This window comes from Alligator mississippiensis, chromosome 3 (assembly GCF_030867095.1).
Source record: "Alligator mississippiensis isolate rAllMis1 chromosome 3, rAllMis1, whole genome shotgun sequence".
NCBI classification, from domain to species: Eukaryota; Metazoa; Chordata; order Crocodylia; family Alligatoridae; genus Alligator; species Alligator mississippiensis.
This window is the reverse complement of record NC_081826.1, coordinates 192,358,073-192,430,161: the sequence shown is the minus strand read 5'-3', so window position 1 is coordinate 192,430,161 and position 72,089 is coordinate 192,358,073. Positions and strand designations below refer to the sequence as shown.

General features: G+C 45.6%; 1 protein-coding gene across 3 annotated transcripts; it reads left to right on the top strand.

The window, feature by feature from the left end:
- The first annotated feature begins 21,919 nt into the window (after nucleotides 1–21,919).
- DMRT2 (doublesex and mab-3 related transcription factor 2) lies at nucleotides 21,920–30,193 on the top strand. Of its 3 annotated transcripts, XM_059724768.1 has the most exons (4): nucleotides 21,920–22,174; nucleotides 24,273–24,682; nucleotides 24,775–24,877; nucleotides 27,801–30,193. In XM_059724768.1, exons 2-4 carry the CDS (start codon nucleotides 24,290–24,292, stop codon nucleotides 28,856–28,858), a joined length of 1,554 nt encoding a protein of 517 aa, XP_059580751.1. In that variant the 5' UTR covers nucleotides 21,920–22,174; nucleotides 24,273–24,289; the 3' UTR covers nucleotides 28,859–30,193. The 3 variants fall into 3 exon arrangements, with proteins under 3 accessions (XP_059580751.1, XP_059580750.1, XP_059580752.1); XM_059724767.1 differs by having other exon boundaries at nucleotides 21,920–24,682; XM_059724769.1 differs by lacking the exons at nucleotides 21,920–22,174; nucleotides 24,273–24,682 and adding an exon at nucleotides 27,054–27,135 and having other exon boundaries at nucleotides 24,803–24,877.
- Nucleotides 30,194–72,089: the final 41,896 nt, after the last annotated feature.

Below are 72,089 nucleotides of genomic sequence, written 5' to 3'. Positions count from 1 at the left end.
CTTAGTCTTCTCTTCTCCAGACTAAATAAGACCAGGTCCCTCAGCCTCTCCTCAGAAGTCATGTGTCCCAGCCCCCTAACCACTTTCATTGCCCTCCACTGGACTCTCTCCAATTTGTCCACATCCTTTCTGTAGTGGGGGGCCCAAAACAAGACACAGTATCCAGATGTGGCCTCACCAGTACCAAATAGAGGGGAATAATAATTTACCTCAATCTGTTGGCAATGCTATTACTAATGCAGCCCAGCATACCATTAACTTTCTTTGCAACAGGGGCACACTGTTGGCTCATATTCAGCTTACTGTCCACTGTAACCCCCAAGTCCTTTTCTGCAGAGCTGCTGCTTAGCCAGTTGGTCCTCAGCCTGTACTACTGCATGGGATTGTTCCGTTCTAAGTGCAGGATTTTGTATTTGTCCTTACCGATGTCACTTAGGCTCTTTTGATAATTTTATTCCCTGGTTTATTTTATGTGTATATTAAATACCATTGAAATGTGTTAGTGCATGCATTATTTTACAGTTCAGCTAGCTATACTTGCATGACAACTTCTGAGCATAGGGGAGCATTTTTGGTTTTGAAGTGATGCAAACACAAACATGGATTTGCACTGTAGACAGGAAGAGATTGTGTTGAGGATTCCAGGGTGTGGCAGAGCACAGGGTGTGTCTGCCACTTTAAGGGCCTGGAGCTGGCAGCCTCCAGGTGCCTGACAAGGGCAGCCATTTTGAGGCATGGGCTGCCTATATAAACAGGGAAGTTTGGCTGCAGGAGGCCAGGCAGCAACATTGCTTGGCCTAAGGGCTGCTGAGAACAACCCGGAGGTAAGGGGGAGCTGCAAGGGGTTGGCAAGGAGGGTCCTGGTCCTGGTCCTGGTCCTGGTCCTGACCTGAAACTGCACCCTGCTGGGAGTGGGTGGTCTGGTGGGGCTCTCAGTGGCACGGGAGCCCCCAGGAAATGCCAGGCCAGTTACCACCCCGGTGAAAGGCGGGTCGGGGTGCCTTAACCCCTAGCCCCCACCGCCAGGTGGGTGACCCTGAGTGTTTGGAGGGGCCCAGAGGGCAGACCCCAAGAGTGTGATGGTGTATAGGGCGTGGTGCTGCGGTTGCCCCTTTGGAGAAAGGGAGTAGTGGCACGGTGAGGCCTGAGGAGACAGAGTGAGGGGCTAGAGACCAGCCCGGAGTAGAGAGTACCCTCGACTGGCCCAAGCGGGGGCCAGGATTTGGAGAGTCAAAAGGGCCAGGGGCCCACCACGAGGGACGCCCAAGAGCCGGGGGCCTGGGGTCCCGACTGGCCTGGTGGTCGGCCAGGGCAAGTGGCCGAAGGTCCCAGGGGAACCACACCCGAGAGGGGAACATGGCTTCGGGGGGCCTAGGTAGCCCGGATGACGGCGGAGTGGCTGCCTGATAGGAGAAGATCATAGAGGGGTCCTGTGTGGATTCTGGGGGCCCAGTGTGGGGCTGGTGATTATAGGAACACCAAGATACCATCTGCGAGGCTTGGGCTGCGGTATTAGGGGAGGTCGGAGCCACAGAGCACCCCCTGGCATTGGGGCATTACAATGGGTAGCCTCCCGCTTAATTGACATCTTAATGAATCAATTATCATCAAAGGCGTGGTGGGTGAGATAAGTGGGCGGTTGCCCAAGGACAGGTGGGCGGGCCACGGAGGTTGGCCCCAGGTGCCCCCCTGTCACACAGGGAAACACTGGAACATGTTAGAATATGGAAAACAAAATTATGGAAAATATAATTGAAGTCATATCCCTGTTTTTCATTGGAATTGTTTTTCGTGTTATTTTCTGGCCATTACTTTTTAGCAGGAGTCCCTGAAGGCAGACGCAATGTCTCTACAAACTCTACATGTGTCTTTGTAAGACTCCACAGTCTGTACTGGGAGCATACATCTGTTTTATTGAATTTGGTGAATCACTAGGCCTTTCCCTCTGCTTGCTATGGACTTCAACATTACTACCTCATTACTAAAGTCCAGAGCCATGAAGGTCCAGATCAAAACATACCCCTAAATTGCAACTTTTGTATAATTTAGGCACCCAAATGCAAGAGTGCTATTTACAGAAATCTTGCCTAACTAGATAAATATCTGAGAAGCAATAGGCACCGACAGGTTGTCAGGAAAGTTTCTAAGTGCCTAAAGTTCAGCTACTGCACATGCCTGTAAGTACTGCCATTTTGGCTGAGTTGAGCATTTTTAGCACCTATCCCATGCTAAAGACGGGCATAGGCATAAACCAGTGCTGGGAATGAGACAGATGCTGAGATCCTCAGCTCAGTCAAGATGTCTGCACTCTGAGCAAGTTCAGTAATGAAGTTTTAGGTGCCTAAGTAACTTAACCAGAGAGATGTTCGGTGCACTTAGGTACTTATGAAATTCTGTGGCTTTTTGTAGGTTGATTGCAGCTTTTTAAATTCTACTCAAGTTCTATTTTTAGGGCCTAAATGCCTATTCCACACAGAGTTAATGACTAAAGAAGGGTGACTGTTTATCTAGTCTTTCCAAGTACCTTTGTAGATCCCAGAACTGTTTCTGAATGTCAATCTTCGTTCTCGGCAAAGCTCTTTTTCATCATAGGAGAAAATAGCTTCTGACTGAGCAAATTAAGCTGAAAATCACATCACCCCACATTCAGCCAGATGCACAATTAGATGTTCATGAACTTTCATGAGCATTTGAGCAAGGGAAGTGAAAGACAGCTACAGAGAAAGGTAATGAAGTTGTCAAACTCCATCTAGTGGGAGAAAAGCAGAAGAGAAAGTAGTAACAGTATCTTTCCCCCCTTTCACTTACACCTAGGACAGCAAACTTTGCCTTCCTTCTACTTTTATCAGTAACCTTAGAACTTAAAGAAAAATATTCTGTTTGTTGTATTTCAGTTTGGAAGGCAGTCAAATAAGATAAAGACAAGATAATTCATGCTGTACTATACTGGACTTCTTGAGCATAATTTTGATATAGTTCTTTGAAATAAAACCATGTTGAAATCTCACAGAACCTTTAGCCTTGGGCTGGACTAATTTGGGACTCAAAGTTACATAGACCTTCTATCCATGAGATTACTTCAGATTTCACGTATTTTCAACCAGAGGTAATTCAACATATTATTAGTGATCCAAAATAAAAAAAAAAACCCCAACAAATGACTATACTTTATATTTCTTTCCCTTAACTTACTTCCTTATACCTAGTGGTAGATCTCAGGGTAGTTTCAAATTTGAGTATAAGTTACTGCCACCATTTTATAAAATGTAACAGCTGAGACTGTATGTGATGTATCCAAAATCACACAATGAATTAGCAGGAGAATGAAGAGCAAAACACATAAGGGCTCTCAACCCATTTATTTGCTCAGCCCACTTGTGCTTGGCTACTCCAAGTGAAATGATGCATATGTCACTTAAGCATTGCATGCAAAAAGGGTAGAGGTATTGTGAATATTTTGTATTTTTCTTGGCTTTAGAGCTATAAACCTTCCTAGCTGGTGAAAGCCAGCAGAGAAGCACTAGATCCTCAATTAAAGACTGTTCCCATAAAGAAGGTAGATTGCTAACTTTATTAAGAAAAATGCTATATTACTATCACTGTAAAAACATCAGTTAAAGCTGATAAACTGTGCAGCCATCTTCAGGGTATAATCTTCACACTTCTGATTAACGCTATTGATGTGATGAAGGAGCTCAGCATAGCTGATTGCCTCTGCTCACCATGATCTCATAGTCTAGGTCAATCTACGGACCTGGGTAAAGCATAGCATAGAGATGAATAGAACTGGTAGGTGACTGCCTGCTGGTGAAGGATAAAGATCAGGTGTCCATGCTGATATTTCTGTCTACAGAGTAAATACATTGACCTTCAGGACACACTGGAACACGCACCTTTCTACTTGGCCTTTGAGGTCTGGGATTTGTAGTTCTGGAGAAATACTGGTGACTTATGTGCTGTTTAATATCTCTGGTGGATGATTTTTTGATGGGAGGTTTGGAAAAGATATTGTTTCTTTTGCTTTCTTGGTATTTTTTCAATGCTATATCAAAGGTATCTAGGTCAGGATAAATTCTGGTCTTTTCCCCACACTGCAGTTGTAGCTCAAAATAAACACAAAGCCACCTGCTCCAACATGGAGGGGCACAAGTGTGATCCCTGGTAGACACTGGATGACTGTGGTGGTACGTCTACACTTGAAATGCAGGTCATGGATTGTTTTAACTAACACAATTGCTCATTCCAGTTTAAATAGGATACAAACAATTGTTCTAGGGCACAGATGTGTTATCAGCTATGCTTACAGCAAAACATAACTATCAGCCAAATATTTTTTCTGTCTTCACTAGAATTTACGATTGTATTAATGAACATTAAAGTATAGACAAGTCCAACAGTTGCCATAGAAGGTGGTCTGTGCAAGCCATCAAGGGATTCAGATATTGCCAAGGGGAGTAAATTAGTACCTACAGGAAAATTGTAAACCTATTGGCTTGGGACAGACATTACACACAAACCAGTTTAAGTGATCAGAAACTGGTTTAAACCTGTAACAGAACAGATGTTCAGTGCACATAAACCAGTTTGTAAATGGCTGAAACCAGTTTGAGATGAACCTGGTTGAATGTAGTATCAGACTTAACTGATTTGGTTCAAACTGGTATGCAATATCTGTCCCAGACCCCTTACTGATTTAAGATAAACCAGACACCCATAGCATCCTGGCATGCTCTCTGGGCTGGGCAGGGCTCTCTGCTCCACAGCAGGGCTGGCCTCTCCCCTCTGCTCCCTGGCCAGAGCTCCGGTAGAGACTGCAGGTACAGCAGGGTTTGCCGGGCTTCCCCCTGCCGTACCCCACCCCTCTCTGCTCACTGCTGAAGCAGGGATCCCCCCACTCCCTTCCTCCCTCCCATTTCCCACAGCACAGACCCCAGCCCCATGGACCCTAGGCATGTGGTATGCTAGCTAATGCTGAGAGGTGTGTGTGTGTCTGCGTGTCTCCCATTTCACTCGGACAGGCAGACAGAACAGTGTCCACTTAGGGCTTTTTGGAGCTAATCAACAGGTCAGCTGGTAAGCTGTTTAAGAAGAGTTTGAACTAATGGGGAGAGGGTATTGTTTTGCTAATGAGGTGATAAACATTGTTATCAGCTCCCTGCTGGCTTGCTCACCTGTCAGTTTGCTGCAGACAATATAAAGAAGCAGGGAGAAGGAGATTTGAAAAGCTCCATATCATCAACAGATGCAAGCACTGCACACACACCCCCTTGCCTCAGAGTGCTAGCAGGGGGCTGGGGCCTGGCAACACTCCTGCCCCGTCAGCAGTGAAAAGCCTGGGATGGTGCAGGCAGACTTCCCTAATCAGAGGTCCTGCCTGGCCTGGCCACACCCCCTCATCTTAATACTGTATAAAGGAAGGAGGGGCTGCTCTAGCACCCTCTAGCTTCTAGCCTGAGCCACTGCAGTCATGTGCCTGCATTTCCTCAGTCCAGAGAGAATGGCTGTCCAGTTACAAACTGGTTCAGCCTAGCCAGGTTAGACTAATGTGCAAAGATTAAATCAATTCAGGCTCGTGTAAGCAAGAAATTTCATTTCATTGCTTACATTTCAAGCAAGAAATAAAATATTTGTCATGGCTGTATATGCTGCTATTGGAGGAATCATTTTAGTTTTACCTTAAAGAGCTACTATGATACAAGATTTATTTCTACATCCTTTCAAAATGGTTCCCAATTTTCAGTTAATCCTTCTAGTTGCTGACCTCCCCATTTGAGGAATGCAGGCAGTACCTGTTATTGACACTGGTCTGTTGTTTCAGACAGTATATGTCAACACGTGGACCCAAATTCTAGATATAGAAGAACAAGATGCAGTCTGCTTTTTAGACTCGGCTGTTAGGAATAGATCTCTATACAACTTATTTTTAAAGAACACTTAGACCACTTTTTCACTGTAAAGATGCACATGGCAAATTTAGAAAATCCCAAGTTAATTTAATAATAATGGATTGCATTTCTGTAAAGTGACATTAAAAAGTAATGCATTAGCTAGAGCTTAAACAATGGGATCAAACACAGGGCGATAAGACCTTGGACACAACCTCGAGTGAATTTCCTTACTGATTTCTCTACTGAGTGTAGTGTTTTCTGATATTCCCATTAACAGTAAAGCTACTTGGAACCCATCCTTTCTTTCCTGTTCAGTAGTTATATTGCACTAAGTCACAACACAGAAACTGAAATTTATTTTAACAAAAATCATTCCTCTACATGTGTTACAGTAGGTGAATACTGTTGTGAGGATTTAGAGTGGGAATTCAGTGCAGATTACTTTACCACAAGAAGCTTTTCCTAATTTTTCTTCATGCTACACAAACTATTTCTATTCACACAAAATAAATCCCTGTAACTGTAAGTAAATACTTTACATCTAAAAAGGGACTGTCTTTCCTCAGTCCTAATTCCTGACTAGCTAATACCTTACTTTCATGAAATCACTAGTTGATAATGCTCAAGCTACTTTAAAAGGACACAGCTGTGTTTATGACAAGTGAAGTTTGCACTGGTAAAAGTTACTGATTCTTTGTCAGAGCTAACTTAAAATAAAATACTGCAAAATGTAATAAAGAGATGATCTGTTCTTATAGTTTGTTCAGCATGGATCTCACAATTGTCCCTTTCTTCATATCATCAAGGATTTTTTTTTTTTATTAGATATCTGCCAAATGAGGCAGAGGGTAATTTTAGACTCTTTATTTTTTTCTTTGCCCTTTACAGGTGAGAAACAGAAAATGGAAATCCATTCCGGTTTCTTGTGGGAGTTTATGATTGTGCTTGCTTACCTGTAGTGGTTTGAGATGTTGTGCTAGGTGGGCACATGTACACATTCATTAATGTGCCTTAGGTACTTGCTTAATAAAGTATGAACTAAATGCACAATAACTATAGTTACTGCGCAGTAGCACTGGCATACATTTTTCTTCCTGACACTTATTGCACATTAGCCTAATAACACTACACAGTAGGCCAATAGCATGGTTTTTAACTGCCACGCTAGTGTACAGTGTTAATAGACTAATGCACAGTACGCATCTGGGGGAAGATGTGCCTGGCACTGTACAAAGAAATAAAACCACTGCAGTCCCTTAAAGTAATGGAAACAAGAACACCTGATATCACTGTTCCTCCATAGAAATAGATTTAAAGTATTATGTATCTAATTGTGAAGAAGGGTTATTCCTTATGGTGGAATCTTGTGAACATTATTAGTAATCACTGTATCTATGTCTGGTCATTCTTTATAGCAGTGTCAGTAGGACTGTGGTGTAATCTGCAGCATTCAAATGCCTAGCCACATGCGGATCCACCTTCTTTCTAACAATAACATGAAATACCCATATGAGCACGTCTGACTTGTCGTGCATATGTTATTTATGACAGTCCAGATGTTAACGTGGTATAACAGCTGAGGGAGGAAGATATGCAAGGATGGCCTGCTATATATTGTAAGTCTTGTCAGCTGATAAAGCCTTTAAAAGTGTCTTTTTAATGACCACAAATAGCCTGTCTTCTTTGAATCATGACTGCAAGAGTCAGTAAATGTTAACAGTCTGGTTTCATTCACTACATACATACAGAAAAGAAAGAAAAATTAAAGTATGACTAACTCTTTTCTTCTGAAGGTGTGGCAGTTACAGGAATGTGACTTCGAAATTAACACAGTGACAATTCTTTGCCATAACAACCTATAGCATGGCCTTGCTCAGATCACTGGAAAAGCAAAAGTTTTCTAACCTCCAGCATGGTGACATCAGCTCAGTGGGTGAGAAGACATACTGCATTTCTTCTTTATGCAGTATTAGCAGCAATTCGGATTCTACTGGACTGGGTTGAAACATTGGGTAGAACAGAATGAAGGTTCCTTCTCTCAAGCTATGTGACTGCTCTACCAAGTCAGCTGTTGAAAACTTGGTGTTCTCTACATACTAAATAGACATGGCTTGGAAGACCTAAGCAGCCAGATTAAACCCACTGACGCATCTGTTTAACCCAAATGTCTTCCATCGAATTACGGAGGTGGAATTGAAGATGAAATTTGACCGAGTAATGCAGTGACAATAGAAATAGGTAGAAAAATAAATTAATGGATGAATGTTGACAACTGTTTTCTGATCAGAAGCTGTAATTCTAACTCAGATTTTAAGTGGTGTAACACATAGGTTATAGTGAGACAAACTCAAGTTGCTGTAGTTGCATCATCTTACAGCAGTGACAGATTTAGCCACCTGAATGTCTACCTGTGTCTAGCTATTACAGGATGAATTGAAAGACAACTCCCCCACCCAAAAAAACAAACAAACCCTGAATCCCTCCCCGCAACCAGCCAGGCAAATCACTTGCATCTAAATTGGCAATGGCTTTTTCAAGTCTCTTCGTAGGTATTAATTTAGCAAATTTATGTGGAATGTTGAACTGTAATGCTACACAGGCAGGCAGGACACAGCAGCCTTGTAGTGCATCCTGTCAATCCAAGGAAAACCACGGCATGAATGAGACTTTTAATGTTAGAACTAAGGTTGGGTGCTTCTCAATGCAACTCTTGGGCGAGTAATTAATTTGTTGGTAGATCACAGTGTTGTATGATTTTATGTTATCTTTATCATCACTGATGAAGGGGTAGTTTTTGTGTCTGCAGTGGTATCTTTCCATGGCATTTTTTGAGTCTGCTATAGAGAAGACTAGCAGTCATTAGCACTGTGGGCTGAATGAAAGAAAGGAATAGTAGAGAGACAAGTAACCTGAGACTGTTTATATAAGGATGCTCATTTCTATGGAGAGGGGCTGAATCCCTTAAATTATTTTGAATACTGGGATGTCCCTGGGCCTGGCTGGAGGAGGAAAAGATACTCAATCTCTCCTGCTACTGTTTGATCTCTGTAGCTACTCCAATGCATTTCCTGGAATTTCAGAAGTTTATTCACAAAATCTCATGTTTCTGCCAATGATGCCAATTTGCTGAAGTTTCAATATTGCCCTTAGCAATGTTGATTTTCAAGACAGAGGCAGTAAGATGGCTTCCCCACCTGGTGGCTGCCTTGAAAGAAGAGCTCTGAGGTACTGTGGAGAATGTATGGTTGGATCATGACAGAAAGCAAATACTTTATATCCAAACCCTGCATTTCCTCCCAGACCAAGATAAGAAAAACTTTAGTGAGACAGTCTCTAAGAGATGCTCTAGTCTGAATTCCCTGCTCCCACCCTTTTATAAGAGGGAGTCATGCTTGTCTGTATTGGTGTTACTTCACCTGTCCCAACATCAGAGTTCAAACCAGGAGTGACTTGGATTGGGAGGTTTCAAGCAGGGCATGGCAGGGTTGGGGTACACTCTTCAGCAATGAATACAATTTCTCTCTTAATCTGTGCGCTGTGCAGCACCAGTAACTATGGTGTCCTTCTCAATTGTCTGTACCAAGAAAGAATTGGAAAGTTTGATTCTTGTAAGTGATACTTTTTTGAGTAAACAACTCCTGGGTTCCTGTGACGTGTAACTAATGGAGTGCTAAACTCTCAGGACTGGTTTAAAACTCAGAAAGTACACGTGTTGCCAATCCATCATGTTCCTAAAACTAATTAACATAGCAGGGACACAATAAAGCTCCAGAACCTACACACATTACTCATCTTAAATTACCGTTTTATGACAATCTCTTTATTGACCTAACAAAAGCACAGATTGGGAAAATGAGACAGAAGAGAGTATATCTCAACTAGACTTAAGCAAAAGGAAAAGCTGCTGAAGGACATTTGTTATTATTTCATCATAGAATATAATTTTTAAGTCATTCAGAGCCATTTTTAGATGCAGCAGATATGTATCCCAAAAAGCATTCATGTATATTCAACCTTGCAGGGCTTGAATCTGAAGTCTGAGTAGAAGCACAAAACTGTCATTGACTTTCATGGAAGGTTTGGCTACTTCTAAGTGTCTGATTCTGTTTCCCAGGTGGTCAGGTAACTTTGAACACTGAGTTCAGTTCACAGAAGTCCTGAGACTGCAGGACTGGATCCTCTGTAGCGGTGTTACTAGGACAGGCTGACCAGGGCAGCTGCCCTGTGTGCTGACTTTTGGGGGCCAGAAGAAAATAGCTGCCATTGGAGCCACACAATCATACCAGTGATAAACAGAAGTTGCTGCCCCTGTGTGTGGTAGCTGCTCCAGGTGCCCAGCTCCATTGTTAAACATCTGGTCCACAGTACTATTCAATGATACTATTACTAGCATCATTGTCTTTGGCATCTCTTAAGTTTTCTTTGTAATCAGTTTTAAAATAACCATGGAGTGGACAATCAAAACTGTTTACCGGATGGGTGAGAATTGATAATAGATGCTGTATCTCTAAGAATAATATTTAGTATTGGGGATTACGATATAATTATTTTATTGACCCAAGTCACTATTGTGGCCATTGGTTTTGAGTATTACAATGACATAAACCTAGTGTAAAGCAGTAGTCAGGCAGACCACACAATATTTGCATGCTTTCATTGTAACGATGCACAAATGGGTAAAATTATGGTCCCATGGAAGACTAAGAGCAATGGCCTCAAGTTGCAGCAGGGGAATTTTAGGTTGGAGATTAGGAGGAACTTTCTGACTATGGGGGTGGCAACATTTTGTCTGAAATGCTGCTGTTTTGACATCTTTTAGTGGATGGAAAGAGTACCCTGTAGTCTGGGACCCTTGAGTAGCTACCCAGATAAAGACTGGTCAAGAAAAACTAATCTATAAATTCAAATAACAGTGGAAATCAGAGTGATGCTGAATTTATCTCACTTTGATTTGACCATATAAATTTCTAAGCTTGCAGATTCCTCACTCATAGCCTACTTAGTGAAGCAAGCAACAGTAGATGACTCCTTAAGTTTCCTCTGAACAACCTTGTGTTACCTTGGACAAACTGAGCATGGTAAAGCACACTCTACAAAGCATCACTCTGTAAAAAGTTAAAAAGCATTACCCATAGACTGTATCTAATTCCCACTTGAATCTAAAGGGGACTTCCTATTTACTTTATTGACCCAATGGAGCTGAACCAAACCTTGTCACCCCCAAATTGATTAATTTTGTGCCTTGTTGGAGTAGGTAGACATTGGTGTAGTGGAAATCAAGTTGCATGGACAAAGACTGCAAATTATGCAAGTATCATAAATAATCAGTCACTTAGGAGACGGTGACTGTCTAACTTAGTGGTTATGATGCTCACCTAGGCAGAGGAAATCTCTACCCCAGTGATTATTTAAGGATTTCATACCAAGTGGAACATATTCAACAGAGAGGACTCGGAGAATTCCCTTCCTTTCTAACCCAGAATACCCATGGCCTGGTGGGTAGAGTATTTCCCTGAGAGGAGGGTCATATTCCCTTGTGGCACAGAAGGAAACTGAACCCCCATCTACTCATAACTGCTGAGCTACCAGATAAAAGGGGATGTCCCCCTTTCTAGCCTTGCTTTGAAAGTACTGACTCAGGCTCCTACCTCCGGGAGAGTGATCACAGTTGTGAATCCAAGGTTGAAATGGGCCCCTTCCTCCTGATCAGAGCATGGAGTTAGGTGCCCAAATCCATAAAAGGGGGTGGCCTAAACCCTGTTATTGACATTTCTTAATACCTAGTTTAAGCAGCTTCCCACTCAACATGCTGGCCTCCTTGGATCCTGTTCTTAGGTGCATATTTTCCTTCATACCTTGTATATGGGGCATAGGCATGTGACTCTGGGTTATGAAGTGCAGTAGGCTGCCTGAAAGCAAGGGGCTGCAATGCCCTAAGTTCCCCTTGGGAATCCAGCACTAAGATCCTACAACAGGTGGGGCAAGATAGCACTGAGGCATTGGTGATGGGTAGGGGGTGCACATGTACCCCCTGAGATTGGTCACTGCCAGCAAGTTCTGTGGGTAGTTGCTGCTCACCCCCGCTCTCCACCCCCCCACCTCCTCCCATGCTGCTGGCGGCGTCTGCAGGCAGTTGCTGATCTCCACTCGATGCTCGCCACCCCCCACCACCAAGACCACTGTGGCCGCCTGTGGAAGATTCCCACTTGGCCTGCTCTTGCTGCCAATGTCACCGTGGCTGCCTGTGGACGGTCCCCACTCACTGCCGCCATGCCCCGCTGCTGACTCCGCTGCCTCTGCCTGTGGGTGGTCACCGTGCCCCCCAGCCTCAGGAGGCACGAGGCATTCATGCACTGAAGTCATTGCTCTGACCTACCTCCATTGGCCAGCTGAACTTGCTGGGCATGTCAGTGGAGAGTATAGTGCATACTCCTCCATAGGAATGCAGTGTACACCACTCAGGAGCCCCTGAAGGAGATTTTGTCTGTCTCTGCCTTCTGCACACCTGCTCCATATGGTCCTTGTTGGTAAATCCAGCCCTGATTTGAAAGAAAAAAGGCACCTGAAAGGAACTGCAATGTGGATGAATGAATGAATGAGTTCAGTGGCACTACAGTAGGGATTAACTTTGCTTTTAGATATGAAAATCCTCAGAAGGGAAGATTACAGCATGCTTATGAAATGTTCAGTAAAAAATTAATTGTAGATGCCATTAGCTATGCTTTCCTAAACTAACTAATATCCTGCTTTTTACATTTCTTCTGATGTAGCCTCCAACAGCGTACAATCAACCAACTAGAGTTGTATATATTACAGTGAACTGTTAGGGGCAGACTCCGATAACCTTACTCACGTAGAATATCACCATACTCTGTGAATGATCCCATTGGCTTCAATGTAAACTGGCCCTTAGGGAGGACTGAATTTCTGTATAGAGACAAGCCTTAGTCTGCCTACCTTATTTTAAATAGTACCTTACTCTGTGCCAGGTTTTGATGCCATTACTCATGTTGACTAATACCATGCGTCTCCAGTGGCCCTATTGACTTTAGAGCATACTACAACTTGATATATAAAGGGGGCCAGATTTGTCTATATTAATGGAGCCATTTTGCTGTAACATAGCTATATTAATGCTTACTCAGTTTTGCAGCTTCTCTAATGACATCTCAAATATTTTGAATTTGATAAAAATGTAGCCTTAGGAAAAAACGAAGAAAAATTAATTGTCTTTTAGTTTATTCTCTGTGACAGAGAATCAGCCTTCAGTATCCAGGACTATTAACTCCTTTCCCCCCCCCCCAACCCAGCACTTTCAGCATCTGGTTGACATTTGAATAAAGCTGCCAAAGTGCAAACAAGTTTTGAGACAACATCTACAGCGAACTCTGCATGCAGTGACTCTAAAAATATTTTTGGCCGAGTTATTTTTTAACGCCATATGTTCGGAAAAAAAGGCTTCACTAAAATTTATTGCAGTAGAGATTTGCCAAACTACTTAAGACATTTGGGAAGATTATAGGGAACTACATTAGTTGCTGACTTGACAATTTGCTATGCTCCCACTTGTATTTTGGATTTTTGATATTCATACTGAGAGTTGATCCAACTTTCTAGTACTCTTTAGCAAAAGACCTGCCAAAAGTCTACAGATTTATTAAATACTGGCAAACCAAAGGTCAGCCCTGTTTATGAGCCACAGGAAAGTTGCCACTGATGGCACTTGCCCTTCTAATGGCAGCCTTTCTTTAAATTCAAAGTTCTAATACCTCATATTAAGGCTTACTCTAATTTGGAGTCTCTCTCTTGCTCTTTCTTTATGTACCATGGCTGCAAATTTCAGGGATTCAGAAGAGCAGCAGCTATTTCAACTGAATAACTGACATGTTATTGTTATGCTAATGATAAACATATTTCTTTGGGCCTATGAACAGTATTACAATTACAGTGCAATAATAGTTCTAAAATGGGTTGTTCCAGTACAGCTCTAGCTAGGGGCTGAATGCTTTAGGAAGGGAAGTCTGTTTTCCCTTCCCATGGTGGGTCAGCTGTGCTGGGAGCCATGGCCCTTCCCCCTCCATGACTGTTTGGAATGGATTGCACCCCAGGATCCTATCAAGAAATAGCTCTTGTCCATAGTAGAGGAAAACAGGTGCACTCTGCATAATGCAGAGCCTATTTCAAATCCACTGATAACAATGAAAGACTTTTCATTGACTTCAGTTAACTTGGAAGCAACCTGTCAATGCACAATTGCAACATAGACAGGGAATGAGGCAGTGGACTGATCCTTTCACTTTAATGGTGTAGTCTGTTTTTTACCAGCCTGTTATGGAAATCTTAACATGAGGCTAAATATCGCTCGTCTTTCTTATGCAAATATTCAATGAAGTCACGGGCACTGTCAACAACTGGAACTGGCAAGTCTGGCAATAGGATGTAGCATAGGCAATAAGATTTACACAATGGGCCATGTGACAGTCTTACTTTTGAAAACATTCAGCTGTGCATTTCCTGAATGTTTACTTCATGTTACATTACACTTTATTTAATGAAAAAGGAAGAGTCAAGCACTGATACTCTGACTCTATAAAAATAGTTGCTTATGAGTAAAACAAACACTAGATTTATTTAAAATTATTAACTTAAATGTAACTATTAAATAGTAATTTAACTATTAAATAATAATTTACCTGTTGAATTATTCATTTAAGGAAGACATAAAATTCTCAGTAAGGAAATTGCATTCTCAATTCAATGACCTGCTCAGAAAGTCTTAGTGAAAAAAAAATATTGCTGGCTACTAACTTCTTGTAAAAGTTGTTCACTGGGGAACACTGATTTTAAAGTATTAACAAGTACACTAAACAATAAGAAATAATAAACACTCATTGGACAAAACAACAGAAAGGGCAAACATCAGGGTTTCTGGCAAAACTGTCAGGGATTAACAAAAGTCTCATAATAGCAATCTATTAGTCAACTATTTGTATAGGATCAGAGCATCAGATTGTCATCTTTTTTCATTAATATAAATCAATGCATCTATTTATGTTAATGAATAGAGATTAGCCTAATCTTTTAGCACAATTCAGATTCCCAGCTAATGTGTATCCAGACAGTTCCTTAAGCAGTTAATCCCAGGGTTCCACACTCTTTACTTCTATGGAAATGGGGTAATAAGTAGATCATATGAGAGAATGCAAAAGGCAAGAAACATCTCTTGTTTTTGCAGATACAACTGAAAGCAAGCCAGTATTTGATAAAAAGGGACTATACCCATCTAAATCTCATTTCTTATTGATATGGGCACTGAGCAGGTACAGAGGGTGTAAAGGTCTCTGAAGTTGAACAGCATGTGAGGAGGAATGGCTCTGATCCCGCCAGCATGAGTGTACTTTAGGCATGTGTCTCCCTTACCCAAAATGTCCATCCCTTACTAAGAAGAACAGCTGACTGACATGGGCTGGGATTCAGCTTTGGATGAAAAAGCAGAAGCCCTAGCCCAAGTGCCATCCCCAGAGGACTTCACAGGGGAGGCAGCTGGGGGTGGGGTAAGGGGACAATTTGTTTCAGATTAACTGGTAGCCTCTCTGACAAAACAAGCTGCAGGGATTGCAGGCGTTTGGCAATGTAATCTGCGCTAGACAGTGAGAGGAGAGGGCAGGATCAAAGCATTCTTCCAGGGGAAATTGCACCCGGGGTTGCCGTTTAGTTAGCCTCCCCTAACCTTGCCAATAAATTTTCTGGGAAAGAGAGGAGGCGGGGGACTGGGGAGGGGGGGTAGTGAAGGGGACAGCAGCTCCTGCACCTGCAGCTCTGCCATTTCCACACATGTTAGATCAATGCAAAGCAAGTCCCCTCTGCACTGCTCCCCTCAACCCTGAACACTGCCCTCCAGGGTCAGCCTTTCAAAGAAGAGTTTTCCCACTGGAGTCCTTACACAGACTCTTTTATCTTAAGAGCACTAACCCCATCCCTTTGACAGGCAAGGCCCAGGGCTCAGGTACACAGGGACAACTCTCCACTGTCCCCTCTTTCCCCCCACCCCAAGTATTTTTCAGCTACTAAGCTATATTGCCCCACTTGCTCTGAAGGGCCTTTGGGGCAAGTCAGCCTCCCACTGCCCTCTCTGCATTGCAGTGCCTCTGCTTGCCCCCAGGGAGAAGGGAAACCAGAAGGTTTTCTATCGCTACTTCAGCTTACTTCAACCTTGGAATGGACAGGACTGGGTGCAGAATGACACAGCTCCTCCCTGGGATCTCAGAAGTCAGTGCCTTGGACTGTCTTTAAGGACCATCAGCTCATAACTAAAAGAAGACAGACATCAGTCTGATAAGGAGAGTGCCCTCAGAGTGGGAAGGTGCTGTGTGGGCAGTAGAATTATAGAGAAGTAGGGCTGGGAGGGACCTCTAGAGGTCATCATTTTCAATCCCTTCCTGTTACCCCATCACAAGGGACTTGGTAGGTTAGGAGTGGGCTCCCAGGTTGGAGAAGCCACTACAGGCACAGAGCAGGTACAGAGAGTGTTAAGGGCTCTGAAGCTGAACAGCACTTGAGGAGGGATGGATCTGATCCCACCAGGACGAATGTACTTTGGGCCCAATTTAGATTGGGACCAGTTTGTCCCCTGTGGGAAAGAAGAACAATGGGGTGGGCAGAGGTGGTGCATCAGAGTGGTTGTTTATGGTGTCCATGGACAGTAGGTATCACTATTGGTGTCCCTTGTCTTGCTGATACTCTCTCTCCCCCACCAGCCTCTACCCACCAAGCAGAGGATGAGCCTCAACCTCAATCTACGTTCCCAAATGTTGGCATAAGTGTGTGTGGGGGGGAGGCACTTATGAATCTGCAGGACCCCGTTTATCTATGACATATCCAGTACACATTTAATCCAACAGGGACAGGCAGGTCCCACTAGGAGCAGGGGGTCGGACTAGAGGACCTCCTGAGGTCCCTTCCAAACCTCATTTTCTGTAATTCTATGTGATTTTGCTCTTTTCCAGCAGTTCAAGAAGCCGGGGGCTGGGCTGGAGCTGCTGGTTACTGCCTCGGGACTCTCTTGCACAGTGGTTCTCAATCTTTTTTGTACCAGGACCCATTTGTAAACATTGATGACCATGGGCAACTGGTGCACCCTGAGTTTGGAGGGGCACGACCAGGAGGAGGGGTCCCCCCAGCAGCAAGCTAGCAACTAGGGGAGGGTTTGCCCAGTGGCCAGTCGCTGAGTGTGCCAGCAGCACAGCACCAATGGAAGTGTTGGCACTTCCAGGTGCAGCGTGGCAGTGGAGCCAATTTCAGGGGGGGCACTAGTGTTCTCCGTGCCCCTCACCAGCTGGAGTGCTCACTGTCAGGGGGACACCAGCACTCTCAGAGGGGCATATGTCCCCCTCTGCTCCCCCTATGCATTGCCTATGTTGATGACCAGTCTCCACCGACTGCCCCTCACTCCCGACCTGCTGCCTCCCACCTCCAGGCCTCAGCCCTTCAGTGTGTGAGGCAAGGGGTGGGTGTGTGGGGTAGGGGTGTGTGTGTGGGGGGCAGGAAGGGTCCAAAGGAGCCCCTTGCAAGCTAGGACCCTGACATCTTGCAAGGGAAAAGCCAGTATTTCCCATGTTTTTCTCCTTTAAAGGAGAAAACATTTTAAAAGGGTGTCGATCCATTCTTAAAGTTTGTTCGCCACCCTTTTGTATATTCTTGCCATCCACTTCTGGGTCACAACCCACATGTTGAGAAATGCTGCCTTGCAGACCCAGCCTTGCTCACCAGGAGGGTAGTAAAGCACAACAGGCTTCCCAGAGCGGGGATGCTCGTGCCCAGAACAAGCAAAGCCCTGGACTGGGGGTGGGGGGGAGAGCATCCATCCAGGATGAGCACATACCAACTGCAGATGCTTCCTCAGCCTGAGGAAGGGTATTGAAAACTTGCAAAGAATTTTTTTTCCAGCTATTTGAGTTGGTTTGATAAAAGAGATCAGATTTACCCAAAGAACCATGAGTGCTGGGGGAAGCAGCAGTCCCTCTGGAAGGTGGTACCCACTAATCCAGACGCAGGATCACCGGGAGGGCGGATGAAGGAAGAGATGCGGTGGGGCGGGTGACCCCGAAGGCGGTGGCCGGGCTGCAGGCTCCTCTGCGGGGAGGGTACCCGGGGGGGCGCGGGCTTGTAATCAAGGCCGGGGACACGCCGGCCCGCGCTGTGTAATTCGGGATCGCCTTACCTGCCTCCTCCCCCCGCTGGCCCCGTGCCACGCCTGGCCCTTTTAAGAGGCACCCCGAGCGGGAAAGCCAAATTCCTCTGGTCTTTTGCCTTTTAGTCATGCTTCCAAGTCAAACAGTAGCCAGCTTCTCTTTTGGGATGAAGAATCCCCCGCCATGGGGGGAGGCCCCCCCCCGAGGTGCTGCGGGTCAAGGAGGACAAATGTGCGGCGCGTTTGCTGTGCTCGGAAGTGGAAGTGATGCGGCCACCGCCCGCCCGGAGGGGCCAAGCGAGCCCCCCACCCCAGCCTGAGCAGTGCCGAGTGCCCGCAAGGACCTGGCGCTGACTCCTTAATCCCAGCTCCGGATTCAGTGTCAGATCCACAACATTATTTTATTGTATTTGTTTTTATGTCTGATGACACTGGGACTCTTTCGTATGCCTAATTCGTTACCTTGCACAGAGTAAAGATGAGCTTTGGGACCGGGAATCGGGAGCTGGGGGGAAGGGACCGATTTCAGTCTCGTCCTCAAGGCTGTTTGGTGATGCCCCTTGGGCACATGCCAAGGGCTTGCCATTACCCCCGCACCAGCGCCAGGCCGGGTTGCGCCCGTGCCCCCTGGGCGGGTCGGAGCAGTCCGTGCCAAACCAAGTGGTTCCATCTGCCATTGTGACGTCACAAGTGAAGAGCGCGGTGACGTCACCGGAGCAGTCTGAAAGCAGCCGCAGGGCAGAGGGCACCCCGAGTTCCCCCGTGGAGACTGAAAGTGCCCCTCCCGGCTCTGGGGACAAATCCTGCCTCTTTGACCGAGGGGGATTTGATAGCCGCGCTCCGCGGCCTGCCGGGCGGCTCCAGGGGATGGAGCTGGGCTGTTCTCGGTGGCGGCGGTGACCGAACAAGGAGCAATGGCACAAGTGGCAGCAAGGGAAGTTTAGGTTGGGTATTAGGGGAAACTTGCTCACTAGGAGGGTAGTAAAGCACAACAGGCTTCCCATAAAGGCACAGGAGTCTCCATCCTTCGAGATTTTTGAAGACCCGGCTAGACAAAGCCTCGGCTGGGATGATCTAGTTGGGGACGGCCCTGCTCGGAGCAGGGCGTTGGCCGTGATGCCCTCCCGAGGTCCCTTCCAGGCCTCACTTCCCATGATTGCAGCCCGTGCTGAGGGAGGACGGGGAAGACGTTGCTGCCCTGGGATCCGAAACGCAAAGCTGGTGCTGAGCAGCCCCCTGTGCGGTGCGGGCAGAGGGCTGCCCCTCCCCGCGGCTGTGCGCGGCGCGGGCGGGTGCCGCTGTCCCCGGGAGAGGCGTTTACAGTACACAGCCTCGCAGCCACGGGAACTGTTTCCACTTGAGATAGCGATCTCTGCGAGCCGGGAGCTGCCGCTTTGTATTTGTTTGCTTTGAGTTTATACAACAACCTCTGGGTTTTTTCCTCCCGCCCCTTCCCTCCCCATGCAGCAGGCTGGGCTCACGGCTCGGGCAAGGGGGCACTCCCCACTGATCGCGGCTCCCGAGGGCGGCCCGTGGGCTCAGGTGCCTCTGAGCCGAGACAGCGGTGACAGGGTAATCCAGAGGGCAAGAAGAAGGACCCGGCCGTGCAGCCTCCCTGGCAAGCAACTCCTGTACACACTGCCCACATGCTGCCACACGCCCGAAATGAAACCACCGGGTTATTTCTAAGTGCTCTCCCAGTGTGTCCATCCTGCCCAGACAGGCGTATGGAGATGCAGGAGTCAGGCTTGATGCTCTCCTGGTCTATTAAAACAGGTGAGGCCAGCCCAGCGCAGACTGGATGGGGTGTGACTGATTTAGACACAGGGCATATCTTGGTCCGGGCATGTTTAATAGTGCCAGCCGGGAAGCTCGGGGATAAAGGAGAAGATCTAGGGTACAAACCCCGCTGACACCCTTCACTAAGCTCTCCAAGCCAAAGACACTGACCTGCCTGCTGCAGGTAACTTATACATACATACATGTATGAATATATGTATAGAGGGTAACTATACATAGATATATGTATGTATAGAGGGTAACTATACATATAAATGTATGTATAGAGGGTGACTATACATACATAGTGTATATATATACATATATGCATATGTGCATATACATTTATATATAGTTGTAGATAAAATATAGTTATATATCGTTGTATACTTATTATATAAGCGTATAGAATACACATTCATATATAAATAAAATAACTATAACCATAAATATAAATAGACTCCAGTCTATAGATAGATAAATAGATAGAGAGATAGAGAGAGAGATAGATTATAGTCTATGCACTTCCGAGAGACTTGTTATAAACTATTCACACAATCGTATCTACGGACATATACACACATCCTGCTTTGAGCAAGGGAGTGGACTAGATGACCTCCTGAGGTCCCTCCCAACCCTCATCTTCTATGATTTTATGTTACAGGGAGAGAATTATCTTTTCCCCTTATCTAATTGAAATATACCGCATTTTTTTCGATCAGCGAATGACTGGAGAGTTTGATTCCCTACAATTTCCAACCCCTTGGTCACCTTTGAGGTTAGGCTACCGCCCAGGACAGACGTAACTTTTGCAGGCTGTCTTCCCCGAGCAGGCTTCGACTTGTACTTTCGGGAGCAACTCACTTGCAAATGTTCCTGCTACAAAGGAAACATCAGGGATCCGACTGCGATTGCCCCTTGTTATCATTATACACGTGTCCCCCGGGCCGGGATGTGCCGGCAGACACGAAGCAGGGGTAGGCAGGAGCTCAGGAGCACGGCGCTCGATGGACGTGCTATTTTGTGACAAGGCAGGGAGGCAGACATTGAAAAAGTAATAGATAACGTGGACACCTGCATCCAGATCCCGTTTCCTTTTCTGCTTGTTAGAGCCACACACTGGGGCACTGAAGAAGCCAGACACTGCAACAGCAAACGGAAAACGAGACTCCGTTTTGACTGCGTGGAGTGAGGATCCACACGGGGCCACATGCAATGCACGGAGCTGTCTTTTCGTTTATTTCTGGCGTATTTATCCTCATACTCGCTAGGTTTCCCGTAGACTTACAGAAAATAAGGGTTGGAAGGGGTCTTAGGAGTTCTAGTGCAACCCCCTGCTCAAAGCAGGGCCATCCCCAACTAGATCACCCCAGCCAAAGGTTTATCTAGCTGTAAATGGGCAGATAACAAAACTCTCCAATCCCATTAATTATAGAAAATGAGGGTTGGAAGGGACCTCAGGAAGTCATCTAGTGCAACCCCCTGCTCAAAGCAGGACCAGCCCGACTAGATCATCCCGGCCAAGGCTTTGTCTAGCCGGATTTTAAAAACTTGCAAGGATGGAGCTTCCACCACCTCTCTGGGGGACCTGCTCCAATGTTTTACTACCCTCCTAACTAGAAAATCCTTCTAATATCCAACCTAAATTCCCCTTGCTGCAATTTGAGACTACTGCTCCTTGTCCTGTCATCTGCCACGGTTGAGAACAGTCTGGCTCCATCTTTGCAACTCTCTTTTTTTTTCTTTTCCTTTTGACTTCAGCGTCAGCATAGACATCGCCTGGCGTGTTTACAGTACAGCCTGTAATCCCAGTGTTTTCAGGTCGGGGGGATAAACAGTGGCTTTCCCACCGATGCTGGCAGAGGTGACCCTCCCGCGGTGGGGGAAATCAGACACACTGCTGCGGGCCGGCTTACACCGGGGAAGGCGGGGACTCCAGGCAGAGCGTGGCAGCCAATCAGAGAGCTCAACCGCCCCGCGACGGACCAATCCGCTGCTCGGGCGCCCAGCAGCCGGAGCTGATAATGCGGCGGGGCGCGTCCTGCGGGGCACTGAGCCGTGGGGAGGGAGCGGCAGGGCTGCTCGGGGCGGCAAGTGCCCTGTGGGGCCCGCGTGTGGCTCCGACTGCCGGTGGCCGCCGCAGATCCCCAGCCCGTGCAGAGGGGCAGGGCGCCCCGGGAGGGATGCGGGGCTGGTGAAGAGCCGGCTCCGGGCTCGCCTTTGCCAGCGTGGGGTGGTGGGGGGGAAGCACCTCCTGAGCACGCCGCGGGGCTGGATGCTGCCTGCTGCCGCCGCCCGGCCCGGGCCCCTCGCTTCGGTAAGTGCAAAACCCCGCGGGAGTGGAGCTGGGCCGGGGGCTGCGCTGGGACCCGGCTTCCTCCGCCGCCCGCCGGGCTGGAGTGACCCGTACCAGGCGATGAGCACCCCAGACCGGCCGGCTTGCGCGGGGGCTGCATTTGGGCCACTGCCCTGCGGACTTGCTCCATTTCGAAGGCGGCAGCGGGGGGGTTGGGGTCAGCACAGCTCTTGGGCCTTTTTAAGCGCTCACAAAGCGGCTGGGCGCTGAGGGCACCTGGCAGCGGGCGCCGAGAGCCTGGGAGCCGCCTGTTGGGCAGGAGTCATGGGCTAGGAGGGCTGGGCAGTGCCGGATGATGACATGCTGAGGCCCTAAGCTATGTCCAGTTTGAGAGGCCCCATACCATAAAAAGAATCCCCCAAACCGGATTTTCATGACATTTTCAGATGAATTATTCTTATTTCTGCACAAATGTATGGACTCAATATGAGCAATAACTGTGGAGTCATATATATGTATATTTTTGTCACATTAGAATGAATGTCCATTTTCTTTCTTATTTAGAGGCCCCTTCTATTATGAGGCCCTAAACCAGGGATTTTGTACCTTTTTGGATCGGTGTATCCCCAGCAGCTGGGTGCAGAGCTGGGGCGGGGCAGGCACAGCTGAATGCTGAGCCACCGTGTGCGAGCTTCCCATGCCCCTTGCATCCGGCTGGGCAGGTGGTGCCTGTGCGGCAGTGTGGGATGGTGTGGTGGTGGTGCTCTGTCCCCGCCTGCCCTTGTATACCCCTTAAGGCCTTCTCAAGTACCCCTGGGATACACATACCCCTGGTTGACAACCCCTGCTCTAAACTGTAGCTTAAATTAGGTAGTTTAAGCCTAAATCCAACACTGGGGCTGGGAGGGACCTGCCAGCCATCTAGCCTGGCCTGTCTCAACTGGTGGGTCATGACCCAAAAGTGGTTGCAAGATTATATGAAAGGGTTGTGAAGACGCATTAAAAATGGAGCAACGGACTTTAAAAAATGGATTTTCCTTTAAAGGAGAAAAATGTGGAGAATGGTGGCTTTTCCCTTGCAGACTGGCGGAGTTGCATCCTGCCAGGGGCTGCTTGCCACCTTCCCCCTCTTCCCCACACCAGAGGGCTGGTGCCTGAGGGCAGTGAGTCAGGAGCGAGGGGCACTGGGTTGGGACTGGCCACAAATGGTACACACGAGGTTGAGAAGCACTGGTCTAGCCCGACTCCCTGCTCAGAGCAGGACTGTCCCCAAGTAGATCCTCCCCGGCAAGGCTTTGTCTACCCGGGTCTTCACAACCTCTGAGGATGGAGACTCCACAGCCTGTCTGGGTGACCTGCTCCAGTGCTTGAGTACCCTCCTAGTGAGAGAGTTTCCCCTAATATCCAGTCTAAACTTCCCTTGCTGCAACTTGAGCCCATTGCTGCTTATCAGGAGAACCCAAGTGCTGCCATGTCCTGGGTCAGACGTGCCTCTGGCCCTGTCTCCTGCGTGGCACAGGGGCACAGAGTGGAGCCAGAACTGGGTCTGAATAGTAGTTTTCCCACTGTGCCCCTCTCACTTGCATGGAGGGTCTCGGGCACTGTCGATTTGTCTCGCTCTTGTCTTTAGAGCAGTGTTTCCCAACCTGTTCCAGCCCAAGGCACACTTACATTAATAAAAGTTTTCCGTGGCACACCTGCTAAGGCATTCCCATCCTCATACCTATTGTAGCCCATTGCCCTGGCAAAATTCTGCGGCACGCCTGTTCGTTTCTGACGGCACACTTTTGTGCCGTGGCACACTGGTTGGGAAACGCTGCTTTAGAGTAAGCCGGGGTCTGCAGCCCTCGAGCTCCCCGAGGCAGGGCTGGATGAGTGCACAGGCAAACTAGGGCCCTAGGTGAGGAAGGGGCTCGGCTGTGCTTATTTTCCAGCCGGAGGCCAACGAGTTTGTTCGCCTGGGGCCCACTAGCGGGTTCATGCGGTCCTGCCCCCGGGCCGAAAAAACAAAAAAAGAGAGGCGCGAAGGGGAAAGGGAGGCGGGTGATGCTGGGCCTGGGGAGGGAGCAGGGCCGGGCCGGGCCGGGCACCCCGGAGCGCGCTGCCTTGTGTGTTGCAGCGCTGAGCCCAGCAGCCATGGCCGAGGGCCCGGCGCCGCCCGCGGGCCAGGGCCAGGGCCAGGGGCAGGACTGGGACATCGACGTGGAGAGCCTGGAGCTGGACGAGGCGGAGCAGCGCCCCGCGCCCGGCGGCGGCGAGCCCCTGGAGGACGAGGACGAGGACGAGGAGGAGGACGAGGAGGAGGGCGAGGCCCCGGCGCGGCCCGAGCCGCCGCCCGCGGAGCAGCGCAAGCTGAGCCGCACGCCCAAGTGCGCGCGGTGCCGCAACCACGGCGTCGTGTCCTGCCTCAAGGGCCACAAGCGCTTCTGCCGCTGGCGGGACTGCCAGTGCGCCAACTGCCTGCTCGTGGTGGAGCGGCAGCGGGTCATGGCCGCGCAGGTGGCGCTGCGCCGGCAGCAGGCCACCGAGGTGAGCCCCGCGCCCCGCCCGCCCGCCCGCCGCGCCCCGCGCCCCGCGCCGCCGCCGCTCAGCGCCCCGCGCTCTCTGCTTTCCCTTGGCAGGACAAGAAGGGGCTGGCGGGGAAGACGACCCACTTCGAGCGCAAGGCCGTCTACCAGCGGCACGTGCGGCCGCCCAGCCTGCTGGCCAAGAGCATCCTCGAAGGTAACACCGCTCCTCGCCGGAGAGCTGCCCCGAGCCCGGATCTCTGACCTCCCCCCTCTCCCCGGGCATCAGCTTGCGTGGGCAGGTTTCAATGCAAAGAAAAAATTGTGTCTGTGTCTGTGTATGCATGGCTGTGTGCGCGCATATGTATATGTGTATACATACAGTGTGTGTGTGTGTGTATATGTGTATACATACATACAGTGTGTGTGTGTGCATGCATGCACGTATGTATATGTGTATCTGTATATACACAGATAGGGTTGTTGGTTGTAGCTATGTTGGTCTAAGGCAGACAAGGGTCTTTGGGTAGATGTGATATTTTTTATTAGGCCAACTAAATAGTTGAAAAAATTGTTCTTTGCAGGCTTGCCGGGTCAAACACCCTTCAGATGCTCCTGTGTCTGAAGAACGGTGTTTAAACCCAAAAGCTTGCAAAGAACAAATTTTCCAACTATTTAGTTGGTCTAATAAGATACCACATTTACCCAAAGAACCTTGTCTGCCTAGATATACATGTGTGTATGTAATGTATCTCTCTCTCACACACGCATGTGTGTATATATACCCCCCCACACATATACACATATGTGTATATAGACAGATACGTGTATGTATGTATATATATAATGTGTGTATGTATCTGTATATGTATATATGTGCATATATAAACATAGTTAATATAATTTATTATATAATTAAATTAGATTTATATAATAAAATTATCATAATAGTTATAATCTAATGTATGATATAATATAATAGTAGATTACAATATATGAGAAAATGTAGTTTATAATATTTTAAATACCTATTATATAATATTATTATTATATATATTTTATGACCTGATCTATCTAAGGCTCAACTTCTGAAATCAAATCAGGGCTTCCCCACTTTCTGTCATGGAAGACTGGCCTGGTTCATGGCACATGCTGTTTCTTCTGAGTTTCATAGCTAACAGAGAGCTTTCCTAGCTTATTGCAGAGCAAAAGGGAAAAAGCACTGGCTGTTTTATAGCAGATTGAAAAGATCTGGACTCACTGCCCAACTAGTTACCAAAGTCAGTGTAGGGGAAAAAAACCCAAGACCACAAAAATATTATTTTCTCTCCTGTGCGGCTGTACATGTAAATGGCATGTACAGGTCACATGTGATCACAGACCTGTTGAAGGATGTCATTGGAAAACTTGTCTAACTTCTTTCTCCCAACTGTACCATGAAAGATCTCATCCTAAGAAAGCCTTGCCTTTCGCATCATTTCTGCGCCACTGCAACTACACAACTGTCTATGTAGACGGTTAAGCAGACAGTGCAATCCCAGTACATTAGGAATAGATTTTGGATTCTGGCAAGGAATTGTTTTAGAGCATAGAACTGTATGTGATTCCCTCTCCCCAACCCTGAATACATTTATAGAATCACAGAGAAGTCGGGCTGGAAGGGACCTCTAGAAGTTACCTAGTCCAACCCGGTGCCTGAGGCAGGATCATAAGTTTCTTGTGTTTTGGTTGGGGTGGAAGAGGAGGAAATGTGTTTGCACTGTTTGTTAGGAAACCGTGTGTTGCCAAAGAATGTTAGAAACAGCAACTTAAGATTTTGGGTCATTATTGGTGCAGAAAGAAATGGAGGTGAACACCTACCTGGCAGTTACTTGTTGTGCAGCAGTTCATCTAATTTTGTTTTACTTGCAATTGAGTGCAGTGAATAGGACACTTAGTAAACTCAAATGTACACTGGAATAGATTCTTCAAACACATTCAATAGCGTGCACACAAGAAATTGATAAAATGCATTTTGTTCTGCCACAAATGTTATTTATAGAAATTGACCTTTGAAACATCAGGCTTCAATTAACTCAGAAATATTTTAAAGAACTAATTCTTGCTTTTTCCAATATCTGAGTCTATGCCCAAAACTGTTTACAGAGTTGTTTTGGTTGTTCTCCAAAGTTAGAATTAGAAAGAAAAAAAAAGAAACAATGAAATCCAATCTATGAAATGACACTTTCTCTTAGCCTTTATGATCTTGATTGTAATTCTGGCCAGACACTAACATGATTTTAGCCAAATCATTATCTCTTTTCAGGTTACTTTCTTCTTCAATTCATTCTTTAAAAAAAACTTTCATATTCTTTTTCCTAATTTATCTTAACTTTCTTTTTCTTTTCTCCTAGTTCTCCTTGGATTTTTCTACCATCTGTAACAATGTGTACATAATGATTCAACTTTAGAAAATAGAAATGACATCAGCTATAGGTATAGCTATATTCTTTGGCAATGGGAAAATAGTGTAAGATGCATGGGAATGAAAGCAGGCAAAATCTTTTTCTCCTTACTCTCCAAGTAGCTCCATTAAATTCACTGGGATCTTGTATTTGTGTAGAGCAAACTGGATCAGGCTCTATATATTTTATAGTAAGTGAACCTAATAAATGTAGTCTCCTAATGGAATATACCATAATTTCATGTATTTTATATTTTCACTGATTTACTTTTGAGAAATGAAAATAATCTGAGTATTTTAGATATTCATTTGTGGTTTTTTTTAAATATAATTTAAACTGTGCCAGTCTATAAATAATATAAAGGAGTAAACTCTTCTCCCTTCAGGCCCAATCTAACTGCTGTTGGTACCAATGAGAGTTGTATCCAAGCTTCTGTGTAATTAACTTTGGTGAAGTTCATTTGCATGAATGCCCTGATAAAAAATTATTTATCTGAGTAAAAAGAGCAGGATTTGGCCTTTTTATGTTAGAAACCTCTGTGTACTGTCATGTGAAAAGTACTGAACACTTTCAAAAAGGTGATGCCATGGGGAGCTGAGGGTATTCAGGATCTTGCAGGAATAGTTCCAAATTAGCATTTGTGTCCTTTTGTAAGCTCACTTTAACTTATTGATAACAATAATTTATTATTTTTAGGTTATCGCCCCATTCCAGCAGATCCCTACCTAGGAGGGAATTCACCCTTACCAGCACCTGTCAGCGACCGGATGAGAAAAAGACGGGCTTTTGCTGATAAAGAGCTGGAGAACATTATGCTAGAGAGAGAGTATAAAGAAAGGGAGATGATAGAAGCTACTCAAGCTGCTACCCTTTTTCTGCCTAACCACATGGTGCATGGAACTGAATACAATTCCTACAAAACTGCCTTTAATCCCTCTCAGATTGAAGCTCCCAATAAGGAATTTTGCAATTTATTACCAACCTGCCTTGATCTAACCATGCAGTATTCAGGATCTGGGAACATGGAACTGATTTCTTCAAATGTCAGTGTAGCTACTACCTACAGACAGTATCCCTTATCCTCCAGGTTCTTGGTGTGGCCAAAATGTAGCCCCATCAGTGATGCTCTTCTCTATCAGCAATGTTTGTTAAATGCTACCACTGTCCAGACTCTCAAACCGGGGGCAGGCTGGGACTCCAAAGTTTCACAAAGTCAGGATTGTCTAAACTCGGAGCATGACATGATGTCACCAAAAATTGAAAGCTCATTTGTCTTTTCTCACCCTCGAGAAACTCGGCAGTCTCAAAGTGACATTCAAAGCGCCTCCCAAGATGCCCGGGAGAGGTCAGCTTTCTCCCCTCCGAAAAGAGCTTTCTCACAAATTTCTGATAAAGATTCTCTGGCTACACAAGAGCATGTCTTAAGCAAGATTAGCAAAGAGAGTACCAAGTACTCTGCCCCACTCAAGTACAGTCCATTTCACTCGCTGCTCCAGCAAACATTTAATGATAAATCAAGCCCTGACTTAAGACCATCATTTGTAAAAGAGACCTTTGAAGAGGCTTCTAAGAAGTACAGAGAATGCTCCATCAAAGAGAACCAAAAGTATAAATTTACAATAGACAGATATGCAAAAGACTTTTTTGGGGCCAAACAAGCTGCAACAAAACTCTCAACAAATGAGCCTCTGTCATTTTCAGTTGAATCAATCCTTAAACGGCCCTCTTCTGCAGTCAGCAGTGTCTCTCAGTAGACTGCATCTTCAAAGTCAAGTTTAAATGATTGCCCTCAGCAACTGTTGCCACTGTTTGCCTTTTCTCTTCAAAATTTTATACAGAGGAATTTGTGATGTAAATGGTGATTTAAAAAAAATATGTACATAATTATGCATGTTCTCTCTCATGAAAATAAATATATTTAAATTTTTAAAGTGAAAACTGTGAATGTGCAGATTGTAAAGCACTATGCTTTATACAGCTTTCCAAACACTACAGCTCTAAAGGGAGGTTCATTGTGAGTCCAGTACAATACTACTAGCAGGGCAAAGACTAGGCATCATTTTTGCCTTGTGTCTCTATTCCCTCCCCAGCAGTGCAGGGATGAATTCACTTGCAGAACATACATATTGTTTTATTTGCTATGATATCTATACTAGCTGTATTATATCTATAAATTTGCTAAATGTATAAAACTGAATAATATAATATCTCTGCTAATTATTTGCTATGTTGGAGTAACCCATCATTTCATGGAACAGGCTATGTGCCAGTGTGCCCATGTTAATCTTTTAATTGACTGCTGTGGGCTTTGAATTTGAATTCTGAGCATGATTGTCATTCTGAAAGGATAACTTTCAGGCTAGTTTATCCTAGAGAACTAGCTTATTTTTGGCCTCGCTCATGAAATCTTCCTCTTTCAAGCAAGAATGTGACTTGGTCAATTATGAAGTATGGAACTAGGTTTGAGGACAGGAAAGATGGAAAAGAAAGTCCAGTGATATTTTTTTTGTAAGTTCCCCCTCCCTACCTCCCCAGATAAAGGTCTTTTCTTCGTCCAAAGAGTCATTAAAATTCTTCTCAAGTTCTTCACTAACTTTAATATTTCCTTTCCTAAACTGGTCACTTTTGATAATGTAATCAGGTTAGATATGTTGTCCTAAATGAAATGTACTTTATATGGTTAAAAAATTGCATAGGATGAATGCTAAAGAATTTAAAAAAATGCTATAAAAGGTAAAATTTAAGGTATAATAATTATTTAAAAAAAGGTAAAAAATAAGTATGTTTAAGCAATAAAATGAGGTTAATTGGTAGAAACCACCATGGCATGAAGCCTCCTTCAGAAAGTAGAAATCTTCATTTTTTGGATTCTATGGTTGATACACTTACTACATTTCTTGAAACTGTGTTAGGTTTTTCTTTTAACATTTTGAAGTCACCAGACCTTCCCCCCCTGCTTTCCTTATACACCTTAACTTTAATCCTGTCAAGTGTGTTTGTTTAGTCATATTTGTTTTACAGTCATAAGGTTTTAGTAGAGCAGGATGAACAAATATCAGTGGAAGATAAAAGTCAGACTGTGAGCAGAATTATTGTTGTGTCAATTTATTCCCTATTCAAATGGGTTCAATGACCTTTATTCAAAACAAATATCAACCTATTGATGGGCAGTACCGGGAATGTTTCTTCAAGTGTTTGATATCTGAGTTGGCTGAGTAGAATTACCCGAGTATCATGAGAGTGTTCTTTTCCCTGGCTGGGTGATGTGACTTTTATGAGCTGCTTCTATCTCTCTGTCGGAGTTTTTATACTGTTGCTCATCACTGGAGAATCTGAGTACTTTCTATGTAAAAACACCCCCACGGCAGGGGGTCGGACTTGATGATCTGCTCAGGCCCCTTCCGACCCTACCAACTATGAAACTATGAAACCATGAAACCAGTGGTAGTAAAATCTGTCTTTTGCCTAAAAACTAGTTTCATTTAGTAGTAATAAAAACAAATGTTTATAAATTTAACAAATCCTAGCCACAGGCTCAAAATTCATATTGAATAAACATTAATACAAACAGGACTGTGCTCGTACAAACATTAAAATTATGTTCTCAATGTTGCTTCCATTGTGGTCACACCACTTTTTAAAGTCCCTGAGAAAATTTGAATTCCTTTTTCCAACTTTGTCCCTGAGCCACCTCCCATTATGGTCAATGGAAAGACTACTAATTAAGTAGGAGGTAAATCAGGCCTTATTTGCATAGCTCTAGATGGTAGCTAACCATGAATTGACATTCACTATGAATCACAACAGTCTACTAGCTTTTGCTTTTCATATCTCATGGTTTTGTTACCATGGCTTTGTTCTTTGGTTGTGAAATGCTAACAAAGGAATTTAATTTAAAATGTTATTTGTTTCTTAAGCTGTTGGTGTAAACTGTGATGAGAGATGAAAGGAAACTAAACATCCAGCCAATGGATCAGTATTATGCTTTGGGAATCAGTCCTACATAAATATCTCTTCATCTGACAATGGATGTAACTAACTTTGTTCAATGTAAAATCAGAAATCAATTTCCTAGAGAAGGATAATCTTAATGTATGTCTGAAATAAATGCAGTAACTCATGACTTCTTTTAAAGAGCCAATTGAGATAAGCACACACACATTCTGGGGCCATTCCAACTTCTTACATTTATATTCCAGGTAATTTTTTTTTCAAAGCACAATAATTGGAAGGGGAGTGACATTTCTATTATTACTCCTCCCTAGAAATGTGACCCTTGAGAAGAAATGGGGCCAAATCCTGTTGGTTTTACTGCGCAAGTAGTCCCAGCAGAGTCAAGATTTAGTCTGCTCTCTCTTGTCACTGCCTCACTCATTCATTACTGTAGGTTTTATTATTTCTCTTGGTATTTACTTTTCTTTCTTTTTATAACCCAGGGGTTCTCATGAAACTATAAATATCTTTCACGTAGTTTAATAGCTCATCACTCCCAGTTCTGTTTTCTTTTCTTCCTTGAAAACATTTGTGTATCCAATTAGCGCTCAGGGAAAGGAAAGATGAATAATCTGAGTCAGGCATCATGCATATAAAATGCCGTGTGAGCTTCCTCACAGCGTTCTGCCTCATCTACAGCATTGCTACTCTTTCTCCTTAAACTTCTCTTTGGCAGAAGTTGTCAGTAGTGTCCAATGGCACAATTGTTTGGTGACATGACTAGAAGAGACCACAACTATTATTTTCAGTTTTGACCAAACCTGGTTTTGAACCCAGCTCACTTGCTGTAACTGTCTAATGCAGTGATTTTTCTACCTTTCTTTCATCTGTGGACCCCTAAACATTTTTGAATGGAGGTTCAGACCCCTTTGGATTGTTAAGTGTGGGTATTCACATACTTTTGATTGACTGTAGTCATTTTTTTACGGAACCCTGTAGTCTGCAGACCACAGGTTGAACACCAATGTCTAATGCATTATTTAGGAGCCATACCTATCTTCTCCCTATCTCCACTATTTTGTTTTGTCTCGTGATAGGTCATCTGTGAAATCAACTTTATACCACTATTTTTTTGTATATCATTTCCCTTAGGTATATGAACATGTGAGCCCGGGTCTGTTTCTTCTGTAGGTATCCACTACTCTTCCTGCAGTTTTAGTCATGTCTCATTTATACTTCACTCAGCTTCTTTTGCTTACTCCTCTGATTTACCCTATGCTAACCTGAGTCTTTCCTCAGCAACTGTGCATTCTGATCAATCATCTGTTCATTTTCTTTTAAACATAAAAATGGTGCTTATCGTGGCAAAGGGCAAAGCATAATCATTCCCTCTGCTTGCATGATAACAGGAACCTTGTTGATGCAGTTGCCAGAGGACACAAAACCACCTGTAACTACTGTGCATTTTGTGTGCAAGAGGAGCTCTCTCTTCATTTCTAACAATGTGGAGGGGGTGGGGGGTCTAAGGAGGCAAATTCTGAGAGTATGCCTGGCTCAGCACCTCTAGCTTGCTTGTCTGATGTACAGGCCCAGGAACGTGTTAGAGTTATTGGCTCAACACCTGTGAATTTCTGTGTCAATATAGTGACCTCTTTGAGGTCACTAGGCTAGCAGTTCTAGATTCACATAAACTTAAATTTTATGGTAAAGCCAGGATTTCTCGAAGGTCTCTGTTTCTAGTCAGCTGGGCTGACATCAAGGCACAGACCTATGTGAGGTGACTGGCTAATCAGTCACCATTTTATCAACTGAGGTCAAGGTTAAAGACCTCTGACAAGTCACTGGCTAAATATTTTGCATGTTCTGGGCCTCTGTGAGGTGACGATTTCACTACCTTTTTCTGGCTGAGAGTACCAAGGCTTAGCAGCCCTGGGTTATCAAGCTACTGTGACAGCACAGGTCTTTTTGAGGTTACTGTAGCCAGAATTCATTAGCACTTAGTTGCAGCTGGTCTCTAACTCGCTCAGAACTGTTTCCTTATTTTAACCACAGCACAACCTATGTTTTCATTTTGATTTGTCAGCTTGTTTTGATAAAATGATTCAGCTCTCACACTGAGTGCTTTCCATTCATCTGACCTTGATGTGAGAGATAACTATTTGGAATCCTCGCTCTATGATGGATATGATTCTCACTTGTATCATCAAGTTCCTTTCCCATTGAATCTTTGCCAGCTGAATAGAATACAGTAAATATGATACCTCCTTTCCAATCAGATAAGTATTGGCCATTTCTCATTTGATTGTACTAAAACCAAGGCAAACTACTTGCGCAAGCTTGGCCAATGGTAAGGCACATTTTGGCAGGTGGTTTATGTGTGGAATGAGTATAAGCATAATGAGGGGCCAGGGTCAAGCTGGCCAGGGTCAAGCTTAATATGTAAGAAAAACATATAACTGGAAAAAAGTGCTTATTTATTGGAACCTTTATTAGAGTATTTATTAGAACCCTGGCCCCCACACTGCTTTTTCAGTGAAGTTGGGGTGATTCTACTGTTTTGGTATGTGGGTCAGAAATAAGGCATGCAGGGCTCAGCCCACATCATATAGAGAGCATCCAAAACAGGTGGTGTGCTGCTGGAGAGTTACGGGAATGTCTGGCAGGTTTGTTACCACTCAGATTTGCCAGCTCAGCTCCCCTGCTTGGTGGGAGATGGGGCTCAGCCACTGCAGGGAAAACTGAACATTAACTGGCTGTAGTAGTGTCTATGGAGCTGCTGTGGGGCTGTAGCGTGTGGGTAGAATCCCATCACTAGACTTAGTGTAGAGGCAAGAGCACTCAGATCCGTGCAATGAAAATTTAGAAGTTGACTGTACATTGCCATGGACATAGTGTTATACTGATTGTACTAGCCCCTCCCAGCAATTAAAGGCCTCTTTAGTAACTGATGGGGAAAAGAGTGATTTCCCATATTCCATCGTCTTAAAACACTGTGTCTTTCCTAACTATTTTAAAACTGATTAAAGGATGAAACGCATACCCTAACATGCACACAACTCTCCAATTCTTATATTGCTAGCCTTTCACATCAATATATGCCCACATTCTGGGCAGCTAATGTCAGAACTTGGAGAAGTGTGAACCAATTAGAAGTCTTCAAATCTTCTACCATCTTAAAGGGGAGGAGGGCTTAGCGCCTGAGGGAATCCTCTTAACTACATAGCTGAGCACTGCTACATGAAAGGCCCTATGCATCTCCTCCCTCTCCTCTCACTGTACTCTGCCAAACCCAGGCAAGAAATGATGCAAATATTCTTTGCTCACTTGCTGCCTGCACTAACAGCCCAGTCATGCAGGAGACAAAGCAACCTCAGCCATAGGTTGACTTAGAATCAGGGGTCCTGTTTTTCAGTTTAAAATTTGCAAATTCTATGATTAAAAACATTGCAGATTCTTTGATTTACACCCCCCAAATCCACATTTTTCCATGATTAAAATGATATGCCCCTATATATATATGGTTGAATGCAATGTTTTATTGATATATTTACAATTTTAAAGCAATTTTGAAGCCTACCAGTGCCTCAATTACTATAATAAAATAAATTATAAATACCTATACATTTGGGTGTTTGATTTCAGGCTTTTTTATCATGGAAAATCAAAGCTCCCCCTGCCCCCTTCACTCACCAGGATGCAGGTCCAGCTGTGGCTGTCTCGCCGGCTCCCTAACTGGTTTGTGGTGCTGAGCAGCCATGATATGCTGGTGCCCTGCCCATGCCATCACCCCTCAGTTTCAAGCCACAGCCCCCCAGCCCTGCTGGTGCCCCTCACTTCAAGCCCACAGTTCCCTGGCCCTGCTGGCGCCCATCACTCCCCACCCCAGCCCCCTGGGCCCTGCTGGTACTCCTCACTTCTGACCTACAGCCTTGTGGCCCTGCCCCTGTCTCCTGACCCACAGTCCCCTGGGCCCTGACGGTGCCCTTCACTCCCTACCCACAGTCCCCCACCCCTGCCAGCCCTGCCAGAGGGGGCCCGCAGCTGCCAGGGCTACTGGGCCAGGGACCTGGGTCTGCAACCCCCTGCCACTCCCAGCAGCACTCAAGCCCCCAGCCTGAGCCTGTGGGAGGCAGCAGCTGCTGCAGCGGAGTGGAGCAGAGTTTGGCTCCCCCTCCCCCATGGGCAGCACAGATGGAGCAGAGCCCATGGGGCAGATACGGGCTGGCTGCTGCAGGCTCAGGGCTCCTCCCCCTGCTGCCCTCCCCCTGGGAGCCTTCGTGGCCCAGTTGGTGGGACCTGGTGCAACAGGGCAGTGGAGTCGGAAGGCTCTGTGCTGCTACCAGGAGCCCTGTGGTGACATGGTGAGGCACCCCCTGCCCACCAAGCAGTAGTGGGGGTGGGTGACAGCATGGCATTGTGCCCTTGCTGTTGCTGTGTATGCAGGGGATACCTCACTATGGCCCCACAGGGTTCCCAGTGGTGGCACCGAGCCTCCCCAGCCCACTCTGCCTTGCTGCACTGGGTCCTGCCTGCTGGGCTGTGGAGGACCTTGCAGGGAGGGCCAAAGGGTAGGGGAGCTCTGAGCCCACAGTGGGCAGCCTGCATTCACCCTGAGCACAAATCTGGAGGGCATGTGCCCCTCATGCCCTCCCCCCCCCACCCCCGAGAGTGTGCTTAATGGTGGGAGCCAGCCCCTCCCACTGCCACCCTGGGCAAGCTGCCCATGGCTCCGTCTGCTCCCTGCCCGGGCCCTGCGGCAGCACATTCCAGCCCTGGGCCCCAAGCCCCATGCACCACCCTGGCTAGGCAGCAGTCCCAACCCTGCCCAACTCCCTCCCTCCCTCCCTCCCTCCCTCACTATGAGGGCCTCAGTTCCCCCTGCCCCCCAGACTTACCCTGCAGGGAGCTGCGGGAACTGCTCTCATGCTGCCTGGTTGCCACGTGCATGTGTACATGCACACATGCATATGTCACCTCCTGCCTGATTGCCCTCTTCCTGGTCCCTCCAGCTCCTTGCTGCCTGTATCTGTAACTAATGCTAATAAAAATCATTATATCACTAGACATCAAAATGCATTACATAGTAAATGCAAACTAATTAACATTGTCTGACATTAAGACTGCAAGATCAAGCACTAAAAAGAAAATAAAACTTCCTAAAGCTAAAGGTGTCCCAACTGTTTGAACTCAGCCATACTGCACATTTAATTAACCCTAAAACCTACTTTGAATTCTACCTTGCATCTGACCAAGTGCAAAATACATCAGTAGAGTTTTAGCCACAGGATTTAAAGCTTAATGAGACTGAACTTTTCCTTGCCATACATTGTACCTTCTGAGTGATTGCTTGCTGTGCTTTCTATTAGCATTCCCTTAAAAAAAAACTAAGGGAACACGAATCTATCAGTGTACGTTAAAGATCAGCAAATTCTGGCTCTGATAATCTGAGCCAGAATGTGAATTCAACATCCCAGGACCTCTTACTGAGAAGACCTTGACACCAACCTTCCACCAGTCAATACAAGAAGGGTACATTTAGTTGGAGCACTATGAACAATCTCAACTGCCACAATATCTAATGGTGAGAAAGGACCAAAACAATGCAGGCTAAACTTTCATTCAAATTCAACTGAAAATCACCATTGACTGGAGAATATTTATAATCCCTGTGTACAAAACTGCTTACTGTTACAAGTCAGGCTTCCATGTTCTTTGCTACCTGCAATTTATGAGCAGTTTCTAGATGTGGTGACAAGGCTGTGGGTAATGTTTCTTGTTGCCTGGAAAAAGATCTAGGCAGAAGCTCTAAAGTGAAGCAGGGGGAAAGAAAGAAAGTAAGAATTCAGGGATTTTGTTCCATTTGTAGTTGATTCCATTAAAGTTCCTTGTTCACTGTTAGAAGAAAACGATCTTTTGGTGTTTCGCCATTGTCACATACCAATAACTCCTGTGGAGAGGGAACATGTTCAGAACTGATATGTGTGTTTATGGAAAGAATAAGCCATGGGTGTCAAACATAGAGCCTGCAGGCCATATTGAGCCCATGATACCCCATTATCTGGCCCCCATGCTGCCCTTGGGTCTGAATTGACCCACACCAGCCAGATGAGTTTGACACCCCCTCAGTAAAGAAGATAGAGGATGCTGAAAGGGAGATCCCTAGGGTATGCTGTCATAAGTTCTCTGATAATGGAAAGACATAGCGTTTGACCACCACATGCTCCCAGCCATTGCACATCAGCTCATGCAGGGGTGGGCAAAATATGGCCCATGGGCCAGATCCGGCCTGTGAGGCCCCTAAAAAATTTAGAAAATTAATATCTATCTGCCCTTGGTTCCTGTCAAAAATGACAGGAATGAGGGGCAGTAGGACCCAGGGGAAGCCTAGCGGGCTCCCAAAACAGCAGGGCCAGCCCACCCGGCCCCGCCCCACCATCTGGAAACCCCAGCAGGGGCTTCTGGCCTGGAACCACATGGCTGCCCCACGCCAGAACCTCAGGTAAGGGGGGAAAGGAGCAGGGGGAAGGGCAGGGGAGGACCCTGGGCAAGGAAGGAGCCCGGGGAAAAGCTGAGTGCGGGGTGGTGGAGGGGAAGCACCCCCTCACCCACCCTGTGCCCAGCGCCCCGCACTGCAGCTACTCACAGCCTGCATGGGACTGTCTGTGCCTGGTCCAGACAGCTCTGCACAGGTTGCGAGCAGCTGCAGCAGGGAGCACCGGCCACAGGGCAGGAGAGGGGCTGCTTTTCCCCCCCATGGTCAGCTTTTCCCCAGGCTCCTTCCCTGCTCCTTCCCAGCACAGAGGAAAGCAGCCCCTCCCTCGCCCCGTGGCTGGTGCTCCCTGCTACAGCTGCTTGCAGACCATGCGGTGCTGTCTGGAGCAGGCACAGGCAGCCCCACATGGGCTGTGAGTGGCTGCAGTGCAGGGCACCAGGCACAGGGCGGGTGAGGGGCTGCTTTTCCCCCCACTCTCAGCACCAGCTTGTAACCCAGCCCCGCTGCCAGCCTGGGCCCTGCACTGGCTCCAGGCTTGCCCGTTGGGGCTGCACATGGTGAGGGCAGCTGCAGCCCCCCCACTTGCCGCAGTGGGCAGTGTTTGCCACTGCTGCCTCTGGGCTGCCCAGTCAGCTGAGAGTGGGTTCACTGGGAGTGAGCAGGTGCAGGAGCCAGCAGGAGCATGGGGCTCGCACCGGTGTCCTGGGGCCAGTGCCGGTGGATCCCAGCCAGCAGGGGCTCTATGGAGCCGGGCCAGTTCTCCTCTCTCCCTGCTGGTGCAGCCCAGCCCAGCTCCACAGACCCCTGCCAGCCTGTGCCCTGCTTTGGGCCCCACCTGTGCTGGCCCTGAGACACTTTTCCCAAGACATTCGCACATTGGTCTCGAGATAGTGACCAGGGGGCGGGGCACCTGTCAAGGGGTGGGGCTACCCATGCGGCCCTCGACAGCCTGTCAAAACTGGGTAAGCGGCCCTCTGCCTGAAATAATTGCCTGCCCTTGAGTTTATGCATCACACTGACATTTGCACAATGATATGGTAAAGATGCCCTTCACATTCCAGCCAGTTCTATATGGGCTTCCCATGATCCAAGAACCCTTGCAGTAGCAGATTTAGCTACATTTTCTGACCCTTTCACACGTGACATTAAAAAATCCTTTACCTTTGCATATAGTGAAGGTCTGAAATGACTTGTATGCTTACACAGGTGTTTGCAGGGTCTGTGCTTTATGTTTTAATCATCTCAAGTCTGGGTTCTGTCTTTCAAGGGTTTTCTATAAAGCAACCAACCCAGCAGGCTTATGTGGAGGTTACAAAATAATCATAATATATCTCTCACAGATGGGAAATGCCACATATGGATGAGTATAATCCATTCATTAGTTTATGAACACAAAAGTCCCACCAGAGAGCATCATAAATCCATGTGATGTTCCTGAATGCTGGATTTTGCATTTCGGTCTGTGCGTTAGCTGGAAGATGTGTAAAATGAAAATCACATGTATTCAGGAAGTACTCTAAAGCAGTGGAAGCTGGTGACATCTGAAAGTGAGTAGGCAAATCTGACACATAAAGATGTGCACAGAGCCAGTTTACAGCAAAGGGTAAAGATCATACTGTATCTGACTTGAAACAGGGTAGGCATTGCTCCCTCGTGAATATACACCCAAAGAGTCTCTTGTGTGTTGACGGCGCCACAAATGTTTGGAGTATATTACAATTATGGACGTGCTTCTGATATGCTAGGTTCAGAAAAGAGTGTGTGTGAATATTGCAAAGTGTGTAGGCTCAAACTTTCTGTGTACAACCCTATTTTTATCGTTGTCAAGCAAAGGTGCGCTAGAGATGCATCTCGCATCTAACACAATTGTAAGAAGAAAGCAGTGTCTTGATGGAACAACAATTTTATGCACTGCAAGCTTTTTTAAAGTATTCCACTTTTAGTGCCCAGTTTTGGGATAAGAGTCCTGAAGGCTAGAGCATCTAAATCCTGCCATAACAGGTGAGTCATGCAGCATAAGTAAGTGTTGCAAATCTTGTACTTGTACAAACAAAACTAGGTAAAGGAGTAATATCTTCCATTTTACATGAACTAATGGAAGAAGTTGCTTGTGTGGGAATTTTGCTTAAGGCTTTGAAAATTTGACCTATATAAATAAGAGGAAAAACATTAATTCAGTTCTGGATATCAGTGGTGTCTAGGTTGGGGCAAATGGGGCAACTTCCTTGGGCATCAACTTGGTGGGGAGGGTGTGTGTGTGTGGAAAAAATAGAGGCTGCTGCCAACAGCTGGGTAAGTGCAATTGCAATTGCAAGGGAACTGGAAGTAGCTGCTGCCCCTGTGGCCCGGGCACCTGGCTGTGTCCCTGCACTACTGCTGGATAACATTAAGTTGTTATGTTATTAAGAACATAACTAAAATCTTTCTGTTGTTTTCCAATGTTTTGTTCCAACAACAATGCTTTCAATTTATACTTGTGTTAAGCTAATATAGTAAAACTAGCTAATTGCCTGTCAAGAATGACCGGGGTGGTAGGGGAGGGAGTGGGCAGGGATGGAGCCCTGTGCCCCGCTCCCCCTTTTGGGCATGCTCCCCCTTTCCCTCCTGCTGCTTGGGGTCCTGGCCCGTTCCCCCCATCCAGCAGTGGTGGGGGGAGGGCAGGAGCGGGCCTGGGACCAATACAGGGAAGGACTGGGTCTGAGGGTGGGGAGAAATCGGGCTGCCACAGCAGGAGCGGGGCGAGCAGAAGGCCCGGGCTGACCCGGTGGCGACTGGGGGACAGAAGGAGTGGGCTTGGGGCTGATGCAGGGGAGGGGGGGTGGGAGAGGAGTGAGCCCAGGCCTGAAGTGGGGAGGAGGCCTGCTCCTCCCCTTCCCTCCCCTAGCCCCTGCCAGGCCTGCTCCCCCCCCCCCGCCCATTGTGGTGGGTCCGCTCCCCCTCTCTATCCCCCAGGTCAGGCCCACTCCCCATCGTGTTGGGCCTGGGCCCACTCCTCCCCTTCCCCCACCACCACCGCTGCGGGGCACCTACTTCTTTCCCCCCACATCGGGCCTGCTCCTCCCTCCCACCACCGCGGGGTCGGCCCTGCAGGCGGCCACGACAAAAGAGGGGAGGGGTGGGCTGAGGCCAGCACTGGTGGCCTGGCCCCCCTGCAGCATCCTGACTTCGCTCCACCCCTGTGCTGCCGCTGCCGTCACCTCCAAGAAGCAAGGGGGGGTGAGGCCAGCTCCGGTGGCCTCACCTGCCCCCCCCCCCCCAATTGCTCCATTGTTGCCACCTGCAGGGAGCAGGGCGGGGGGGTGAAGCCAGCGCTGCTGGCCTTGCCTCCCCGTTCTGTCTGCTCCATTGCCGTTGCTGTTGCCATTACCTCCCAGGAGCAGGGCAGGGGGTGAGACCAGCTATGCTGGCCTTGCCCCCCCACTCCATCCCCTGTGTCCCCACCATCATGGCGGCACATTGCCACCTGTCCAAACGCTTCTTTGCACTCTGATTGGCTGTTTGTCAGCTAATCAGAGCATGAATAAAGCATTACAGACAGACAGACAGATGGACAGACAGATTAAGGCTTTTATAATATTAGATAGGTCCAGATCTCTGCAGCTGTTATGCAAAAAACCTGAGGTGTGTATGTAGCACTGGACTCTAGGAAAAAGGGAAAGTGGAATGTTTCCATTCTGCATCAGTACTGCTTTTATTAAGACTTTTAAGTACGTATTGAGCTAAGGTCAACTAAATAGTTAGGGTCAAGTTTAGACCAAAAAAGGAACGCTGGAAATAATTAGATGTTGCTTACTCAGTATATCCCAGGTGATTGCCTTACTCTCTAAGTGAAAATCAAATGACTTGAGCCATAGCTGCAATGATCCTTGTACAAGTCATCTTCAGAACAAATTGACCCTACAAATCCTCTTTCTGTTGAATTTATTCTGTTTTTTAGAGGCTGCTTTGAAATGAGTTGATCGTCTAAAAACACCATCATTTTCACGCTGCTTGGCAGCCTATTGTCTCATTAAGGGGGCCAGGGACTGCATGGATATAGAACTGAATGTGGACCATCTGCTCCTCAAAAATAGGCAAAAGAACTATAAAGACATTGGCGATGGTATCTGGTGTCCTCAGCCAACTGAAATGAATCCAAAGAGATGGGGCTGGGTGAAGAGAAACATCCAACGTGGTCATATAGCTAATCCCAGAGAAGACAATGGCAGCCTTAGAAGAGTTCTTTTTACCTTGGAAATGGCCTGAATCTTGGAAAGTAGTGCAATTCCAACAACAACTGGTGAGGTAGCACTGGTCCTTCAAAATCTGGGCTTGATTGTACAAGTTGGCAAAGATGTGGCTTGTGTAGTTCAGTCCAGTTGCACAGCATGGGAGAGGGCAGCAGGTAGTGATCCAGTGCAGGGGATGTTCTTTCCTGTACATCAAACAGCCCAGGTCCGCAGGCCCTGTGCCATAAATCACTGGGAGATTTGGATGGAAGGGTATACTCATTCAGAGAAAAGGATGGCCTTGTTGTTGGAGCACTGCAGTGGGGCCAAGGAAGAGGTGGGCTGTAATCCTGGATGATGATTCTGTGTCAGCTTGGGCCAGCCACTTGGGGCTCCGTCTTAACTTCAGTGGAGGCAATGGCAAAACCTGAGTATTAGTATTAGAGGGAGGCTCCTAGTCCATCAGTTTTATATCTGTAAGTAATGTTTCCTTTTTCTGTCATTTTACAATGTAGGGCAGGGGCTGTTTCTTATAGGATTGTGCCTAGCACCACAGGGCTTTGGTTTTGTGTGCCAAATCATGGTGGTATAGCAATTCAAAAGGCCCAGTCCAGTCCATAACTATGGGGGATAGGGAGAGCTGGTGAAATAGCAGTCACAGAGTGGCTCCATTACTACATGACACACTTGAAACAGGATTCTTCCTTGCTTGATCTCCTCTGGGCATGAGCCCCTTAATTTGGGCAGCACACTGAGAATAGGATTTAGCCCTACAAAACAAGTTGTAGTGTATAGAACAGTGGTGGGATAATCCCCACCACATCTTATGCTTGTTAGATGTTGCTTTGAAAAATAATATTTAAGTAATTTATTAAATTACTGTTGTTACAGCTACATAATCATGCTGGCAGCATAGCAGCAGCCAGAACTGCAGCTGCCTCTATGTGTCCTGCCGCCCTGGGTGCCCTGCTGCTTTGCTAGGCCTCTGTTTTATTAGACAATAATCGATGAAGGAAAATGCAGTTGTCATCCAGACCTACACAAGTTTCCTGATCATCATCAGAGAGTTTACCTGGTGCATGTTTCAGGGCCCAAACTGAGAGGGAAATGTTGCAAACATTTGGGCGGGGGGTGGGGAGAGTTGTTAAAAGAATCAGGTCTTTAATATAGCGTGAGAAAACATGTTTATCATTCAGTCCCTGGGGCCAGGTTCTGTTTTTTAGCCATGAGAAAGTTGGACCAAATGAAGTACAGCCACTAGTTTTAGTAAGGTTATCTTTGTGCTTGCTTAGCTATTTTTACTTGAACAGCTCCAAGCACTTTTTAAAGATTAATTTAGTTTCTCAATGGCCCTTCATGAAGAGGGGTATAATGCCACTCATTTACTCAAGTGCCATTGGTGAGTATTTATTCACAAGAGAATAAACAGTTAGACTAGAGCAGGTCATGACAGGAGGGACAGCTCACCAATTTTGGAGGATGTTTTCATGGGCCTTGAGCTGATAGGCTGATGGTCATTGACTTTTGTAGGAATACTCCTGCAGGTAAGTGTTCATTAGCTGTTCATATGGTAGTCCTGAGTGACTTGCCCAATGTAAGACAGGAAATCAGAGGCAAACCCTGAAATTGAACACAGAAGTTTTGATTCTTCTTGAACCACTAACCCACATGCTCTCTGTATGTGGTAACATTACTTTAACCAAACACAGTAAAGGCAAATCTCCACATGCTGTGATCGCTAGACATGTGTCTTCCCCAAATGAGACATGTATACAAGAGGGTGAAGGACAAGTCAAGGATACGAGTGAAGCCATGCAAAATCACTTTAGCATGTGGATGCTAACACCCAAATCTTCAACATTTACTGTGCAATGTTTGGTAATGCAGTTTGGCCTTCAAATAGCTTTCTGAGTTAACAAGAGGACAAGCAGACCCCCAGCAAGATGCCTGGCATGGTGTTGATTGAAATGTGCTGCAGAGTGTGCATAGTTCAGTTAAATATTTTTATTGCTCTGAATTAAAAAAATGTGCTCAATGGGGAACCTTACCTGAACCTTTCTAAGTGTTTACTTCAATGTAATCAAGTGACTGGAATAAATATATCTGTCATCAGATCACCGCAACAAAAGCCGGCTAGATGCTCACAAGACTTTTTGGGAAGGACTTGTAATTTACACACTACTTTTGAAATATGGATCTTGATGTTCTAGTACCATACATCTGTTCTCCTGACTTTTTAACCATGGAGTGCTAGTTTATTGCTGAGCTTAAGGATAAAAGAAGCAAGAAATGAAAGTTTAAAAAAAAGTTTCCTCTCCACTAAGTACATTCAGATGTCTGCCTCTGAGAGCCTTACACCGTGCTTCAGTTGGAGCATATTTTACCTTCCTGTTATTTCATTAAGAAATGGGCTTTATCACAATGGGGCAGTGGCTGTGGGATGGGGAAAATTGTTTATATATATTCCAGTTACAGTGATTAACCCTCCCCCCCCCCCCCTGTCAGTTGTTGATACCATGACATTAAAACTGATGTAAGAACACATTTGTAAGATGAAATTGCTTTGTTGCAGAGCCACTGCTCTTTCATTTTTGGTTACATCATCCTAGTCTAGTGCAAAGCTGAGGAAGGGAGGTTCAGTATAAGTCTCACTCCATGAGTATCCACATTCTATAAACAACTCTGCTTCTAAGTAGCACTTCTATTGTCAGATGTTATTTGGAGGAATCCCAGAAATGAAGTAACTAGAGCTGGCCAGGGGACAACTACTCCAGTTTGCATGACCTTCTAAATTAATTTTCATTCTGGACTCAAGTGAAAAGAAAAACCTCCAAAGGTTTTTGTGAAAATGGAGTTGTATGAAAATGTCCACTTTTGCATCAAACCTGAACTCTTCATATGGAAATGGGCATGTGGCAGGGAATGGGAAAAGAGGTCACTGGTCTGCAGTTGGGAACTTCCCGGATTTACTTTCTCACGCTCATTTACTCTGGATGAGGATTTGAACATGAATTTCCCAGGTTTCAGGCCGGAGTCCTAACTGCTAGGTTAGTATGAAAACATGAGCTTTTAGACAATATTTTAATTGATGCCTATGTGTCTCCACTAAGCTTAGACAGAGCAGCATATTCTGACCAGATCTCATTTGATTAAAAAGAGATCTGACCTCAGATGACTTTTACATCCCTGGTACATGTATGGCAATATATGTAAGCTTGTGTATTACACTGCTTTGCACATTTACATTGTGGTCCCTTGATTTCCTAGCTTAGGGGTGGCCAATGTGAGGCACACATGCCACAAGTGGCACAGGCAGCCCTGTGTGTGGTACATAGCAGATCAAGGAGGGGGCAAGCAGCCCATTGGCAGATAGGGCAGAAAACAGAGCAGCAGATGGGACAGGCAGTACAGGGAAGGGAGCAGAAAGCAGAGCAGCATATTGGGTAGGGTGTCTAGGGAAGGAGGCAGAAAGCAGAGGAGAAGATTAGGCAGGGGAAGGGAATTGGAGTGGGATTTAGAGAGGGTGCAGAGCTAATTTGTGGCATGCCTGCCACTATCATAGCTGGCTGGAAAATCTGCATATGGCAGAGCATCAAGGCATTTGGTCTCTTTTACTGAGACCTTGCACATCTCAAAAAAAACTTTATAAGATGCCTGGAAAGCATGGTGATAACAACAACTATTTGACTAATAAGCATAGGTAGATCACTATTAAAGGGATATTGGTTTGCATATGGCCTATGTTATTCTTTAGCACTTGCATAACCTCCTCTGCTCTTTACAGCTGTTGATCAAGTCTCTCAGTACCTCTGTGAGTTGTGGAAAGGTGGTGGAATAAGCCATCTGGCTCATCATAGGAAAAAGTCTCTCACCAAGCACATGTTGATATACAGATTTGTGGTTTGGAGTACATAGGTTACAACGAAAGCAGTCTGCACAAGCCAGGCTACAAACCAACCTGCTTTCTCCCTTCTTCCCAACCCTCCTTTCCCCTTTGATTCCCAGGAAGCAGCTTCTGTCTATCCTATGGACTTCTGTGTCTAGCTGCATTTCTTTCCTCCCTGGTGTACACCTGTGGTAGATCTATCAATGAATTAATTCCTTGCTTAGTTCAATTCAGGTAAAAACTCTGAATTTGGTTGCTATGGTATTGATGATGTATTATTCAGGTCAACTGGAGCCAGGAGGCACAGTGAAACCTCATGGCGCTGTGGGGGCAATGCAGAGGTGCAAAAGCACTTTGCACGGTGCAGGAGCTCAAACACCCACGTTTATGAGGCCCTGTTGGGCAGGATGAGCAAGAGAGGGCACTCCTGGACAGCGCACCAGTGCTGCGTGAAGAGCAAGGCCTTGCAGGCACAGTGAGTGGCTGTGACCAGCCACAACTGTTGGTCCGGTCATGCCCACAAGACCATGCTCATGACCACAAGACCATGGAAACTGAGCCAGATTTTAGTGCCCTGGAACTCAGGCCACAGCCCTGCAGTGTACACCAACAGGGGTGGCCTGGCTGAGCCTCTGCCCCAGCCCAACCCCTTTGGTGTTGACACCTTGCTGGAGGGGGGGTGGTGGGGCTCAGGTGTTCATTACCCTGCCCTGCCCACCTCCCTGGCTGCTGCACCCACTGGCAGCTCGGGAAGCCCTGGCCAGCAGCTGCCTCATCTGCTTTGCACCCCCAGCCGCCGCCATGAGGCATGGTCAGCCAGGACACCACCAGCCACCGCCAGTGTCAGCCCCTCTCTTGGGGGAGCCCCTGGCTGGGTGCTGGCCCATTGCAGACTGTGGGCTGTAGACACCAGGCACAGCCGGTCACCATCAATGATGGGGAGGCCTGCACTGAGACACCTTGGACACCAGGTAAGTTCTGCACTGGAGGGAGGACCCTTGCAGCCCCTGCCCTGCCCCTGTCCTTAGTCTTGGCACCTGCCCATGCCCATGCCTCTGCCACCCTCCACCTCCTGCCACCCAGCCCGCCTGCACTTCCCTGGTCCTGGATTCCTGCCCCCACCCCTCCCCCCAGAGCATGCAGAGAGGCAGGACATAGGTCAACACTTTATTGAGCAGCCCCTGCCCCTGCCGGTGGGTGGGCACAGGCCTCTCACATGCTGAGGAAGGTTTCAATGTCTAAGGTGATGTCCTCCTTGATAGCAGGGAGCAGGGACATGTAGCGCTATAACAGGTAGCTCTCCAGATGGTGGTGGAGGTTGTAGGGCAGGATGGACGTGCCCCCTGCATCATTGTAGCTCAGGAGCACAGATGTTCCTGGGGCACTAGGAGGGCACTCCTCCACCTGCAAAAACAGCTGATCTTGCTCTGCCTGTGGTACACATAGCAGGGGCACACTCAGGGCACAGCAGCAGTGGGGGGGATCAGTCCTGGGTCACATCCCTGGAGAGGCCCCCTGTGGGGAGGGCAGGGGCATACCCTACCCCTTGCCCTAGTTGTCCAGGAGCCTGGTGTGCCCCAAGCCCAGGCGCCATGGGCTGGGTGGCAGCATGGCGGAGCAGCTGGCCTGCAGGGAGACAGGGGGGAGCAGGATCTGGAGCTGTGGCAGCAGCTTGGCCTGTCCTGCCCTGGAGAGGCAAGCTGCCTGGCCTGTCCTGCCTTGAGAAGGGAGCAGGGGAGGCAGGCTGCTGCACCCAGCACCCAGCAGGCCACAAGCCCCAAGGGAGTACACGGGGACAGGGGGCTTGGCTGGTGGCTGCCTGGGCCTAGCCCTGCTTGGCCAGCTTACTATGGTCCCTGGGTACCCATGCACAGCCAACCCCCAATCTGAGGCCAGGCAGCGCATGGCCCCTGGTGAATGTCACAACCCAATTAAGTAGTGCCCATGTCACAAGCAAGTAAAACCATTCAAAACAGTTTTTTTTCTGCACTAGGTTAACTAAGGGTTAACAAATGATAATAACAGCTTTTTTTTGCTGCGCATGTCAAAAAGAAATTTATAACTGCGACACCAACATGAAATAGAACTTAGCCTTCTGTGCTGTACATAAATCATTATAATTGGTCAAAAAAAACCCAAGGAGTAACCCTGTGATAATACCCTAGCGAAGACCGCTAGATAATTGGCGATTCTAATTAAATTTATGACGTGGCGAAAACCAATTAGCTATTATACAAATAAAACCCGTCTTCACTTCCGTGAAGAGGGGGAGACCTCCGCACACGCAACCTGGAGACCTCTGAACGTATGCGTCAGAGTAACTGACAATTTGATCACTTGTCAGTTCCCTGCGTCTCGACCCAATCTCAGACATAAATCAACGACCTGCCGGCCCGACCATTTTTCTGCCCGACCATTTCTATCCGACAACTTATGCAGACCGACCTACGAACTCTAAGCTGTAACTAACCAAGTATTTCTAACCTCCGTCTTTCACCACCTTGACGGCGTGAGTAAATAATCTTGCTTTGCAACTGATAAGTGTCCGCCTAATTAATTCCACTCCAAGCGTCATAAGTACCCGCCTGGCAGCCTTCTAAGGCCCCCGGACCGACCCTCTGCTGACCACTGCCTGGGTGGGAGTCAGGGAATGCTGCTGGCCGGCTGCCCTGGGCCCCGATAGTGAAGAGCATCTTATCTCTGAAATTTCATAGACATTAGGGGCTGGAAGGGACCTCAAGAGATCATTGGGTCCAGACCCCTTGCCATAGGTGGGAAGTCAGCTGGGATCAAGTGATCCCAGCAAGAAATAGATCCAGTTGTTTTTTGAAGGAATCCAGAGTAGGTGCTTATACCATCTCTGGGGGAGTTTATTCCAGACCCTGGACACGTGCACCGTAAAGAACTTTTTTTTAATATCCAGTCTAAATCGGCCTTCCTGGAGTTTATGGCCATTAGACCTTATTATCCCTTGGGGAGCTCTGGGAAACAGATGTTCTCCCAGGTCCTGATGTACCCCTCCCTCTTATGAAGGTGTAGGCTGCCACCAAGTCCGCCCTGAGCCTTCTCTTCTCCAGACTGAAGAGTCCCAAGTCCCTCAGTCTCTCCTTGTATGGCCTTCCCTCCAGGTCTTGGATCATATGAGTGGCTCGCCTCTGGACTCCTCTGGACTCTCTCAAGCTTCTCCATGTCCTTCCTGAAGTGGGGGGACCAATACTGGATGCAGTACTTCAGCTGCAGTCTCACTGAGTAAAGTGGGAGGATGACTTCCCTGGTTTTGCTTGAGATGCCTTGGTGGATGCATGCCAAAATTTGGTTAGCTTTGCCCTCCACCGCATCACATTGGTGGCTTATATTCATCTTGCGGTCAATCAAGACTGTCAGGTCCCTTTCGGTCATGGTGCTAGCAAGTGTAGCACTGCTGAGCCTGTATGCTGAGGGTTCTTCCTATCGAGGTGCAGCACCTTGCACTTCTCTGTATTAAAGGCCATCCGGTTTTGGTCAGCCCACCTTGAGAGTGTGTCCAAGTTGGCCTGTATCCCCAGCTGGTCCTGCGGTGTGATGGCCTTCCCCCATAATTCGGTATTGTCTGTGAATTTATCCAGTTCACATCTGACTCCGGAATCTATATCGTTGATGAAAACGTTAAAGAGTACTGGTCCAAGTACCAAGCCCTGAGGGACTCCACTGGTAACACTGTGCCACGTTGATTTGCTCCCTTCAACTAGTACTCTGTGGGTCCGACTCTGTAGCCAGTTGCCTAGCCATCGGACTGTATGATGATCTAGGCCACAGTTCCCCAGCTTAACCATGAGGACTTCATGGGGAACTAGGTCAAAGGCCTTCTTGAAGTCAAGATAAATGACATCCACATCATCTCTCTTGTCCAGGGCATATGTTACCTGGTCATAGAAGGAGATGAGTTTGGTCAGGCAAGACCTGCCAGTCACAAAGCCATGTTGGCTGGCATTCAGAAGCTTGCCCTCTGTTAGTCTGGAATTAATGGATCCCTTGACAATTTTCTCCAGAATTTTTCCAGGGGCGGACATCAGACTGACTGTTCTATAGTTCCCTGGCTCATCCTTCCTCCCTTTCTTGTAGATAGGGACCACATTGGCTCTTTTCCAGTCATCCGGGACCTCTCCTGAGCACCACAATTTTTCAAATATCCCTGCCAAGGGGGATGCAATGATGTCTGCCAGCTGTTCCAAGACCCTCGGATACATTCCTTCTGGGCCTGTGGACTTGTGAATATCCAGTTTCTTAAGGTGTTCTCTCACCTGATCAATATCAATTTTTGACCTGCCTCCCACTCCCAAATTGGTTTGTGCCATTCCTGGCAGCGTGATCCTCATGGGAGGGTGAAAAACTGATGCAAAAAAGTCATTTAGGAGATTGGCCCTGCCTTGGGCATCTGATGCCAGTTGCCCCGTTGGATCTCTTAGGGGCCCAAAACTGTCCTTGTTCTTTTTCCTACTTCCCACATATTGAAAGGACTTTTTGTTGTCCTTGATCCCCATAGCAAGCCTAAGTTAAGTTTGTGCCTTGGCTTTTCTCAACCACTCTCTGCAGGTACAGGCAAGTGCAGAATAATCCTCTTTGGTAATGCTTCCTGTTTTCCAGCTGGTATAGGCTACTCTTTTGAGCTTAGTGAGGTCCAACAGTTCCTTGTTTAGCCATAGGGGGTTCCTTGCTTGTTGACTGCATTTCTTGCGAGAAGGGATGGCTTTGTCCTGTGCTTCAAGGATTATGTTTTTGAGCAATTACCATTTCTCATGTACTCCCTTATCTGGGGTGGCAGAGGGGGGGGTGGTATGGCCTCTGATTGCCCGACTGACCACTTCTCCCAGTTTGCAGAAGTTGGCCTTCCCAAAGTTAAGGACTTCTGTTTTACTGAGGGGTTTGCCTGCTCTTCAGTGAACTAAGAAGGTGACCAACTAATGGTCGCTGTCACCAAGCTTCCCCTCAATCTGCAGACTCATGAGGAAATGTTGCAAACTCTCACAAAAGCCTTCTGTCTCTTGCCTCTGCAGGGCCAAATCTGGATGTGGGGGAGAGCCCTCTAGCCCCACCAGGAATGCTGCACCAGGGTCACCTCCACCTACCGCTGGAGCTGCCCAGATGCACCGCCTGCACCAGCAGTACATGAAAGACTGGACCCTGCTGCTTCAGTGGCTGTTGGTGGTGTTGAAGGAGCAGGAGGAGTGGGATCGGGTGCAGGAGCAGGTGCAAGAGGTGTGTGAGCAGGCCTGGAGGGAGGAGGACATTGCCTGGGCAGAGGCACAGGACCAGGTGCTGAGGGAGCACTGAGCATGAGTGGAGGCCCTGGAATAGCAGCGGCTATAGCAGCTCTGGCTGTGGGGGGATGCTGACCGCCAAGCCATCCACGCCTTCCTGGCCTTGGTGGCAGTGTCCATGCCCACCACAGCCTGGCCCCTGCCTGCAGCCCTGCAGCAAGCCCCCACCTAACCCTAGGAAGAGGCCCTCTAGTGCCTCCTGGCTGCTACAGCCCCTGGCTCAGACCCCAGCCCAGTTCTACCTCTACCCACCTGGGCCCAGCCCTACCACTTGCCCTGAGGCCATGCACATGAACAACAGGAGGTGTCAGGCGTGGCACTGCAAGGACACGCTAGCTCTGCACTGGGGCAGGGAAAGGGGGAGCCACCCGCTGTGGAGGCGCACTGTCCAGCGTTGCTCAGGGATGAGCCTGCTGGCCGCTGAGGTCACCACAGTCCCTGGACCCACAGGGGAAGAGGCCAAGGCTAGAGCACTGGGCACCTGCCCATGGGCTCTGCCCCCTAGGTATCCCCACCCCATGGACCCCCACTCTGGGACTCACAGAGACTGAGATTCTTGTAAATAGTTTGACACTGGGTACAGGGTTTTTAATTGGTGGTGGGTGGAGAGGGTGGTGGAGCACTGTGTGCTGGGGAGAAAGGGAGGAGGGGGCTCTATGTGTAGAGGGGAAAAGGTGTCTATGTTTGACCGTGTGTGTATCCTAAAAGTGTGTGGGCAGTGGGGCAGGTGGGCTAGAGCAGGGAGTGCTTGAGAAGGGGGTCAGCCAGGGCCTCCTGCAGCCAGTGCCATGGCCCCTGCTGGTGTGTGCACAGCTGTCCTGGGGCTTGTGAGTGGGGTGAGGGCAGGGGGGAAGGGTGCTGCTGGGGCCAGCAGGGTCAGCACCATGGCCAGCAGAAGCATGGGCTGCTGCCCATCGCTGGCAGAGGCTGGCCTGGATCAACAGGGTGCTGGGTGCTGCAGGCAGGGGCAGGGGCAGGGGCAGTCCTGGCATAGGGAGGCAGGGTGGGCAAGGAGGGAGCTGCTGCATACTTCCCCCTGCACTGGGCATGTGGCTCATGGGCAGGGAAGGGGCTTGTGAGTGATCCAAGCTTCCAAGATGGCTGCTGGCAGCTGTCTATGGCTTCAACATGGCTGCCAAGTGCTGGCAGCCATGTGTCTAGAGGCTGGAGCTCCTCTCAGTGGTCACAGGGGCACATGGCAGGGCTGGAGTGACTTGGGACTAAAGTTAGTTCCAAGTCCCACCATGTGTAGACATCTGCCAAAAACGCTTAATGCGCATTACCTTAATGCACATTAAATTTAAGCCTGCTCAAATTCACAAGTAGACAGACCCACTGGCTGTCACATAACATGGAGAACTTGTAGAGGCACTGAAATGAGTAATTTAACAGGATCAGATCTTTGTATGAATGCAATCATGTGTAGACGGATACCACCTTGACTGAGAAATTGTGCAGGGTACTAGCCCTCATACTTCAGAGTGTAACAGGCCAAGTGAGGGAAGAATGTCTCTTTTTACAGTATTTAGGGATGGTAAAGCATCCCTAATGGGATACCTTCAATGGGACAGAAGAACTCACCAATTTTTGGAGGTTGTTGTTATGGGTACTGATGTTAAGTAGTGATTAAGTTATCATTTATATTAAAGCTTTGTGTTATAGCAGTAGTACAGTATAAAATCTGCTATTATAATTTGGCAAACAAACAGAGACTAGTATGCAAACTACCCCAAAGGCACCATGTTGTATTACTTATTGTAACAGCAGACTGAAGAAAAGGGAAATAAAATGGGTCAAAAAGAGTTCATGTCCTTCAGCTCAGCCCATAGGCAGCCAAACAGAAGAGGAAGGAAGAAATAGTATATCTAGGTAGGAGCATACCTCTGCTGCTCCCCCACCTTTCCCATTTCTAGTACAATGAACATTATGCTGATCTCTTCCCAAGTCGTTCCTTTGAGATTGTGTATTTCTTCTTTCTCCAGTTCCCAGATATTTTCTCAAATCCCTAAGATCTTTTCAACCATCCTTTGTGTAGGTCTGTCCTTTTTCTCTTTGTCCTCAGTCTTTATCCTAAATCATCCAATCTTTCCTTTACTTGCAGGGGTCTCTGCACCCTCTGACAGTATGCAATTATTGGGGAAACCCACTCCCAGCCACCCCCCTGGGCTCTCTAAATAATTGTACTTTTTGTCCATAATCCAAACCCACCAATTTTCTTTCCAGGGCCACCTCCTAAACACAGCCCAGTCCCTTCCTGGTTGAGCCTTCCAACTCTTCTTGTTTTTTAAATATTGACCCTCTCAGATTTAAATATTCCCCCCTTCATTTATTCACAGGCTGCTCTCATCTCCCAGCAGGCCTGCTTTAGTAACATGACCCTCAGCACACACTAACCCTTCATTCTTTTTACCTGGAGAGATTAGTAATGTCTAGCACAGATGCAGCTCAGCCTCAAACCTCTTCAGAAGGCCAGCTCTCCCTGTGACACTCACCTGACATAGCTATACCTCATTTTTTTCTATGAGGTAATATTATCATGGCTGGAGTTTAGTTTTACAAGTGGCTCATATAACACCACTAAAAAAACTGAGACTGTATGTATCTACATGAGACGTTTACTGTGGAGTAGCCTAATTAGCTCCACAGTAAACATCTTGGTGGCTACACATGCTGGGCTATTAATCTGGAGCAAACTAATAAACTCCACAGCAGGGTAGTATTTGTAAATGCAAGTACTATCCTGCTGTGGAGTTTTTTACTCCACAGTACTGCATGTGTAGATGCTGACACAGCTGGCTGGGGTACGAGGATGCTTCAGTGTGGGGGCTGCCTACCAGGTCGCACTGTACTGCAGCACCCTTGTGACCCAGCCAGCCCCTCTGCAGCTTGTTGAGTCAGGGTGGAGCAGCCACAGGCTGGCAGGCTGACCCCCCCAGGGCCTCTGCCAGCCAGGGCTGCTCTGACCTGGCTCAATGTGCTGCAGTCCCAGGTGCACATATAAACACTGTGCTGAGAGAAATAAACTCCAGTGTGATAAGTGCCAGAGTTTATTGTGTTGCATTAATATGCACGTGTAGATGTGTCCACTATAAAACTTCTGGTCATGATACTCATAATAGGAATTTAAGCTTTTGAACCCAGATGTGAAGCTGGTATTAATGAGTATCTCATGCAACAGGCCACTCCCATCCCTTCTCCTGCAAATTTTCACACTGATTAATACCATGGTGACCTCTCCTTGCTGCTGGTACAAATATGAGATATATGTAACTGTACAGGCAGTAGGTACGTTCTGACGAAAAGCAAGAATTGAAGGTGTAGCTTCCACTGTTTTGTAAAGAAATTTGGCTATGTATTTGAAATGTTACCATGCTATAGAACCATGTCACTGCTTTGAAAAATAGTACCCAAATGTTAAAAATGCTTTAATTAAACAACAGCGGAAATTTACCTTGAAGATTAATAATTAGTCAAATGCAAACTAATTGGTTCTTTATATTGCATAAAAATAAGCTTTGAAATGAATTATAAACTGTACTTCAAAAGGTGACATCTAGTCTATCTGATCATTCATTCACAGGATTTTTACCTCTTCTGGATTAATTTGCTTTTTATAACTAATAATAACTGACACTGAATAGTCAATCCATAATAAGCCTGAGATAGAGCTACATGGTCTTTGTCCAAACAGATGGCTCAAATGTGTAACTTGGGCCTTCTCTTGCATTCATTTGAATCAGTAGGAATTTTGACACTGATTTGAGTGCGAGAAGGACTGAACCTGTGATGTGAAGTATATTTAAAATCACATCTTAGGTTTAAAGGCTACTGATGCAGTAGAATATTTATGAAATCAAGCATCTATAAGTGCTTGGAACACATGGAACCTTAGAGACTAACTGTTTCAGAGAGGCATAAGCTTTTGTAGGTGACAGCCTGCTTCATCAGATGTTGCATAAGAATGTGAAACTGCCCATGCTTAATGCATAGGAATGACTGATGTAGCCATTTCCATGAGTTTCACATAATATAGAGAGAACAGTGTGCAAAACTGGTAAAGAAACTTTCTAGAAGAGTCTGAGGGGAAAGAGACCCCTGTGATAAAAGCTTTAGATCTGCCCTCAAGTGATCAGGGTTCAAGTCCTGACTGATAATGACTCCCTTTCACTTTTCATTGATCTTGATAGGTTTTGGATCAAAGCCTTATTAATATAGAGATGTTATAGATTCATAGATTCATAGATGTTAGGGTCAGAAGGGACCTCAATAGATCATCGAGTCCAACCCCCTGCATAGGCAGGAAAGAGTGCTGGGTCTAGATGACCCCAGCTAGATGGTTATCTAACCTCCTCTTGAAGACCCCCAGGGTAGGGGAGAGCACCACCTCCCTTGGGAGCCCGTTCCAGACCTTGGCCACTCGAACTGTGAAGAAGTTCTTCCTAATGTCCAATCTAAATCTGCTCTCTGCTAGCTTGTGGCCATTATTTCTTGTAACCCCTGGGGGCGCCTTGGTGAATAAATACTCACCAATTCCCTTCTGTGCCCCCGTGATGAACTTATAGGCAGCCACAAGGTCACCTCTCAACCTTCTCTTGCAGAGGCTGAAAAGGTTCAGTTTCTCTAGTCTCTCCTCATAGGGCTTGGTCTGCAGGCCCTTAACCATACGAGTGGCCCTTCTCTGGACCCTCTCCAGGTTATCTGCATCCCTCTTGAATTGCGGCACCCAGAATTGCACACAGTACTCCAACTGCGGTCTGACCAGCGCCCGAAAGAGGGGAAGTATCACCTCCTTGGACCTATTCGTCATGCATCTTCTGATGCACGATAAAGTGCCGTTGGCTTTTCTGATGGCTTCGTCACACTGCCGACTCATGTTCATCTTAGAGTCCGCTAGGACTCCAAGATCCCTTTTCACTTCCGTGCCACCCAGCAGGTCATTCCCTAGGCTGTAGGTGTGCTGGACATTTTTCCTCCCTAGGTGCAGCACTTTGCATTTCTCCTTGTTGAACTGCATTCTGTTGTTTTCTGCCCACTTGTCCAACCTGTCCAGATCTGCTTGCAGCTGTTCCCTGCCCTCCGGCGTGTCCACTTCTCCCCATAGCTTTGTGTCATCTGCAAACTTGGACAGAGTACACTTCACTCCCTCGTCCAAGTCGCTGATGAAGACATTAAAGAGTATCGTTCCAAGGACCGAGCCCTGCGGGACCCCACTGCCCACGCCCTTCCAGGTCGAAGCCGACCCATCCACCACGACTCTCTGGGTGCGACCCTCCAGCCAATTCACCACCCACCGGACTGTGTAGTCATCCAAGTCACAGCCTCTTAACTTGTTCACTAGTATGGGGTAGGAAAAGACAGTATTAGTACTGTCTTTTTCCTAACTTTGGTCTGATTTGTCCTTTGGGGGGACTGAGTTAGCACAAAGCAGTTAAGCATAGTCTTAATTCTAAGATCATGTGCTTGAAGTTAGGCATGTCCTCTAGTGCCCTGCTGAATAGGGCTGGATCGAGGGAGATATTTAAATGCCTCATTCAATTTTTGCCTTAAATTGCAAGATGTCTGTGTCTATACAGTGCCTAGCAGAAAGAAGCTCCATGGTGCAATACTGGTAGGAAATGATAATCCTAACACAGGGTTGGATAGTGCTGTTTGCCTTTTGCCTGACAAGAAGCAGAAAACAAAATCTTGCTGGTGGTTTGATACAGAATGGGATTTAGATCAGGAGTCCCATTGTACATGTTGATAGCCTCAGGACAATGCGTGGAGGAAGACTAAGAATAGGAGACCTGAACATTATGAGGATGCTCAAGGAAAAGGAGGAACTTGAACTTGTTGACTGAGACTTTTCCATGGCTACAATGAAAGAAATGCTATGGTATAGTCTTCCTCCAGCTGTGATTGAAAATTAGAAGTAATCAGAAAATAAAACAATGATTAAACATCTGGAAAAAACCCTGCACATAGGGGTTTTGCCAACTTGCTATTACCTATATATTTTTCTTCTTTCCTTTTCAGGGGGTCAATTTGATTTCTGCCAGCATAATAATAATGATAGCACTTAGGAGTCCCAGTGATGGACAAGGATCTCATTGTGTAAAATGCTGCACAAACATAGAATAAAAAAGATTGTCCCTGCCCCAGAAACATATAAGGCAAGAGAGAACAGGCAGGTATAGAAAGAGAGACATTGAAACAAAAGTAGAGTCAAACTGGAAGAAAAGAAAAATGGAGAGGGTGACACAATGCAATTAACACCCCATCACTGGGTTTCCTTCTGTGCAGCTGCATGGACTGCCACAGAGGTGTGCAGTCATACCTGAAAGAAAAGTTTGAACAACCCACACAGCCTGCCTGTCTGGGGCATTCCTGTAGTTATGGTCCTCTGTGAATTTATTTCAAGGCCACTTTCTTTAGGATGTTTTGATGGACTCAGGCCAGAGCAATGTCCATACATTGGGGGCAAACCTGGATTTGTGCCTGGGCTCCTGGAACTGTTACCCATATGTCCATACATTAAGGTCATATCAAGTGATATTAGATTGAAATGCTGTTTATAGACTTTAATACACAAAGCAGGAGGAACACAAACTGGAATATGCACATAATATATTCATATTAAGAAATGCTCTGTTTAGATAGTCACAGTAGACCTGTGTTCTTTGAATTTCTCTCATAAAAGATAATGCTTTTGTAATTTCACAGGCACATGCTAAAAAGACTGTTTTTGAAGCTAACTTATTCTCAGTCTTAGTGCAAGCTCTAGAAAAAACAGCTTCGCTCTGATCCACACCGTTTGAATTAGAAAAATGTAACACAGTTTGGCTGAAACTTCCAGGAAATCTTTGTGGAATGTGGCTGGGCTACAACGCAGCTGTGGGACTGGCTTGTGCTCACTGCTCTCTTTAAGTTTGTTGCAAAATGGAATTGTTTGCATGTGTGCAAATCTCTTGCTTAGCTCTTGTCAGTCAGCAATGCAATGTTATTCTGTATTCCTTCCAATGTCCGCTAGGTGGAGCCTGTGATTAGGTCCTCATACACCTAAAACTGGAAGGTTCATTTTTAATTTCCCAATTTGTATGTATGTCTGTGCATGTGTATATATGTATGGTCTTAGGAGGCATTGGAGGCATGCAAGAGACTGAAATATATAATAATCATATATTCATAATGTTCATGTGATTAAAAAGAAAAGTCCTCTAATGTTTGTTCTGTCATAACTAACTATTTGTATATGTGTGTAGATATATATTATCGCTGATTCTTTTGTATAAGAAAAAATGTCGACACAACAAATACAAACACTTTTCGTTATGATTTTGGGCACACACAATTTTAAGATCTGCACCATGACCTGCAGGTGCAGTGAGGGAGCAAGAGAGTCTTTCAAGGGAGGGAATATGGTCTGATCTTGCATCCAGTAGTTTACTAGCATTCCAAGTTCTAAGAGCTTCACCGTTGCATACCCTGTAGAAGCATTCAGGAATAAATGAACAGATGAAATTATCCCCCAGTAGAGCTTTTTAACTGAGGCAGGTACAGCTTGCTCCACCTTTTGTAGGTTCAAACCAAAGGTGAGAGGATGCATAAGGTGCAGAATAGCAAAGGACCTTTCTTTCTCCTTATTCATGTTTATTTAGGTGGCATGTTTAGGCCTATAAAATCAAGACATGATTTTGTTTTAAAATTACACAGTACTAGTTAGGATGAATGGCACCAAAGAACATAAAACTAGGTTGTGTAGCCATTTGTGTCAAGATCTAGCAAGTTCATTTACTTAAATCATTGCAACTGTTTTGCAATAGGCAAATATAATTTCCTTTCAATGGAGCAGGTGCTCCTGTTTTATTTGGTCACTTAAATATTTAAAGCAACACTGCCAATGTTGGTTGGGGTGAAAACTCTGTCTGTAATATATAATACATATCCCAATGATAACTATATTCTATTTTAATTAATCAAAACCTAAAGCTGTAAATCCATTCATTTGAAAAAAAATAAGGTTTGCAGTGGTCGTAATACAGTTCTGCAGTACTAAATCAGACAGTGTTTATTTCCATAAAAAAAGAGAGAGTTCCATTCAAAACTGGGTTTGCCCTCTCTGTTCTTGTAAGAAAATGGTACACGGAAACTTATAGTGACACTGGCTTCATGTGATAATATTGTTAACTTTGATACATTTCCTGGTCTATATTGAGGAGTAGGCAAGTATGAAAGATGGGATGTGGTTTTAGAACACTAGGATCCATGATCCCAAATAGAAGTAGAAAATGTGAGTTATCTTGAGTCCTTTCACAGAGATTATTTACAGAACTTTTTTTTAAAAAAAGGTCTTGTATACCTTTTTGCTTATTTGTGTATTAAGATGACATGAAAGTCTTTTAAAAATAAATTTGTTTACTTTTTTTTTTACCTTGGAAATACCAGAATTATCAAGTGTCAGAAATATCAGAATTACCCTTACTTTCCTAGAAATCTTCTTGGATTATTCAGACATATGAATTGGGAACTTTCTCTGGCATTAATTGAAGGGCAAGCATGTTGAATCTTTAACAAAGACATCTTTTCTCCTGGGCAGATGTAAATCACATAAAACTCCCAAAGTTTTAAACAGTCTCACCTAATCAGGTTTCACCTTCTTTATTATCTGTGATCCCACCAGTTCTCCAGTTGTTCGAAGAATCTTCTAGAGTGTGCAGAAGTTGAATTGCTAATGTAAAAAACAACCAGGCCATCTCCCTCACTGCTTTAAAAGACAGAAATATTCAGCCTTTTTTTGTACATCAGAAAGAAGCAAAACTGGGCACAATTCCAATGTTTTTCCTTTCCAGATAATCTTTAAGGGATATATCCAAGATACTCAGGTTCTCCCCAGATATTAGCAGAAACACAAGGTAGTCATGACCCCTGTATTACTAGTGCAGAGAGGATCCTACATCAGTTTTGGCTACAAAGCAGTCAGCAAGCCATGGGACACATTCCTATCCTTGTCCCAGATCCTGAAGGAAGTCCTCTGCATAGTCAGACACCCATAACGGGGCAGAAAGGAGATTGCTGGAACACAACCAGGCAGGGATCTTTAGCTTTGTAGAAAAGTCCTCTGAAAAAGACATGGGAATATGACATAGATATTGCTGACTCCCTGTTGAGACAGACTGACCATACATACAGAAAAGGCAAAATACTATACTTAACCCTGCATTTGTTAAAAAATTCTGCTAGCTTTTCTTTCACAGTGTATTTTCCTGGTATTCATAGAATTTATAAGCAAGTTAATACAAGTGGTTTCCTCTGTATCTAAACTACATCAATTCGTCTTGTAGAGCAGATAGCATCTCTCTCCGGTACCCTGTGTTGTACTTGTTCTATGGGAGCTACTCTTCCCTTCTCTTTTTCAGTTTTCTGAGTTGTTCACACCTCTATATCTTTCAATCTGGCACTAAAATGTGGTCAATTAAGAAGATGTTTGTTTTAATACTCAAATTTGGGCTCCAGCAAAAGTGGAAACAAGGATATTTTCTTCCTTCTGCTTCCAATACAAGGACAGCATTTGTACTTCCTCTATCTGGCCTGTGGAGGGTGATGGTGAGCAAGTGACACTACAAAGAAACACTCATCCCACTGTGACAAAGTGAAGGATTCGGTGTGTTGGGTCTGTAGCAGTGAAATAACAATTTATTGCAAGTCCTCCAACAAGTTGTTTGTCTGTCTTTCTCATTATATGCATGTGCCACAAACTCAGTTCAAAGACCAAGCAAAGGAAAAGAAAACATGTGCAGGCCAGAGGTGATGCTGGTCAAGATTTTATTGGGCTTTAGGGTGAATCAGGAGTAGCCATCATGAACTCAATGGAGTTTTGTGGTATGAAACCAGATCAGAATCAGGACCAGATGAAAGGAGGAAGAATTCTGTCTTGGGATGACTTGTTAGGGAAAGCAGGATGTGGTGTGACCATGGCAAGGAAGTTATTATTCCCTTCTCTTGTCCCAGTATTCTGAGTTGGTCATATTTTTTTCTGTTGCTCTTAAGAGCTTGGTTTCCATAAGAAACCTGCTCTTCCTCTTAGCTAGTCCTCTTCATAACACATAAGCCTTCTAAATCCCAGATTCATATCACCACTCAGTTTACTCATGAGGTTGTAATAGAAACATTGATTCCCTGTCCACTGCTATGGACACTACAGCCCATCTTTCAGATAAAGTCCGTGAAATCTTATTCAATAGAACTTTGATGTCACTCTCTGTTTCCAATTTTAGGACAATAACTTTTTATCTTCCCACCAAATTGATAAAGAAGATTAGGGGCCTTTACTTGGCTGCCTTTGCCCCTGTTGCTCAGTATTTTGTCATATTTATAGTCCTACTGAGATCAACAGGAGTGCTTCTTTTAGTGTATTATTCAGCATGTTACTAGGGTGGCAAAATCTGGCCTTTAGCAAATAAGGAAGGGGAGGATTTTGATTGTGTGTAGGCTGCAGTGCAGAGCACACATCTCCAACATTCAGTCACTTCAAGAATTCTGCTCTAAGCATGCATCATACCTCATCAGATGTTCAAAACATGGTCAAAACTGATGCTAGTTTGAACAAAGAGGTTAAGAAATGATGCTGGCATATGCTTTTATACACAGTAGCTGTTGACCTGCCAGGACTGGGTAGATCTCTTCTACTTCCTGGGCTGCAGTACATTATTTCTCCCTTTTTGTGCACAAAGCAAACCGCAAGAATCTACCTGTGTTTTACAAAGAAAAATGCTTCGTATTTACACAGGTGGGATAGGTGTGGGGGTGTGAAGAATGTAGGCGGCTGTGCAAAATACAAATACAAGACTATGACAACAAGCCTATTTTCAGGGTTGGATTATTTAAAATACACATTTTTAAATGTAGTTAATTGAATATAGTGCTGGTGAAAAGTAAATATAGTGCGAGGCTGACAGCCCTGCACACAGAAATTCTCTGCTCACGGAGCAAGAACATCACAGGCCACAGCAGTTCACACCTCCCTGCACCAGCAACAGCCACCAGACTTCCAATCTGGGCTGGAGGGATCATTTCTGAGGGTGAGGGTTTAGTTTGCTTTCCACGTCCTCTTAATCCTTGAACCCTCTGGTGAGAGTGCTGGTTATGAGGGGGGCTCAACAGCTGTTGAGTAATAACAGGAATAATATTCTGGAGGAATTCAAATCAGTGACTTAGCTAGGGAGGGGTCTGATCCCCTGCAGGCATTATTAGAAACTAATAGTCGTGAAACGAACTGCCTCTTTGTGGAATCCTTTTTCAGTGTAAATCAAAAGAGGGCAGCCATATGTAGCAAGCAAAGAATTGGCAAATTTTGAATTATTCATCCTGGCATTGGATCCTGTAAATCCGGGAGTGGGAAAACTAAGTCATATTACTGTACCTGAAGGCTGAGTGGAGGCAATCTATAGGCACAAGGAAGATTAACAGTAAATGTTGTCTTCAACATTAAGCAGAAGTAAGTCTCATATGCCCACCTGTTTATTACAAGGATACAGGGCAGAAGGGCTGTGGGATTGGCCAGGTCTGCCTGCAGGGCATGGTATAGATTGGTCCCACATTATGAAAATAAAGTATTTTCCTACATGCTCCTCCTCCTCTTTGGGCTGTGTTCTGGATTCTTGACAGAAAGAGCTCGATGGACTTACAGCAGCCTTTTTGTTAGTGCAGAACTGGTTTCTTTTGCATTCACTCTTTTGCTCATGACCTTTTTACATGAACTTGATATACAAAGGCCACCCCCTAGGCAGGATCAGTGCTGATAACAGCACATCGCACCATACATGCTCCTTTTCCAGACTTAAAGTAAGTTTTTTTTCCATGAATTGAGCACTTATAATGAAACATCAATTATTGCCATGTGTGGATTAAGGCTAAACTGGGCTCAGATCCACCAAAACTTGGATAGGCCTCGGAGAGAGATATATTTCTTCTTTGCCCTCCTCAGAGTTTCATGAATTTTTCTATTCACTATTCCTGGCTCTTTCTCCCTAAACAGGAGGCTGAGCCCATACCAGCAGTATGCAGTGATGCACTGTTGCCATCTGCTGCTTGCCTTTGATTTAATATTGCCTACAAATTATTCATTCCTCTCTAGTGAACTATGGTTTTTATGTAAAGATGGGCAAACTTGGGTAGTGGGGTTAAGTGACTTGGCCAAAGCCATAGAGGCAGTCAGTATCATAGTCGGGATTAGCGTGCAGTGTTCTCTGGTCTCAGTTGTGGGCTTAGGTCACTAGAGGTGTTCCTATACCAAGGCCACAGAGTGTTCAGTCACATCGGTGAGGAAATAACCCCTCCCATCTACTCCTATTCTGCATATTAATCTCAGAAATGAGGCAGTAAGGATGCTCTCGGAGTTCTGTTAGGCATATCAGAAACTCAAGTCTCGAGCATGGTGCTGGAGGCGTCCCAAATATGTCCTTACCATCTTCTTCCTGAATACACTATGTGTGAAGCAGGTGTGGGTCAGTCAGTCCCGAGGCCACACTGACCATTGGGGCACCTTTGGGCGTTTTTATGTCTGCTCTGGGAGTGGAGTGGAGTGGCTCTGAAAGCCGCTCTAATTAAAGTGCCCAGAGCATCTCATGTATTAGTGTCCCCACGCTTAAAAATGGGGGAGGTGGTAGGGGCTTTATCTAAAACTCAGTGGACAAGCTTCAGATAAAGCGCCCCTGCCACCATTTTTAAATGCAGGGACATTGATACCTGAGAGGTTGAAAGCTGCTGGAGCATAATTACCACACTCCAGCAGACTTGGTAAATCGAGTCTGCTCTGACATGGTTTCCGTTCATGTATCTGTGATGTAGCAATTATCTTTCCTCCATTCTTCCTGGTCTTTTTCAATCCTTGTACAATCAGTCAGTTTTAATCCCATCCTGTCTTTGATGTTGGTGGTCCAGCTTGTTTTAGGTCTTCCTCTTTGTCCATTCACAGAACCCTCCAGGATGGTATTGGCAAGGGTGCCAGGCCTTCTTGTTACATGTCCAAGCCACTGCTGGGCCTTCTTGTTACACATCCCAAGTATGTCCTCACAATCTTCTTTCTGAACTTATCATCTCGGTGGGGTGACCAAGCATGCAGCCACCACAGTGTGAATGTACGCTGACACACTTCTCATGCACTCTCAGGTGGACCATCAGGCTCTTTTCAGCAAGGGGAGTTTAGGGTAGGGAAAGCAGCCTTTGCACTCAGACTCCTTGTCTTACTTTGGTTCATTCAAGTCACCCTTTTAAGATATGCCAAAGAAAGTCCATTTACTTGTTGCAGAAGCTGAGGCCCAGATTCTTGTCTGAGGGTGAAAAGAGTTTAAGAAATCTCATTCAGCATGGGACCAGTTGAATGGGAGAAGGCATTCATGTCTGATGGCCCATGCTCAAAGCTCCTTAGGGTGCTTTACACAGCTATCCCTAGCAGCTAAGGCTTCTTGAGAGAATAATGAAATTCTTAGTTGTTTTACCCTGGTATTACATGTCTTACTATTTTTGGCGCTGTATTGGTTGGCTCTTGCCTCTGATGGAGGGTGAGTTGACAGATATCTTGAAATACTGTGCCTTTTCCAGATGGACTTTCCATCACGAGCTGTCTGCAAGATGAGCTCTATCAGTGTAATAGGTAAGTCTGATTTCCTTTCTCAGGAGGGTGGGAAGTGAGGTGAGGTAAACACTACAATCCAGCATTCATTGTAAACTCAATATTTTAAGAGAAGCACACACAAATATAATCTCCTGGTGGAATTCTTTAAACATTTTCCTTTTTGAAGTTTGCTACATGCACTGGCTAACTGTGTTTTAGTTGGTTAGAATCATGGGCTGTATTTGTGCCAACTTTGATACCTTTATAGGCACAGATACTTAGTTAACAAAAAGTTTGTAAGGGAATAGGATATGAAACACATAAATAAAAGTATCAAATATCTCTTAAACATGTGTGGATTAAGCTGGTGAAAAGGTGAAATTTCTTTTCCTCATGAGTTAATGTCATATTTTTCTTGGAAACTATACTCTGAAGGGTTTTTTTTCCCTGAAGTGATAAAAGACATGCTTTTTCTTTTTTATCTGAATGCAATGGCATCTTAAAAGGCTCTCTTTGTTGTATCTAAACTTCCATGTCAACAATTATACCCTTTATACAATTTTCTCTATATTTGCTTAATATTACCCTACAATGTGTTGATATAAAACCAGACAGCATACTTTTAACTTCTTAGTACTTTTGTTGGACAAGAATCTTTACAATGCCAGACTAATCTTTCATGACTGACGGTGTATTGGTATGGCATGACAGTTTAAATCCATGCTGGAATATGTTAAGCCATCACCTGGCATTATGATACATATTTTACATTTGGCTTTGAGCAGATGTAATTTGGAACTCTGTTTTATACTGACTAGAGGTGGGTGTCACAGTTTGCAACCATTTTTGCAAGTGTGAACAAAAACAGTTTGCTTGTAGAGATAGGGAAACAATTCCCAAAGAAATGCAAAAATCACTGGGCCTGATTTTATTATCTAACTCACAGTGCATAGTAATGTACTCCGTAAACAGCTTCATTGAAATCAGCAGGTTTACTCATTGTGAGTGAAAGTAGCAGAATCAGGCCTTTTGAAAATGAGATTTTTAATTTTGTTACAAACTAAAAAATGAGCCTGTTTTTTTAGACAAAAATGCTGCTGAGATCCATATTTTGAAGCAAAAATATGAGGAAATATATATCTTCCAAAGTTGTTTTGAGCTGGAGAAACAAATCTTCATAGTTACAAAAGCTAAAGTGGGTTTTGCAACTTCTTTTTCAAAATGTTTTTAAGCAAAGCAATTTCTCTTTACCATGAAAAAACTTCAGTTTTGTTAAATAAGCACTTTTCACTGTTAAAAAAGCTCTGCTGAAAAACTCCTGACCAGTTTTACTTATTACCTTGAATCATCTAGTCATTAATATCATAGGCCCATGGAGCCACTGAATCTGTCCTGTGGAGCTGGCAGACCTAGCCTCTGTCTTTACCTGTGCCTGAGCCAGGGCTGAACAGTAAGGAGCTGCACTGGGTTTGGGCAACTTCTAGCTGTGCCCATGCTGCTGCTGCTTCCCCCTGCCCCTGTCTATCCTCACAAGGTTGTGGGATGCAGGGAGTGTCCAGCCAAGGAGGATCTCCCCGTTGCCTGGCTCTGGTGTTGGGGGGAAGGTCTTCCACTACTGATGCACCACCAAAACCACCTGGCTTGCATGGACCAGAGCTGGTTTGTTCCAGCTTGTGGTTTGTAAAGATAGATGGCCACTGGCATAGGTGAATCAGCTCCAACATTATAGGGGTGTAGGTTGTAGCCGTGTTGGTCTAAGGACATAGGCAGACAGGATTCTAATAAAAGATATCAGATTTACCCCAAGAACCTTGTCTGTTCCAACATGGAACAAAAAAGGGGGTGGCACACTTATTCCATATTGAAATGAATGACATATGTTAGTTCAGAAGTAGATCCTGTGACACATACACTAAATGACCAATCATGTCATTAAAGCACAACTTAGGGTATGGATTGGTATGAAGCCAGTCTCTAGAAGCACTGGCAAAGTGATTCTCAGACTTCTTAGGTGTGCAGAGGGAACACATGTGCTAATACACCACTTTATAGGACATACTTAGACCCCTCTCTGCAGTTGCACTTCAAAGGCCAGGGCAGAATGAGAGCCTCATGGGTGGATCTAGGATTTTGAAAGGGGGGTTGCAGATGGGATGATACATCATCACACATAACACAACATATTTTTCTCTGTTTAAAAAGAAGCTAGAAGCTTTATTAATATGCTAGGGGCCGCAGGCTACATTATTCAATATCAGATTGAAGCAAAAACAAATATAACTTTATTGGAATGTGCATTAATTTGCTATATCATATATTATGTAGAAACACAACAAACTAGGGAAAAATAATGAAAAGATGTTGTCCCACTAGTCCTGTCATCATTAGAATTAAATGTACATCCATTTTTCAGAGGCTTAAAACAAAATCTATCCTTTGTGCATCTTGGTATTGCATCCAATGCTTCACTGAAATATTTTTTCACACCTTAGTTAATGTTCACCTAAGTTAATATATCCACACACTTTAGTCAATGTTTTTAGCTACAGTTAAAAATAGTCTGCAGGGATGTGAAATAGGAATTACATTGCCAGGTGCAGCTGACAGGCAACAGAATTGGAGAAGAAAGGATGGCTTGATTAGAGGAACATCATTTAAAGATCATTTAAAAGGAATGTAGGTTGTTAATACCTATGGAATGAAGGCTTTAGAAAAAATTAAGTAGATGATAATAAGCTATGAAGTCAGTTGACTTCTTCACTGCTGCCTGAATAGAAATGCTGCTATTACTGCCAGGCAGTTGGTTTTAAACTTCGGGTGGGCCAGAAATCAAAGCGGGGTACAACTATACCACTGCACGCTCCCTGGATCCACTGCTGTACAGTCCTGTTCTTTCCTGTGACTCACGCTCATGGCATCGGCAGTGAGAAATCTGTGTTCCTTGAAGCATGGAGACTACAGTTTTCACTGCCATTAACAGGCAGCATGAAGGGAGAGGGAGCTGTGAGCCCTGTGCTGTTAGAACATAAAATGGTTTGGTATGGACTGTGTAGCAGGGCACTAAGGTGCCTGCTACTTGTAGAGCTGGAATAGCTACTCAGGTGCCGGTTGCTAGGGTGACCAGAGGGAGGCAATGGCCCACACTGCTAGCGGTCAGCTGACCGGAAGGGGCAGGGGCTGGCTCCCATTTAAACCCCAGGACTGAGGCCAGGGAGGCAGTTCCCTGCTGGCAGCAAGGGGGAAGGAGCTCGGCTGGAGCGAATGAAGGGAAGAGGCCAGAACTACACGAGTAGCTCCGGAGACAGTGAGGGATAGAGCAACCCTGGTGAGGGGTTGAATGAGATTTTAGCCGGACCGTTTGTAGTTATTGTATAGCCCAGGGGCTGGTGTTTTGTTTGCTGTTATCCTGGAGGTTTGGGTGAGGCTATTAGGGGTTGGAGGAGGACACATAGGGGACCCTCGGCAGTGTGGGAACCCCAGCCCCAAAGAGGGGGGGCAGCAAGAAGCCCCAGAGAGGGGGCAGCAAGAAGCCCTGGAGATGGGCACAGACCCCGGCACCAGTGAGGCGCAACCTTGAAGAAGCCAGGGAGCTCTGGTGCGCCTGTGGTACAGCTTTGTGTTGGTAATTTTTTTTTGTGGCCTGGGAGGCTGCAGGCTCGGGGTTGTCCCCTGGTTTTGGGCTTGCAGCCCTCCGGCTGTTGGGTGGGCACCCGGACCTCTGGGCCAGGCTCCTGATTGGAGCAGGAAAAGGGGCCACAGGCCTCAAGACAATAGAAGAGGCTAGAGCCTAGGAGTCAAACCCTGTTTAGTGGGTTTAGAAGAGGAGGCCTAGCTAGAGAAAATCAGGGGTCAGTCCCACATAGGGGAAAGGCCCCAACATACCCAATACAATAGGCAGCCTCCGGCTCGCAAGAACATCATCATAATTTCCATTAAGACGTGGCAGGAGAGTATAGGGCGGGACATAAGAACCCCAAAGAAGGATCCAAGGGTGCCCCACGCAAGGCACGGAGTACTAGGAAGATGGCACTGGGAAGGGCGACCTGTTACAGACTGCCTGAAGATTTGAAGGATTATTAGGTGAGTGAAAAGTCATAATTACGAGTTATAATTTTTTTCCCCAGAGATGACACCATTCAGAATTCCATTACTAAAAAGGAAGATGTATCTAAAATACATACTGGTCATGACTGCACATTGCACTACAGTGATGCTGTTACTGCGCTGTGCTTTAGTTCTTCCTTTTGGAGTACTAAACCACAGTGCAGTAACCACCCATATCACACCGTATGTATGACACACGGTTATTTTAAGTTGCTACTTTGATGTAGCGGCATACTATAACGGGGAGAGCATACCACTATGGCAACATAGTGGCTGGTCATGTGTAGACCCATGTGGTCGCTACATTGCTGTAGTATGTTGCTATGGCACTGTAGTGTGTCACTACGGCAATGCAGTGTGATGTGTAGATGTGCTCATTGAGTTGGATGGAGGAAGTAATAGTTAACATGGCTGGCTCCACAGGCAAACAAAGGCAAACATTCAGGGAAAATTACCAGGGAATAGAGCTAAAAAAAAAACTATTATAGGACCATTCAGGGACATTTCCAGGTGAGTTTCTGTGTTGTAGTGTAGGCTATCTAGGAATGTAGTTGGGGGAATCTCATCAGGGTAGAACCTTGCTCTGAATTGGATATAATATGACTGTTACTCATTAATGTAAATTGTCTCTGAGCATAATCATGTGTTACTCTTACCAGTCCATTTCAGAGCTTACCAGATCACATTTGGCCAGTCTATTCTGTGGTTCTTCCTAGCAGAATTAACAAGAGGACAAAACCTTCTTTAATCATACCAGCTATGGTCATGTTAGAAAACTATTGCCAAGAGTAGCTAAGCACAATTGCTTTCCCAGTAAAAGCCATAGGAAATAAAAAAATACTCAACTATATACCAAGTTTTACAGTGTGGGTTTTGGCTTCCTTTAATGACTGGTTTACAAAAGTGGTTAATGTATATATAAGTAGGGGGCTTAGTTCTCCTGCTGAAGCATAAGTGTTCTTGTTTTAGTCTGAGTGATCCTAGGTTTAAAGCTGATCGATGGGACAAGAAAGGTCAGTTACATACATGGTGAACATATCAGCTATAGTAGTAAAGTTGAATCCCACATCTGTTAAAAAAGGATGCTGATTGCTTATAGATTGAAAGCAAAATCAGCAACCATTGTGCATACGCAAATAGGAGAAAAAGACATGGAAAGGAAGTGGACAGAGGGCAGGGATTAATTAATGTGGACTTAAATGTCATACAGAAAATTCTGTGGGACTAAAATGAGGCCAGAAATAACATGCCAGGATTACAATTTCAGATTTCAAGGACCTTTCAGATCACTGAAACCCTCCTCTTGGAAATGCAGTGCCATGACTGGGATGGAGGTATAACAGGGCAGCTCCATGTCGTGTGCATGGGGCAGCACTGGCTACTGTGTTACTAGTGGCAGAACAGCTAGCTGCCAGTTGCAGCAGTGGCTATTTTTGTCCTCCCACCATCTCCCCATTTACACAACTGACTGGGGACACAGTAGACACTCACCCAGCACACCATGAGTTTAGTTAGCTGTTGAAAAGCGCTCCCTCTTTGTGGCCAACGACACTTGCAAGACTGGCCTCAATAGCCTCAGTTTTCCTTGCCTGTCAGTCCCTGAGGGCAGGTAACAGGCCACTCATTATGGTAGTGGATTAACTTGAGATGAAAAATGTATCATTCTGATTCTTCTTTCCCTGCCATGGCCTGTTAAACATGTTTATTCAAGCAAACTTTATTCGTTCTTATTTCTGCTGAGTAAGTATAAGTTCACCTTCACAGCATGTAAACGTTGCCAACATACTGAACGCTTACAATGAAATGCATATTGTCAACAATATTTGAATGAATGTTTGCTTTACAAGTATAATGCCAGACACAGCAGGGCAAGCACACCAAGTTGTGACAATGATCTTTCAGGAAACAAGTCTACACGTCTTGGTAGCCATTGTAGACTCCTCAATCCTCCTCAGCCGCTATTTGTGATATAGAGGCACTGATCTTTCAATTAGCAGCAATGCAAGTGACCACCCAACTAAAAATCCACTTTCTTAAGGAGCCTTAAAACTGTCCAGAAGACTGGCAATATTTCCACGGGATCTTTGATTTCCTGTGAAATGTTTTTCATTCCTTGCTTCAAAAGGGATGAAAAGATTGTGTTGATAGAAGGAGATTACTTGATTTCAGTGGATATTGCAAAAGAGCATGTCACTGGCCAATTCATTGTCTGAAATGAAAATTAGAAACAAATTCAATACATCAGTAGGGCACAGTGAAAAATTCACTGTTCCAATGTCTTTTGTTTGGAGATTTTTCTTAGTTTTCCTTCTCTGGTTCAGATTGTACAAGAACACCTGCTTCTGTCCTGTTGGTGCTGAGCTCAGAGATTTCAGATTAAATGGGTGCTATTTCTGGGCTAACATTTATTCATACCCAAGACGAAAATCATAGTTAATTTAGAGACCACATTACCCTTTAGACAATGCTAATATGTTACAGTTTTTCCAAAAATCTCTAAATATAAGGCATTCATGCAGTCTGCAGTTAAAGCTTCAACACCATCTTTATTTGCTCTAGAAGTCACAACCTTTCATAGCTACATTTCCGTTATGTTTTGTAGATTATGGTTATCTCTACCTACTCTGTTCATACTGAAAAATTAGCTACTTATCCACCCATATAAAAGAGTGGTGTCATGAGAATTTTATGTCCTTCATACTGTCTGCCTAACTTCCTAGCGGTTTATCACAATAACCATATAGGGGAAGAAGACTAGTTATTCAGCTTTCTCTGTAAAAGATGGCAGACCAATCAATTCAATTGTCATTATTATTTCAGGTCCACCAATGCAAAATATATTAATTATATATGAATATATTATTATATAATATCTTATAGGTATTATATAATACCTTTTCTTTGTATTTTAGGGCAGGAAGGGAACTCTGAATTATGATGTTATATGTAAGTAATCTTCTAATTGTCCTTGGTACTCAGAAAATAACAAGGAAACAATCTAAGGAAAACAGGCAAAAAGAAAAAACTAAACACAGCATTCAAGGTAGCTATTATGATTACATTGTTATTGAGTGTTTTAACCAATACTGTTGCTATGGAATTGACAACTGAGAATACAAATGATGGTCTAATCTCCAACACAATTGGAATTATTCCTCTTTTTGTCCATGATACTAAAAAGTCATCTGACCAAATTAAATCTGTATATATTTGTGGATGAGGACAAAAGTTTACGATACCATGAGTTTCTGGGTCTTTTCATGTCTGAACATGCATTTAAGAAGTTGGATGCCGAAATCCCATGAAGAATTAAAAAACAGAAAACAGATCAACCAAGCTCCCAACTTATATCTGGCATGAAGTAAAGCATATTTGAGGCCTTGAGGAAGTTTTAAGTTTCATTGGTCTAATCAGGAAAGGTTGCAATAAACATGAGCCACATTTTTTAGGCCTTACTAAGGTAACGAGCTCTA

Bases quoted from the DNA above. Each gene is read 5' to 3' on its own strand.
- DMRT2 (XM_059724767.1), top strand. From the start codon at position 24,200: ATGCTGGGCCTGGGGAGGGAGCAGGGCCGGGCCGGGCCGGGCACCCCG. The intron at 24,683-24,774 runs GTGAGCCCCGCG...TTCCCTTGGCAG, and splicing joins GCCGGCAGCAGGCCACCGAG to GACAAGAAGGGGCTGGCGGG. The intron at 24,878-27,800 runs GTAACACCGCTC...TATTATTTTTAG, and splicing joins GGCCAAGAGCATCCTCGAAG to GTTATCGCCCCATTCCAGCA.